At 39.9% G+C, this 72,089-nt stretch overlaps 1 long non-coding RNA gene across 1 annotated transcript; it reads right to left on the reverse strand.

Moving 5' to 3' along the window:
- Window positions 1-32,435: 32,435 nt before the first annotated feature.
- On the reverse strand, window positions 32,436-41,814 carry LOC103886966. The gene is made up of 3 exons (XR_004185879.1): window positions 38,170-41,814; window positions 36,663-36,781; window positions 32,436-32,876 (listed from the first exon to the last, which is right to left on the reverse strand). It is a non-coding gene; the product is annotated as an uncharacterized LOC103886966 (long non-coding RNA).
- Window positions 41,815-72,089: the final 30,275 nt, after the last annotated feature.

Below are 72,089 nucleotides of genomic sequence, written 5' to 3' on the forward strand. Positions count from 1 at the left end.
CACATTTGTCCAACACCAAGAAACCAAGTACAGCAAAGGTTAATGAAAGTTGATAATTGGAAAATACAAGGAGAAAGAGAAGGATGCAAAATAGAAATAAACAGCTAAACAGCAACAAAAGGAAAACGTTTTGCACACTAGAAATTGAGTTTTGTTAAAAACAAAAGGAGTCCCTGCAGCCTTTCTGTGCGACACAGACCTAAGCATGTTACCACCACTCAAAGGGGTTCCATCAGCCAAAACAGGCAAAACCTTTGGAGAGATCATGCACTAAAACAACAGAACCAAAGATGAAGTTTTACTTTTAATCACTTAATGTGTGAAGACTAACAGTTAAGCAAAGAAACGTGTGTCATATGTGTTATCACTCATTGTATATAAAATAAATATGCCTAAATAAATTGCATAAGCAAACTTTTTGAATTTGCATTTCACTCATTGGTCTTGATCAATTAATTATTTCACTTCCAAGTCCAAGAAGATAAAGAATTTACTAAATCAACATTTCTCACACTTTTCAACTTAGGTTCTGATTCAGAAGATCACATGATCTGATGGACACTAAGATTTGAGAACTGCTGTTTGTTTTTTGAAGTGGAAAAAGCTGGAACCAGCTGACTCCAATCAACCAGCTGGATACATTTTGGTGCTTAAGTAGGAGTGAGGCAGGATGGGGGAGTCCTTAATTGATTCTGCTAGATTTCAAGTTACATAGGCATACATCATGCACTCAAACATGAACAGTATATGACTGAGTGCTGCCAGGTGTGTGTTATCTACTGCCACAGTAATAATGTGTAACAAACCAAAAATCCTTAGTGGCATTTAACAATAAATGTTTATTTCTCACATGTCTGGAATGGTTGGCTAGATGGCTAGATGCCTCTGCTTATCTTGGCTGGGCTCACTCACATGTGAGTATTGGCTGGCTGTGTTCTAATCTCAGATAGCCTCAGCTGGGATATCTAAAGCGATTCAGCTCTGATCCATGTGTCTCTAGCAACAAGTCAGGGCTTGTTCTCATAACCAAGGCAGAGAGCAAACAAGCCCAAGCATACATACACTTTTCTTTTCTGACTGTATTACGTTTACCAACCTCCCGTCAGCCAAAGGAAGTCATGTGGCCTAGGCTAATATTAAGATAGATATACACTGTAAAGTTAGACGGCAAATAATGTGGATATAGGGAGTGGGTAAAAAATGGGGGCAATTTTTGCAATCTACCACACAAGATTATCCAAGTTTTATTTTAGTACCATGCTAGTTATTACACGAGGTTCAAAATTCATCTGTGCCCAGTGATGATGAGCATTTTTTTATATGTCTGTTGGCTGCATAAATGTCTTCTTTTGAGAAGTGGCTGTTCATATCCTTTGCCCACTTTTTAATGGGGTTGTTTTTTCTTGTAAATTTGTTTAACTTCCTTGTAGATTCTGGATATTAGACTTTTGTCAGATGGATAGATTGCAAAAATTTTCTCCCATTCTGTAGGCTGCCTGTTCACTCTGATGATAATTTCTTTTGCTGTGCAGAAGCTCTTTAATTGAATTAGATCCCATTTGTCAATTTTGGCCTTTGTTGCCATTGGTTTTGGTGTTTTAGTCATGAAGTCTTTGCCCATGCCTATCAAAACCACAATGAGATACCATCTCACGCCAGTTAGAATGGTGATCATTAAAAAGCAAGGAAACAACAGATGCTGGAGAGGCTGTGGAGAAATAGGAATGCTTTTACACTGTTGGTGGGAATGTAAATTAGTTCAACCACTGTGGAAGACAGTGTGGTGATTCCTCAAGGATCTAGAACAAGAAATACCATTTGACTCAGCAATCCCATTGCTGGGTATATACCCAAAGGATTATAAATCATTCTACTATGAAGACACATGCACACGTATATTTATTGCAGCACTATTCACAATAGCAAAGACTTGGAACCAACCCAAATGCCAATCAATGATAGACTAGATAAAGAAAATGTGGCACATATACACCATGGATTACTATGCAGCCATAAAAAAGGATGAGTTCATGTCCTTTGCAGGGAGATGGATGAATCTGGAAACTATCATTCTCAGCAAACTAACACAAGAACAGAAAACCAAACACTGCCATGTTCTCACTCATAAGTGGGAGTTGAACAATGAGAACACATGGACACAGGTAGGGGAATATCACACACTGGGGCCTGTTGTAGGGTGAGGAGAGGGGGGAGGGATAGCATTAGGAGAAATATCTAATGTAGATGATGGGTTGATGGATGCAGCAAACCACCATGGCACATTTATACCTATGTAACAAACCTGCACATTCTGCACATGTACCCCAGAACTTAAAGTATAATTTAAAAAAAAAAAAAAAGGCTGGGCGTGGTGGCTTACCCCTGTAATCCCAGCACTTTGGGAGGCTGAGGCGGGTGGAGCATGAGGTCAGGAGATGGAGACCATCCTGGCTAACACAGTGAAACTCCGTCTCTACTAAAAATACAAAAAAAATTAGCCAGGTGTGGTGGCGGGCGCCTGTAGTCCCAGCCACTCAGGAGGCTGAGGCAGAAGAATGGCGTGAACCCGGGAGGCAGAGTTTGCAGTGAGCCGAGATTGTGCCACTGCACTCCAGGCTGGGCTACAGAGCGAGATTCTGTCTCAAAAATAAATAAAAAATAAAAATAATAATAATAATAATAAAATCATATGTGCCCCAAACTTTAAATATCTTAAAGAAATGTTTTTTCAAAAGGTGGACCATGATCCATTAGTGAGTTATTAAATCAATTTAGTGAATTGTGATAAACATTTAATGGGATGGGGGTGGAATGGAATGGGAGAACAGAATAGAATAGCACAAATCAGAGTTCATCGTTGATGGGAAGTATTGATCCATGAAACCTTTGACTGAAGTGTATGTAGGCACGCATATGCAGTGCCCAATGAAAAACACATCTGTAGATTTTAGACAGAAATTTGAAAGCCATTTTTAAAGCATACTGATCTAAAGTAAAATTCTAATTTTTCCCATCAGTGATTCTCACTGATGAATGAATGAGCACTTCAGCTAAAGAGTGAAACCTAGGTCTTCACTAGGCAATGTCTGATGAGCAAGGAGGCAAATTGTGGAGCAGTGAAAGTTTACCTTTCAGTATGAGTCATAGTCTCAGATCTCCAAAAAGCTTACAGATTTTCATAGCGGCATAAACTAATGCATAATTTTAAAACTCTAGACCATCACTAAGATGAACGTGTTATAATCAGGTGTCAATTGGATGACACCGCTTGAAAGCAGCATTAAGATAAAATAATTCCCTGGAAGCAAATTTTTTTGAGCTTCCACTTTGCACCAAGGACTTAACAACAACCCTGTGAAGTGGATCATATGGTTATCATCTGCTGGTTGTGTGACTTGGAGCACACTACTTAACCTCTCCAAACCCCCATTTCCCTATGTGTAAAAATGGCAACTGTAAAGCTTATTTCACAGAATTCCTAACAAGGGCTTGACACAAAATAGAAACACACAAAAAAGTTAATTTGCCCTTTATTTATCTTTGTAGCCCTCACAGCACCTAGCAGGGTACCTAGCAAATGGTAGGTGCCCAGCTAGTCAGCTTGTAGAAAGTGGATGATGCTCCCCAGAGCCAAGCAGATTTCCTTGGGACTACCTGGCCCTCTCTGTCAAGAAAGTCCCCTTGAAAGGCAGCATTTCTGGATAGAAGACTTATCTCCCCCATCTCAAAACAGAGAGCAGTTGATTACTCAGTCATCTTGAGAAGTGTCTTATGTTCTTTCCCACCACCGACATTGTCTGAGATTGTCTCCCTTTTCCTTCTTCTTGACTCCACAGAAAATGAGGCTTTGTAACTTTTCTTTGCACTAGGGCCCTGTGGCTCCTCATTGGCACTTGACATTAATCCCTAAGTATATCATTTGCTATATTCTATGGTTAGTTCTGAAATAGCGATTAATGAGCAAGAGTCCTACTTTAACCCAACAGTGAGTTCCACCAAGACAAATTCTGTGTCTTGTACATGTTGTCTATCTTTGGTGGAACCATATTTATGGAATTGTTTATTTCACTGACTGTCCTTTTTTGCAGAGGAATAGTACAATTGGAAATTTTTAAACTATTTTAAGAGCCCAGTGAAAATACTTAGCATTGAATAATAACAAATAAAATATACCACGGTTGTTTAACAGAACCTTTCTAAAAAGGTAAGAGGTAAAGTAAGTCATTTTGATGCTAATTTAGTGAGGTAGTATGTAATTTTCCTTATGTAGTCTTAATCTCTCTTTGCGGCATCACACTCTTCCAGATTTCTTTAAGAATATAATCATTCTCTTTAAAAACCATCTGATATTGATTCTATTTCCAACAAAATAACCACATATGTAAAGATAAGTGTTTCCTTCTGGGTTTGGGATTAATAATAACTTACATACAGCTGGGTTTAAAACAAGGCAATCATTTTGGAAGTAAGAATACGTTTCTAATAACCTTAGGATCCAAATGAATACTGGAGGTGGGACTTCTTATCACACAATAAATGGTTCTGCTTCCAAACAAGATGGACCAAGACATATGTGTCGCACCAAGAAATTACATTTATATGTATGAAATACATTGTCCCAACTTGCTATTATTTGCATCATATATATTTATTTTATCCTCTAAAAGACATACTATTATAAGAGACGTGAATGCAAAGACGGGAAATTATTCCTCCAAATGGAATGCATGAGAGACCTGAGCTGGAAGATTGCTATGACTCCAGAGAAACCTGTGCAATTGAAAGGCTAGCATTTAATCAAAAGAATTTGCAATCACAATTCAGTGGGGTCTTAACTTCAGCAAATAGAACATTTATGGTTTTGAGCACTTCAGAGTCACCCTAAAGTTCCAAAACACGTCATCATTTGTAATGTTGTTTGTATGTTAATTTGAACTGTGTGTACTGTAGAGTGGTCTCACCTAGAGCAATAACGGGAGAGAAGGGTTTATAGAATCAGGTGGCAGGGAGGAGCACTCTGGTGAAGCATGAAGGCGCTAACACTGGTATCTCAGTTTAGCTTTGCTGTTCTTTTATCACTGAATGGGAGGTCACTGAATTTTAAGGTATACTTTATTACATTGTATAGGAAAGCCACATTCCAGAGGCCTGGAATGAAGTTATAGCCCTGAGAATGTCAACAGTCTAGTCTACAGTTAAATAGCAACCTGACTCTTCCCTTATGTTTCTAATCAAGGAACCCCACACTTACAGAGTATTGTCCCCAAAGTGACACTTTAGCTGCATCTTCAACAGGCTATTCCAATGCTCAATTAGGGTGGCAGATTCTGGATGGTGTAACATGTGATACAACCAGTAGATCCCACGATAACAATTGCATTTTCCCATATCCTTCATTGCACAAATGCTATGGATCAGGCCAGGTGCAGTGGTATATGCCTGTAGTCCCAGAAACTCAGGAGGCTGAGCCAGCAATATCACTTAAGCCCATTCAAGTCCAGCCTGAGCAACAAAGCAAGACCCAATCTCTAAGAAAGAAAGAAAAAAATAGTAAAATGTTATGGATCAGAAAGCCTCAAGATATTGGTGCTGGCTGAGGCTCTGTAGGCAAGAAAGGCAAACTCATGTCTAGAATAAGTATTTATTCCTGTTAGAGCAAATCATTAGTGCTCCCAGAACAAAAAGACTCCAGTGAAGTCAACTTGCGACCATGTAGCTGGACTCAGCTACCTGTATGCCTGTACATGTGTAGCCTTCATCTCTGCCTCTGTGGCCTCTTCATTCATGGGGCCAGCGTGCCAATGACAAAAGCTGGCTAATGTCAACTGTCTGAGTCACTTTGTCTACTTGTTTGTTTCAATGCCACTTCAATGGTATATGCATACAGGTAAGCATTAATTAACATGTAATACAAAAATCACATTTCATGCCAACTTCCATCTTTTCCACCACATACTTCTACCCCAGATCTTACACCTGATCTTCCAATCTTTTCCCTTCCAGGCCATGGTCAGGCCATTCATCATTGCCCAGAAGTTAGTATATATTATCACCTCAAGCCAGTTTTTATTCCTCACAAAGTAGATAACCAAGTACACTGCTCAAAGCTCTACTATGGGAAGATTTTTTTTCTCAGCATTACTTTTCAAGGCCTCCCCTGCATGTGGCTGTATTGCTGCTGCCATCTATTTTTAGCATGGGCTCAAATTCCAAGCCAATGCATCGATTAACCAACCTCAGGGATTTTCTTTCTCTTTCGGCTCTCTTCCCAATTTGTCTTCCCACCATATAGCCATGTTTGAGTTAAGGGATGAGTTGGGTGAAACTATGATGAGTGTCATGGGGTCTGGGCTACTTATGCCCTCTGGCCATGATCTTTGCTACACCATTTCTACCTTATGATGGATTGCTGCTGTGCTCACCCAATTCTATGGCATGATGGGTCAATAGAACCCAACTCATAAAAGCAGTTCCACATGCGTGATTATTTAGGTTTGCAGATTACATGCCCATATGACAAAGCTGCTTGTGCCACCATCTGAACCTGCTGCAAAGCCCTTTCCTGTTCCACACCCCTCTCAAAAAAGCCGCTTGGGTCTTGTGATTCATGGGCTGGAGCAGTAATCCTAGATGTGGAATGTGATTCTCTGGTACCTGAGAAAACCTAACAGACATGTACTTCCTTCTTTGTGGCAGTGCATGGTAGATGACGCAAGTTGCCATCTCCAAAGTATTTTGGAGATGTCCCAGCCTGCCCTGTGACCAGTGGACCCGTAACAATTTTCCCAAAGCTTCATGTTCTTAAGTCTTTGTAGAATTTATCTACCACCTTTTGGACTGGGCACCAAGGGCCTCCAGCATGCTAACTAATCTCTCTTGCACCTACTGCCTGACCAGCATGATGTCACTGGTGTAATAAGTCAGTGGATATTTTGCAGGATGTCCCAGCAGTCTATATCTTTTCAGACTATATTAACGCACAGAGCAGACAACCTAAAATACCCCTGAGGCAAAACTACAAATGTATATTGCTTTTCATCCTTGTATATGGATGTAAACTGTTTCCAGCCTCTTCCCTGATAGGGAAAGAAAAGAGCCTCATCACCAAATCAATGGCTACATATTGAGTAACAAAGGCATATTAGTCTGCTCTAGCAAGCTAGATTCATTTTACCACAGCCACCATAATCAAGGCTATGACTTTGTTGGGTCTGTGTTAGTCTCTAGTTATTCTCCAGGATCCATCCAATTTCTGCAGAAACTAGACTGGTTAATTAAATAAAGATATGGTGGGGACCATCACTACTACATTCTTGAGATCCTTAAGGCGGCACTAATTTTCACCTTTCTTCCCATGGTGTGCTATTGCTTTTTATTTATTATCTCAGCTAGAAACGTGAGCAGGAAGTTTCAAAGGCTTCTTCTTGGCCCTCCCCATGATCATAGCTTTACTCCACAGGCTAAAATACCCAATTTCCAAGTTTGTCAATTCAAATTATATATTTAGGAGGTAGGAAAAAGGACCACCCAGTGAGGCTGTGGTAAAATTCAGTAAATCCATTATATAACCACCCAAGTAAATAGCCATAGGTCCTGTTGTGGAAGCACTGGAGGAATTATTACCATATGCACTTGCCATGATGATGCAGAATCCTTCTCACTGGAAACTAGACACCCCTTCAGGCACTGAAGTCTGAGGCTGAAAACTGGCTCAGGTTCAATAACTACAAAAATAGATCATGACTTTTTATTGTGATGACTGCCCTCCTTTTTCTACTCTTCCATGATTGCTTTTCTTTTTTTATTATTTCAATGGTTTTGAGGGTACAGGTAGTTTGGGTTTCATGATAAGTTCTTTAATGGCGATATCCGAGATTTTAGTGCACCCATCACCCAAGCAGTGTACACTGTACCCAATATGTAGACTTATCCCTCACCCCCACCCAACCTTCCCCACCTTCAAGCTCCCAAAGTTCATTACCTCATTCTTATGTTTTTGCATCCTCACAGCTTAGCTCCCACTTATAAGTGAGAACATATAATATTTGGTTTTCTATTCCTGAGTTACTTCATTTACAATAATGGCCTCCAGCTCCATTTAAGTTGCTGCAAAAAACATCATTTCATTCCTTTTTATGGCTGAGTAGTATTCCATGGTATATATATGCCATATTTTCTTTATCTACTCATTGGTTTATGGGCACTTAGGTTAGTTTTATATCTTTGCAATTGTGAACTGTGCTGCTATAAAAATGCATGTACATATGTCTTTTTCATATAACGACTTCTTTTCCACTGGGTAGATACCCAGTAGTTGGATTGCTGGGTTGAATGGTAGTTCTACTTTTAGTTCTTTAAGAAATTACTGCCAAGCATGGTGGCTTAAGCCTATAATCCCAGCACTTTGGGAGGCTGAGGCAGGTGGATCACCTGAGGTCAGGAGTTTGACATCAGGCTGGGCCAACAAGGCAAAACCCCGTCTCTACTAAAAATACAAAAAAATTAGCTGGATGTGGTGGTGCATACCTGTAATCCCAGCTACTCAGGAGGCTGAGAATTGCCTGAACTTGGGAGGCGGAGGTTGCAGTGAGCCAAGATTGCACTACTGCCCTCCAGCCTCGGCGACAGAGCAAGACTGTCTCGGGGGGAAAAAAAGAAAGAAAGACATTCACATACTGTTTTCCACAGTGGTTGTTCTAATTTGCATTCCCACCAGCAGTGTGAAAGTGTTCCTTTTTTACCACATCTACATCAGCATCTATTGTTTTTTGACTTTTTAATTATGGCCATTATTGCAGGAGTAAGGAGATATCTCATTGTGGTTTTAATTTGCATGTCCCTGATGATTATTGAGCATTTTTTCATATGTTTATTGGCTATTTGTACATCTTCTTTTGAGAAATGTCTATTTTCTTTGCCCATTTTTTGATAAAATTATTTGGTTTTTTTCTTGAGTTCCTTGTAGATTCTGGATATTAGTTCTTTGCCAGATGCATAGTTTGCTTACATTTTCTCCCACGCTGTGGGTTGTCTGTTTACTCTGCTGATTATTTCTTTTGCAGTGCAGAAGGGTTAATTAGGTCCCATTTATTTATTTCTGTTTTTGTTGCATTTGCCTTTGGGGTCTTAGTCATGAATTCTTTGCCTAAGCCAATGTCCAAAAGAGTTTTTCTGGTGCTATCTTCTAGAATTGTTATGGTTTCGGGTCTTAGATTTAAGTCTTGAGATCTTGAGTTGATCTATGTATAAGGTGAGAGATGGGGATCCACTTTTCTTCTTTACATGTGGCTTGCTAGTTTTCTCAGCACCATTGATTAAATAGGGTGTCCTTTCTCCAATTTATGTTTTTCTATTCCTTGTTGAAGATCAGTTGGCTGTAAGTATTTGGTTTTATTTCTGGGTTCTCTATTTTGTTCCATTGGTCAACATGCCTATTTTTATACCAGTACCATGCTGTTTTGGTAACCATAGCCTTGTAGTATAATTTGGAGTTGGATAATATGAAGCCTCCAGATTTGCTCTTTTTGCTTCGTATTGCTTTGGCTATGTGGGCTCATTTTTGTTCTATATGAATTTTAGGATTGTTTTTTCTAGTTCTGTGAAAAATGATAATGGTATTTTGGTGGAAATTGCATTGAATCTATAGATTGCTTTGGGTAGTATGGAATATAAAAGCATAAAGAACAATATATGGACCGTGTGTGCTCAATAAGTGGCTATTATGATTAGTATTCATAAATTATGGCTTACTTAACTCTTTGATTTTCATGATTATAGCAAATGTATTTCATTTCCCCCAGGCAAGAAATATGTTATTTATGAAATTATAAGTTAATAATTAACTATAAATCATAGTATGAAATCCATGCAATACCATTTTGACCTGCTATTTTTTAAAAAAGCTTAATGATATGTGATTATAACCACAGACTGGTGAGAAATAGAACTACTCAGTACCTTTTGTCTAAACCCAGTCCTCCTGCTGGGTCCTCTGTATCCATGGTTAGCATTTCCATCCATCCAGGCACCAAGTTAGAAGTCTTGGAGGCATCCTGTACCCTCTCCATCTCTCCCATCCCCTCTCAATCAGTCATCAAGTCTTCCCTCTCTTCCCTCTTGCCAGCCAACTGTGCCTGCCATGTCCACTTTTCACCTAGACCACTGAGCTCATCACTTGGCATTGTAGATTTTAAAAGATCCGCCATGATCTGCCCTGTTCCCCACCTCTCCAGGCTCATCTCTCACCACTCCTTGCCTTGCATGTGATGTTTCAGAAACACCCAAATATTTTCAACTCTTCCCACACACACTTGTTTTCACAAGTTATCCCTTCTGCCTAGAATCTCCAGTAGAAGCTGAATCTGCTATTTCAGGTCTATAGTTGAACATTAAACTCAAAAACTACTACCTCCAAAATGCCTTCTCTGACTCTCAAAGGTAGATGGAATCCCTCTTCTCTGATTACTCAGTTCCCCCCGGGCATGCTTCATCATTGCATTTACCATTGTCTAGTGCAATGTTCTCCACATGGGAAGTTCCAGAGTAAGATAGTTGTGAGTGGAAAAGCCAATTCAAACTATGTTTTTCTCTGCTCTCACACCACAACAGCAATCAACACAGAAAACGTCTATGTCCAAATATGTGGAGGATTTTCCCCCACAACAAGCAAGCAGTCAGTTCTGCAGTAGGCACCAGCTGGGTGTCTTCTAATTTAATTCAATTCTGACACAATTTCCCTAGAGATAGGGTCAGACCCCACAGGTTGAGAACTCAGCCCCACAAGACCAGCTCCCACCCCCATGAGTTGCAGGTCTGGGCCTCCAGAACTTCCAACTAACTGGCTTCATGTTGGGGTTCCCATTATTCCCTTTTTGGGATCTATTAGTTTGCTAGAGTGGCTCACAGAACTCAGGGAAACACTTACATTTACCCTTATTATGAAGGCTACTAAAAGGAGACAGATAAAGAGATGTATAGGGTGAGGTATGGGGAGAAGGACACAAAGCTTCCATGCCCTCCTTCGCACTCCACCCTCCAGGAACCTCCATGTTTTCAGCTGTCTGGAAGCTCCCTGAACCCAGTCCTTTTGGGTTTTTATGAAGGCTTCATTACATAGGCATGATTGATGAAACCATTGGCCATTGGTGATCAACTTAATCATCAGTCCCTCTCCCGTCCACAGAAGGTGGGGAGACGGGCTGAAAGTCTTAACCCTCTAATCATGCCTTGGTCTTTCAGGTGACCAGCCTCTATCCAGAAGCTGCTTAGGAGCTTTTAGCCATCAGTCAATCATTAGCATACAAAAAGACATCATTTTGAAGATACTAAGGATTTCAGGAATTGTATGCCAAGAAATGGGGTTGAAGAACAAATAAATTCATCACAATATTGCAATGATGCAAGTTCAAATCTGACTCTGTCACTTACTAGCTATGTGATCTTGAACAAGCCCTTTAGAGTCTCAGTTTCCTAATCTGAAAAAAATGGGGTAATAAATGATGAACAATATGACACATATAAAGAACTCAGCATAGTGCCTGGCAAATTGTAAACCTCGATAAATCGAAGCTCTCATTATTGTGAGTGTCTTCCATTGGTAGACTTATTTCAGTTTACATACCAGGCATCTGTTCCTGACACAGAAAAGCTCATCAAATGCATACTGATTCAATTAACACATGAACAAATGGATGGATGGATGGATGGATGGATGGATGGATGGATGGATGGATGGATGGACCAGTCACCATTTCACTGACAACAATGCAGAACCCAAGGTGGCATCCAGAGGATTAAAGATTTACTTGTTTCTCAAGCACACTACACTCATCTTCCCATACCTACCCAAGCCACCTTCACACCTGCCTGATCCCCAGGCTGCAGGTGGCTCCACAACCTCTCTACACTCTGGACAGAAGTGGGGCAGCCTGCACCACCTCACACAGCACTCAGCTACATTCACATGCAGTTTTCTGAATGTAAGAAACTTCTCAGAGAAATAATCCTAGGGTTTTGTTTTTCTTTTCTTTCTGGAACAAAGAACACGAAACACAGATAATAGAGTTGGGGGAGGGAGAAACCATCTCTTTTCTCAGAGTTGAAAAGGGCAAGTGACTATAAAATAAGAACATTCAACCCCCCGCTGGGAGATAAAAATAGAGAGAGGGCCATTAGGCCCAGAGTTGTCACCTGTGTCCCTCTCTGGCTGCTCATGGACATGGACGGGAGGGAGCCCAGAGGGACCCGAATGGCTCTTGTCCCTGCACAGAAGGGCCCTTCTGCTGCCGGTCTGGCTCTTTTTTACCCTCCTGACAGTGGCTCTACAATGTAAAGGAAGGACACCAACCCACACTCTATTAGCATCAGGAATTTATACAATCGTTCCAAATGTTTAAAAAAAAAAAAGATAAAAAAGAAAGAAAAAAAAAGAAACAATCCCAAGAATGTTCCTATCCCTCTATATTCTTAGCAAACACATTTTTAACAAAATAAACTAAATCTTGCTATGTACACAATTTGTGTTTTTCTTTACCAGTCGGTAGTCTGGCCCATTTTATATAAGGCATCAGACTCCCTGCCCCAGTATAATGTCTTGGGTTCTCTTGGGGAGGTCTAAGTGTAACATAAAATATTGTCCCTAAAAATATATACACACTATGCTATGAAGATGGACAGATATTTCCTAGTGGGTAATGAGTACCATTTCTCTCCAGTTTCCCTGACAGGCTGAAACTAAAAACAAACACACATCTATACACACACAGGGCCCATCTCAATAAAAGAATGTAACTATCTGCCTAAACATTTTCGAGATGGTCAGGAGACAGACTTTTTTCCTCTTTTTATTGTCCTTTTACTTAGAGAACATCAAATTCTTCCTTTAAAGCACTGAACACCATTACTAAAATTTCAGACTACTGTAGAATATACATATACACATATAGATATATGCATACACTTGTGTGTATATAAATATGTGTCTGTGTACATGCACACACTCACAGGTTCCTAGGAAAAAAATCAGCTGTTTCACTTTAAACAAGAAGTGAATCTCAGGAAAAGGGAAAGCTGCAGCACTTTGATCCTGTTTTACAGCCCCATGCTTGCAATGGGGCTTCAGAGAACCACAGAGTGTTGGAGCTAGAAGTCGCTTCAAGGTCACACTCTTCCCTTCACCACTGAGGAAACCAGGGCCCAGCAAAGTGAAGTGACTTCCAAAGTCACACAGCCAGATGGCAGAAAAGCTGTAAAACACAGTCCTATATTCTGATAGGACAACTCCTGGGAGACATGGGCTTAGGAAATACTGGATAATGGTGGGTAGCGACACCAGTCAGCCCCTGACCTGGGAGGAAGTTTCTCAAACCCTCAAAACAGAATGTTTCAAAGTCTGTAATCTTTGGGCCTGACCATGACAGCAAGAAATACCAGCAGTAATGCTAGCAGCTAGGTCAATAATCAAGATGTGCATGGCAGGAGCTGTTCACACAGAGCTTTGCAAACCTGGGAGTGGTAATTCTGCCTCATGAGTGCAGTTATGTAGGGCATGCATTGCCATGGCTTTCTTCTGTTCTTATCATCTTCTTTCATTCTTCCTTTTGCTACCATTTTTCTTCTTTCTTCTCTCCTTGCTTACCCTAACATGTACCCAAACTGCTCCTTTACAGTCCCTGTCTGCACATGGTCAGTCACAATCCAGTGACTTCAGTGATTCTAGCAGCTAAATCATACCAACAGTTCCGTGATAGGATTATGACACAATGACCTGATGTGCAAAAACAACCTCTTCAGTCCCAAAATCAGACTGGGGGCAGGGAGAGGGCAGAACATATTGTTCTGTTAATCAGTAATAATTTTTGAGAATCCACTGTAACAGGGTGTTTTCATCAATTGTGGAAAACTGTTAGCAAGTGGCAAGAGGCCACAGCAGGCACTTGGCTGATGCTTGCTCCTAGAATCCCTCTCTGCAGCTCAGGGAGAGCCCTGCTGTGGTGGAGAAGGGAGGAGGGGGGAGGAGTGGGGAGAGGAGGGAGAAGAGGGAGGAGAGGAAGTCAGCATTCAGCGAGGAGCCACCTTGCCCATGCCAATGACTGAGGGCTTTGTATGACCCAAGGTCAATCTAAGGGGAGGCGGGAGGAAAATAGCACAATGCCTCCTTCCATCCCAGAAAATACCCATGCAGTTGACAAAACCATTCAGATATTTGTGGTGTTTAAAATTTTCAGTAGTAAAATTTCAATTTTTTCTGTTCTTTCACAGGAACTTTGAAAGTGGATCAAACATGTCACAATTTTGAGAAAGCTCAATGCTGTCACTAGATTAAAAGTTTCAAAGATAAAAAGGATGCCTCTCAAAACTAGTTGCATCTGTGAGTATACATATTTTTAGTTTTATTTTTAACTGATAAATAATAATCGTACATATTTATAGGGCTCAATGTGATGTTTGGTTACTTACATACGTTGTGGAATGATCAAATCAGACTAACATATTATCACTCTTCAAATTATGGCAAACAGAATTAGAAATCAATTATAGTGACTAAGCATTTTGTAAAATAAAAATATTTTTTGTTCACCAACCTAGTCTCCTAATGTTTACATCAGTAGAAAATACCAGAAGTTTTGAAAATTTTTGATCCACATTCCATCAAATTGCAAGCAATTCATTGCAACAATAAATTAACTATACCCAAACCAAAAACTGTGTTTGTTTTCCTTTTGCTGGTGGTGGTGGGGGTCGGGGCGGGCGGGGGGGGGGACTGAGTTCTTTTTATTCTCTATTAAGTAAATTTTTAAGTGAGTTTTTAAAACCTATTAATGTAAAGTGACACGTTGCCATACTAAGAGGTGCTTACTATACTAACGGGGGACCCACATTACACAGATGAGGTTGCCTTCCTTCTTTGCCTCATAAATGTTAAGAGTGGCACACACAGCTTTTTCACTGTAGATGAACACTTGGTACACACAATAATTGAGGCCTTTAACTTGTGTGTTTCCCTAGGCTTGGTGTGACTGAGTCTGTAGCCTCCTTGTGACAAGGGTAGGGATTTTTCACTGAATACGTATATCCCTATAATTGTGGAACATACTCAGTGGTTGTCTCAATCAGCACATGGTTGGTTGTTAGTTTTTGTTTCTTCTTTTTTCTTTTTTGTTTTAATTTCAAGAAAAACTAATGAGTTTCCAGAAGCAGTGTGAGTGCTTTGGGGCTGAATGTGATTTAAAACCGGCAGTAAAAGAAAAAGAAGACAGGGAAGGTAGCTGGTTAATTGACCTTTATTGTGCCTTCTGGTTCATTTAGAAATGGAAATTAAATTAACATGATAATTCAGTCCTACTGTGTTAAGGCTGCTATAAACCCATTAAATTTTATGGCCATTGATTTAGCATTTTTTTCTATTAACTGGGTTTAATTTTCAAAATTGTCATGCAGGTTCTGAAAAGTGGTTCATTCACTCTGGTTCCTCCAAGTTACTAATGTGTAGTCTTTTCTTTTTTTAATAGTATTCACTTAACTATTCAAGCGCAGAAGGCCCAACTGCCCTCAAAAGCCTGGATTAATTTTGAAACTAACCCCACTGAAAGTCTTTACAAGCAGCAAGAAGAGTTCAGGGATGGGAGAAGTCAGTGAAATTTCCTGGTACCATATCAATTTCTTAAAGATCAGATGCCCCAAAATTAACCCTGACAAAAGGAAATATTTTGGATTTCCTTTTTGGGAGATCAAGGGAACCATGAAAAGAGTTTGTGTTGGTACTTCTATTTTTTAAAGTATCTTAATAACACAAAAGTCTTTTAAAAGGCAACCATTCCTTGTATTTCACATCCCCAAACATCTTTTTTTAAAATCTACTAATTTGAAATTATAACCAATCAAAACTTTTTAATCTTGAAGTATTAAAAGACATCCATTTTTACTTGAAGCGAAAAGCGATTTTCTAGATTCTTTCTTTAGCAGACATAGGTCATCCCTGTGTACCTTCTAATGTGGTAATGAGTAGCCTTTTAGTTTACTAACTCAAGATACTGAAGTTTTATTGTGAAACCTATTGACAGATGAGGTCTCAGAGAATTTCCAAAAGATTCTGTTATTTAACTTTGTAGTATTCCTGAAAAGCAGAAATTTAGTTTATAGTTTAACTTTGAAACGAAAATGATAACAGTCTTTTCCTGAAAAAAGCCCTCTTCTTGCCTGGGGACCAGACTGCCTTTGTAGGACTAACAAATTAGCCAAGATTAGAAATTACGGTTTAGGAGTCATTCAGTCAGAGGCCACAAGAATCTAAACCTCCCCAATTGCTCCTAGGGATAACATCACTATTATAAAACCTAAGATCCATTCTTGAGATATTTTTTAGACCCCACACTCAATGGATCAGCTCGTGCCACCCAGATCAATACACTGGTTCATCTGATTTTGTGGCCTCCACCCAGGAACTGACTCAGCGCAAGAGGACAGCTTCAACTTTCTATGATTTTATCTTTGACCCAACCAATCAATACTCCCCACCACCTGGCCCCCTACCCACCAAATTATCCTTAAAATCCACAATCCCTGAATTTTCACAGAGACTGATTTGAGTAATAATAAAGCTCCAGTCTCCTATACAGCCTGCTCTATGTGAATTAAACTCTTTCTCTATTGCAATTCTTCTGTCTTGATAAATCACCTCTGTCTGGGCAGTGGGCAAGGAGAACCCACCAGGCAGTTACAATGGGAAGAACCATATCTGGAGTTTCTTGTGTGGTTCCTAGTATTTAATAGAGTATCTTGCTAAAGTAGAAGGTATTCAATATATAAAAATAATGATCACCAACACTTAATTATACAACATTGACTATCTATCCAGCACTGTTCTAAGGATCGCATTTACATTAACTCATATAACCTTCACATAAGGTACAATTACCCTCTCCACCTTACAGATGAAGAAACAGAGGTACAGAGGGGTTAACTTGTGCAGGGATTTGAACCCATGCCACCTGGCGATGCCACCTATGTTGAATGATTGTTATATATTCATGTCTGTCAATTTTAGTATTTTCAGCCCAGCATCATTCACTCCCATTCACTAGGCCAAGTAACTTAGATCATTTTTGACTTGTGCCCTTCTGGCACACCTCACTCCCCCACACCCAGCCCATCTTGGATTATAGAATCCTGATTCGTTTTCATTTCCTGGTGATGGAATCTAATGATGCCCCCTTGAAGAGAATTTATAAAATTCTCAATTATGTTAACGCTTCAAAACTTGAAGCCTCTGATCTCTGTTGGTGAGGGGCAGAGCAGGATCTGGGGGGAGGATGAGAAAGTGAGTTTGAAGGGGAGAGGGCACTCCAGCATCTTCTGCCTCTTGTTTTTATGGGTCTGACTTCATAAAATTTGCTACAGCAGCTTTTGGTTTCTTTGTCAAGCACTATGCCTGCAATGGGAGTGCTGCCAAGATGGAACTGATTAATCCTTCCCCTCTTTCCCTGTTGTTGCTCCAGCTTACCTCTATCCTTACCTCTACCCTTTATTTCTTGCCTGTTGGTCTCCTTTAGATTCCAAAACTTGGAAGCTAGAGGTAGTGATAAGGACTGTGACTGATGCAAAACTGTATCCTCAGAACCTCGAATCATGTCTGATTCATTAGTGCTCAACAAATGACTGATGATAGAGTGAGTTCACGAATGACGGAAATAGACCAGCCCCTCACCAAGAAGCATAAATGAGAGTATACAGTATGTTCTAGTCATATTTTTTCCAGAGTTACAGAATTAGATTATAAGTGTCTCAAAACAGGGTCCAGAAAGAAAGCCTTGTCTATATATCCTACAGCATCTGAGTGTCACCCACGTAGTCTGCAAGGAAAGAGCAAAGCAGACATTCCAAAAGCTGAGTCAAGCTGAACACATTTGTTCTTACATCATAATCACCAAATCAAGGAGAAAATGCAATAAAAGCATAACCGAGAACTAGAACCAAATTTGGAAGACAGGAGACAACAAAATGTGCATCAAACTAGAGGACAAGGCAAAGGCATGAATAAATGATACAGAGAAAGGTCAGTAACAAAGGACATTAAAAGCAAGTAGTGAAATGAGTTAGTAACCATACATGTTTCCTAGCTCTGTCTGCTGAGAGGGCCTAAAGGTAATGATACCCCAGTATCAACGGGGCACAACCAGCACCCAAGTCTTGGTCTTTACTATTCTCTAATAAAACAAACCAGGGCTCTTTGAGGAAACAGATGATTCTAGGACCGGGACAGAGAATACACAAGATGAGAATGAACCACCTTGTAGAGCCAGAAAGTAAGGAGCTATTCAAAAACTAAAAGTCTGAGAGCATGGCAAAGGGACAGAGGGACCCAGTGAAAGAGCTCACAATTGTTAAAGCTTGGACAATGTGAGCAACAAAATAAATAATGCAGTGCTGAATTATAGCCCAAAGTATAAAATAAATATCCATAGGTCTATACTGACATGAACAAGCAATTGAATAGATAAATCAATAAATGGGGAAGAGACAAATCTCCCACACAGCAGAATTCCAAACAATTCTAAATAATTGATGTAGATCCTCCTCCTCTCAAGAAAGTGAAACTTAGCTCCCCACCTCTTGTGTGAGCTGTGCTTAGTAACTTGCTTCAGAGCATAGAATATGGGAAGAGGGAGAAAAAAGGGACTTGCCAGCAGGGAGACCTGGCAAACACCACTTTATCCCAGGGTTCAAGGTCAACATCAACAGGGATAAATCATGTTGATAGTATGTGTGCTTAGCATGAGGTGATGAGAAGACACCTTACCTCTGAGGGCTTCTTCCCCAAAACTAATAACCCAGTCTCAGCATGAGAAAAACATCAGACAAATCCAAATTGAGGGACATTTTACAAAATATTTGGCCAGAACTTCTAAAAACTATCAAGGTTATCAAAACTAAGGAAAGCCTGAGAAATGTCAGACAGGAGGGGACAAGCAAGACATGGCAACTAAATTTAATAGGATAACTTGAATGGGAGCCTAGAACAGAAAAAAAGATATTAGGGGAAAATTAGTGAAAGCTCAAGAAACTGTGGGGATTAATTAGTTAACTAATTAACCCATGTTGGTTCCTTCATTGTGACAAATGTACCACAGTAATGTAAGATGTTAACAATAGGGAAAACTGGATTATGTGGTATATGTGAAGCCTTTTTTCTTTCTTTTTCTTTGACACAAGGTCTCACTCTGTTGCCCAGGCTGGAATGCAATGATGCAAACACAGCTCACAGCCTGTTGCCCAGGCTGGAGTGCAATGATGCAAACACAGCTTCGACCTCTTGAGCTCAAGCAATCCTCCCGCCTCAGCTACCAAATACCTAGGACAACAAGCATGCACCACCACACCTAGATAATTTTTATTTTTTATTTTTTGGAGAGATAGGATTTCACCATGTTTCCCAGGTTGGCCTCTAACTCCTGGGCTCAAGCAATGCTCCCACCTCAGCCTCCCAAAGTGCTGAGATTTCAGTTGTGAGCTACCACACCCAGCCAAGAACTCTTTACACTATCAATGCAATTTGTCTACAAATCTAAAACTATTCCAAAATTTAAACGATATTTTTTCCAAAGCAATAAATAAAAAAGAAGGAGTAAGGAGCAATGTACAGGCATAGAATTATGCACCTCAGTTTGGCATCTAAGTAACTGGAAATTGAGCATCTGCCCAACATTTCTTTATGTCAGTCTTGGTGCACCTCAGTGGGCCTAGAAAAAAGGCATGAAGAAGTTAAACTGGTCTGGATACATGGCAGGCTTTTAAAAATTTGATCATATTGCAAAATCAACAACACTGTTTATAGGGTTTGCATGTGACCTGAAATGATCAGTCAGAACACCCTATCACCCTAGGAACAGTTACTGGTCCAAGGGTGAGTGTCGTATGGAGCCCAAGTAGAGCCAAGCATAGTCATTTTGGGTGACTTCCTGTAGATATTCAGTATCCTTCTGAAATTGTGAGTTGTGCCGCACTATATAAGCCTAGAGCTACCAGGACCATCCTTTATAGCAGAAAGAGTCCTTGCTTTATAAAATCACCCCAGAGGAAAAAGAAATTAGATCTGCAGAGAGACAGATTTCTGATGGCATCATCTGAGACCTGGATCCAATATGTCCAGAGTTCACAGCCCTCCTTAGACTCTTAGTTATTTAAAGCGGTAAATTCCTGATTGATCAAAAGTGAATTTGAGTTGTTTTTGTTACAAGTTAAAAATCCTGACTAATAAAAGCAAGTTGAGATTGAATATATGAATACTCAACTGATAAATCACTTGTTCATTAATTTTAGTTATTTGTATATTGAAATATTCAACATTAATAAGTAGCTACTATTTGCCAAGTACTGTGGTAGGTCCTGGAAATACAAAGATGTAAGAATCAATATCTCCCTCAAGGAACTTATATAATCTACAAGGGAGACAGACAAGCAGCTGAGCAAAAGCCACAATACAATGTGATAAAGACATGGATAAATGTGTTACTGAATGCAATGGACCTCACAAGATGGGCATTCATTGCAGGCTAGCGTGACGTTCTGACAAAGAGACCTCGCAACTGGGTTTAGAAGAATGAATTAGAGTAGTTACCAAGCTCAGTCAGGGGTTGGGGAGAATGCCGGAATGGGACAAGGCTGATATCAAGCTGTAAGAGCAGACCATGTGATACATAGGTGTGAGGAAGCCTGATTGCTTTGAGGAACTGCAAGTAATTCAGCACTACTGATCTGTGGGGGAGAAGGAAGGAATTGCCAGCAGGTCAATTATTTCTATCATTGTGGATGATACACATCTTTTAATGTTTGACATTCACACACACACACACACACACACACACACACAAACCTGCCTGCAGCTTACTCAGCAACATATGCTTTTCCAGATCTTGTCCTGACAGTTTCCCAGTTCAGAATCAAGCTGATTGCCTTGATCAGCAAGGAATCAGGACAGACATGGCAGACAGGGTTCCAGTTATAGCGGATAAACTGTTAATGGATAACTTAGAGCTGATACTCATTCTTGCACATTTGATCAGTACACACTTCAAATTCCTAATAACGATTTTTGTAAAACTTTTCCCTTGATTCAGATAGGTATTCGTTGTCTTTTCTCCCTTAGGCAATGCACCCTAGCCATGCAAAGGCTCACTCACTTACTACTTAAGGGGACAGAGAACATATTACCACAGATTCATGAAATGCAATGAGAATTTACTAATGAGAAGTGTTGTGTCTGAGGACTAATTTTTTTAAAAAACTGTAGATCTGGTTCAACTAGTTCAATCCAAAAAATACCCAACAATTTCTACCCTGTGACAGCCCCTGTTCTAGAGACTCTGGGGTACGAACTGAATTCCCCATGCAAAAACAAATTCTCTCAATCATGCCACGAAGAGTTCTTTATATATCAAAGTTGGCAGGAAATAGAGGACTAAAATTGTTTCAAACTGTTGTTGGCAGTAAGCTTCTGTCTGTGTTAATTACACTCTGTGTTTGATGCTCATCATTCAGTCAACAGTTAACGCATTGTAGCCTTTCTGTGATTGACTAAATACCAAATTACTGTATGCAGCTTTTTGGATTTCTGAGTTTATCAAATTTATATCATTCCCAGACTTGATGATCTAATAGTTTGGAGGTTTTTCCAGCCCTAACTCCTTTGATAAACAACTAGTCAGTGAAAATATTGGGTACACTAATGAGGATGGCCCTAAAAGTTTAGAACTCCAAAGAAATACAGATATTTAAGGAAGTTCTTTTAACTTTAAATTTGAAAGGATAGGTGACTCATGAAAAAACAAATTTGCACCACATTTTAGTATAATCTACTTATACATGGTTACATAATGCATAGATATTCCCAAAAAATTTTAACAAAATTTAGGTAAGTGTAGTACATATACGTGCTTGTGTGTGTATGTATTTGGCATGAGGTAAGAAAGTTATTTAAAAATAATTCCAAGTAAAGACCATAATAAACAGAAATCAAATAAAAAACACATTTTGTGTTCTTAGTTTTAACGTTCAGTATGCAGTTCTCAAAATATATATTAAAATAGATATTTTATAGCGGCAAGCCAAATTCAGCAACACATCAAAAAGCTTACGCACCACAATCAAGTTGGCTTCATCCCTGGGATGCAAGGTTTGTTTAACATACACAAATCAATAAATGTGATTTATTACATAAATGGAACTAAAGACTAAAAACACACGATTATCTCAATAGATGCAGAAAAGGCCTTCAATAAAATTCAACATCTCTTCATGTTAAAAACTGTCAATAAACTAGGTATTGAAGGAACATACTTCAAAATAATAAGAGTCATATATGACAAACACACAACCAATATCATTCGGAATAGGCAAAAGATGGAAGCATTCCCCTTGAAAACTGGCACAAGACAAGGATGCCCTCTCTCACTATTCCTATTCAACATAATATTGGAAGCTCTGGCCAGGTCAATCAGGCAATAGAAGGAAAGAAACAGTATTCAAATAGAAAGAGAGGAAGTAAAATTATCTTTGTTTGTAGATGACATGATACTATATCCAGAAAATCCCATTGTCTCAGCTCAAAAGCTTCTTAAGCTGATAAGCAACTTCAGCAAAGTCTCAGGATACAAAATCGATGTGCAAAAGTTGTTAGCATTCCTATATATTAACCACAAGCAAGCAGAGAACCAAATTATGAATGAACTCCCACTCACAATTGCTACAAAAAGAATAAGATACCTAGGAATATAGCTAACAAGGGAAGTGAAGGACCTCTTCAAGAAGAACTCCAAAAAGCTGCTCAAGGAAATAAGAGAGGACAAAAACAAATGGAAAAACCTTCATGTTCATGGACAGGAAGAAAAAATATATTAAAAATGGCCATACTGCCAAAAGCAATTTATAGATTCAATGCTATTCCCATTCTTCACACAATTAGAAAAAAAAAAAATTTTTAAATTCATATGGAACCAAACAAGAGCCTGAATATCCAAGACAATCCTAAGCAAAAAGAACAAAGCTGGAGGCATCATGCTACCTGACTTCAAACTATACTACAAGGCTATAGTAACCAAAACATCATGGTATTGGTACAAAAACAGACACATGACCAATGGAACAGAACGGAGAACACAAACCTGATGAATCTGACAAAAACAAGCAATGGGGAAAGGATTTTCTTTTTAATAAATGGTGCTGGGAGAACTGGTTAGCCATACGCAGAAAATTGAAACTGGACCCCTTCCTTATACCTTACACAAAAATCAACTCAAGATGGATTAAAGACTTAAATGTAAAATCCAAAACTATAAAAACTCTGGAAGAAAATCTAGACAATACCATTTAGGACATAGGCACAGACAAATATATCATTACAAAAATGCCACAAGCAATTGCAACAAAAGCAAAAATTGACAAATGAGATTTAATTAAACTAAAGAGCTTCTGCACAGCAAAAAAGACTATCATCAGCATGAACAGACAACCTATAGAATGGGAGAAAATACAATCTATCCATCTGACAAAGGTCTAATATCTAGAACCTATAAGGAGTTTAAACACATTTACAAGAAAAAAAAAACAACCCCATTAAAAAGTGGGCAAAGGACATGAACAGGCACTTCTCAAAAGAAGACATTTATGTAGCCAACATACAAAAAAAAAAAAAAAGCTTAACATCACTGATCATTAGAGAAATGCAAATCAAAACCACAATGAGATACTGTCTCAAGTCAGTCAGAATGGCTATTAATAAAAGTTAAAAAACAACAGATGCTGGTGAGGTTGTGCCAAAAAAAGGAATACTTTTACACTGTTGGTGGGAGTATAAATTAGTTCAACCATAGTGGAAGACAGTGTGGTGATTCCTCAAAGATCTAGGGGCAGAAAAAACATTTGACCCAGCAATCCTGATACTGGGTATATACCCAAAGGAGCATACAACATTCTATTATAAAGATGCATGTACACGTATGTTCACTGCAGCACTATTTGCAATAGCAAAGACATGGAATTAACCCAAATGCCCATCAATGATAGACTGGATAAAGAAAACGTCGTACATATCCACCAAGGAATACTGTGCAGCCATAAAGAGGAATGAGATCATGTCGTTTGCAGTGACATGGATGGAGCTGGAAGCCATTATCCTCAGCAAATTAAGGCAGGAATAGAAAACCAAACATCACATGTTCTCACTTATAAGTTGGAGCTAAATCATGAGAACACATGGACACATTGCAGGGGGAACAACACACTGGGGCCTGTCTGGGGTAGGTAGGGAAAGGGGGAGCATCAGGAAGAATAGCTAATGAACACTGGACTTAATACCTAGGTGATGGATGATCTGTGCGGCAAACCACGATGGCACACATTTACCTATGTAACAAACCTGCACATGTACCACTGAACTTAAAATAAAAGTTGAAGGAAAAAATACGTATTTCAGACCAAACACTGCATGTTCTCACTTATAACTGGGAGCTGAACAATGAGAACACATGGACACAGGGAGGGGAATGACACACTGTGGGGTCTATCAGGGGGTTGGGGAGAGGGAGACCATCAAGATAAATAGCTAATGCATGTGGTGCTTAATACCTAGGCCGTGGGTTGATAGGTGCAGCAAACCGTGATAGCACACGTTCACCTATGTAACAAACCTGCACGTCCTGCACATGTAGCCCAGAACTTAAAATAAAATTAAATTAAATTTTTAAAAATAGGTATTCTAGCATGAAAGACAGATGGTAACACCCAACAGTCTATATTCAATGGTGTGCTCCAACCAACTTGTATTGTCTTGCAAGAGAGTCTAGTTTGTGAATCTTTTCTCAGCTCTATGTTCAGTGACTCATCTTGAGTAGCTTGAACTGGCTATGGTGAGAGTAGTTACACCACAGAAATTGGCAAACGCTATAAATCAGGGTTTTTTTCTTCCAGGAGGGCTGACTGGAAAACATTTACAAAACACCACTGCATATATACGTGTGTGTGTGTGTGTGTACATATATATGTATGTGTATATGTTTATACATGTATAGAGATGTATACATATTAATAATCTGTACATGTACATATATGTAGTATATATGTGCACAAACACATATACACAAAACATATGTATGGATTGTTTTATTTTTGTGTCCTTACATTGAACATTGGGTAGCTTTTCTTTTTAGTATTTATATAGGTAGATAGTATATAGGTGACAGATAATGAAAAAGAGAGATATAATAACTAACAAAATTATTACTATAAAGAAAAAAAATAAGATAGAAATGAAAAGACACAGTAGCTAACAAGTGTAGAAAAATACTAATGACTACTAAAAAGAAAGAAAATTTCTTAAGCACTACAAAAACTTCTTAGAGCTAGAAAGGTAACTTAATCCAACTACCTGAAGTCTAATCCAACTGCCCTTTTCACCTTTAAGGAGACAGAAGTGCAGAACATTTAAGTGGCTTACCTACAACTTAAAACTAGGCAAATGGCCAGGAGCGGTGTCTCATGCCTGTAATTCCAGCATTTTGAGAGGATGAGGTGGGCAGATCGCTTAAGCCAAAGAGTTCAAGACCAGCTTGGGCAACATGGCGAAACCCCAAAATACAAAAATACAAAATTTACAAAAATTAGCCAGGCACGGTGGTGCAGGCCTGCAGTCCCAGCCACTCCAGAGGCTGAGGTGGGAGGAGGGTTTGAGCCCCAGAGGCAGATGTTGCAATGAGCGATAGAGCCTGGGCAATAGAGCCAGACCTCATCTTAAAAAGAAATAAGTAAATAAATAAATATAAATAAATAAATAAAATAAGACTAGGCAAGTGAGAAGGTCAGAACTGGACTCATGTCTTCTAACTCAGGTTTCTAACAGCTTCATTAGACCTGTTGTGCTCCCTCTTGAGGCATGTTAACAGACTGAATGAAACTGCCAAAGCCAGCATCAATTTTTCCAGTAAATGTTTTTCATTATTATAACAAAAATAACAGTTGCTTTAAGGCCTGTTAACAGATCAGAAATATATTACACACTTTTTTAAGGCATCTGCTATGGGTTCTTCCAAGTCTTGACTAGAATCACCAGTACCTTCTAGATGGAAGACTAGACCACAAAATTTGAGATAGGCAAAGTGTCTTCTTGTACAAAATTTATCTTGTAATTGATCATGTTTGCAATTTCCTCATAATTTAATGCAACCACACAGACATGGTTTTTCTCCTCTCAGAGTGTTAAGCTATTTTTAATCTTTAAGGAGATTAGAAACTGCCCAATACTACTGTAAGATATTGTCTTAGTTTTGTGCCGCTGTAACAGAATGTCACAGACTAAGTAATTTATAATGGACAGGAATGTTTTGGCTCCTGGTTCTGCAGGGCTGGGAAGTCCAAGATCAAGGCATTTGGTGAAGGTCCTCCTGTTGTGTCATAACAAGGCAAAAGACACCGCAAAGTGAGAGAGACATAGAGCAAGAGGGGGCTGAACACCTCCTATTATAAAGAATCCACTACCGAGATAATGGCATTAATCCGTTTATGAGGGCAGTGCTCATGTCCTAAAGATCTTTTATATGTCCCACCTCCTAACACCTCTACATTGGTTACCAAGTTTCCAACACATAAACTTTGGGGATGCATCGAAACCATAGGAGACATGAATTTGTCAAGGTACAATAAAAAGGTCTGCCAGATTTAGGGCTAATTCATGAATCACCTAATGTTATCTAAAATACCCCCTGTTCACAGGAATGTTTACACAAGATGGTTTACATAAACTGCTAGATTACTGGAAACTTCATTTCTAGGAACAGGAGGAAGCTGATTCCATCTCTCCCACTTGAAGACTTCCCTTATCAGGCATTTCTGATGTCATTCTATCTTCTCTGTTGACTAAAACATCTGTTCATTCACTAAAAATAAACTAGGCAGCAGTGCAGAAAAAAAGTGTAGATTTTAGAGTGAGACACACAGGTTCAAATCCTTATTCAGCCATTTCCTAACTGTGTAAACTTGAAAATGTTACTGAGCCATTCTGAGTCTCAATTTCCTTATCTGCAAAATGGAAATGACAGTACCTAGAATTAATTTGATTTTTTAGGATTAAAGAGGAAACATTTCTAAAGTATCTAACACAATATCTGGTGCATAGTAGATATTCAAATGAAAATGTATTCCTTCTTCTTTCCTTTCCTACCCTCTTCATTGGCTAGGTGCTGAAGATACATAAATTAATAAAGTATAATCTCTATACTCTAGATATTGACAATACAGCAAGAGGAAAGATTTCCAAATGGCCAGTTTCCAGATAGTATAACTTGATTAGGATCTCATCAAGAAACAGATGGTATCTCAAACTGGATAATTTGAGGAGGGTTTAATAAGATGACTATTTACAAAGGTATCATTTTGGTGAGGAAAACCACAGAAGACAGTGCAGTGTCCCAGGGCTAAAAATAGTGTGGCACAGACAGGCCTGAAGGGCTAGGAAAGAGCAGAGGCAATTTGCTGGAGGGAAAGAATGGGACAGTGGTGTGCTGGATCTGGCTCATGCCAGCTGGAGGGAGCAGACAAAACATTGAATGACGTCACATCGGTAGTTTGAAATTGGCCATGGTAAGAGTATTTACACCATAGAAATTGGCAAACACTACAAATCAAGGCTTCTCCAACCCCCATACTAATTAATCATGCATCAGCACATCACTACATGTAATCTTTGTGGTGGGAAGTAACCAAACCAGAGCAATCCCACAGGAAGGAAGTTAAATAAATAAATACCCCAATTTTATTCTCCATATTCCCCCTTTTCTCCTGCCAATGGCCAAGCCCAATCACAAGCCATAGGTCAGGAGAGTCCATTGCTATCCATTCAGGCTGACCTGACCCATTCAGGCCAACCTGATCCATTCAGGCCAACAGCAAAGCAGAAAGGATACAAGAGTAGATGTGGAGGTGCAAACAAAAGTACACGAGCATGGGCAATAGTGGAAGACAGGATGAAGATCTACTGAAAACTAACCAGGTTGCGACCTAAGAAATAAATAAGGTACTATTGTAGCTCAGAACTTTGTGCATTCAAAAGACGTTGTCCCTGTGCAGTTACAGTCTAAGATCTGTCTCTTTGGGATGACATCATACATTTCTTAAGGAAGGAATAATATATTCCCTGGGAAAGTCAGGTAAGATAGAGAAGACATGGGTCTTGAAAGGTGACTAGGAGTTTACCAAATGCAAAAGACAGCAAAGGATATTGCAGACAGGGATACTTTGGAGGAAAACCCTCCAAAGGGCTGGTTGTCCTCCAAAGGGCTGGCCGGACACCTTGTCCTTGTGCAGTCTCCTGGCATCTCTGTGTAGTCTGTCCACTTGGCCTTCGTCACGGCACAGTGGCCTCAGGTATTGGCACTGCTTACCTGGCAGCTTAGGGATCCACAGTAAGTACTCCAGTGATTTATGGAGAAGCCACATCACCTTTTATGATCTAGTCTCGGAAGTCACATAAAGTCATAGGGGCCACAGTCATGAGCCCACCCAGATTCAAGAGGCAGGAACATAGACCCCCGTGTCTCAGAGTGTCACACTATAAGAAGAGCATGTGAGAGGGAACTATTGCTGCAACTGTCTGTGGAACAGTCTGTCAAAGACACCAAGACAGGGCTGCTCCAAAAATGTCTCTCTCCCAAACCTGTCGCGGTCCCCAACTTCTACCATTAATTTCCCATCACTTACTATTTGTACATAGGTAAGACCTCATGAAAAAATGTACAGAATATGATTCCAACTTGGCAGCAAAATGCCAAGAGAGGAAGAGATTTTACCTTCCTGAGCCACATAGTAAGTTTTTTTAATGAACCATCACTCTATGTTGCAGAAAATAAATTGGAGAAAACACACCAGAGGTAGGAAATCAAATCGGATGTTGTCTTTTGCTACTAGTCTCTCTAAGTGTGCCTCAGTTTGCTTGTTTTTAAAATGAGAAAAAAAATGGTTCTTAGCTCAAAAGGTAACTATGAGAATTAAATATAGGTAAGCTTATATGGGTCAGGTGCGAGGTACAGTGTTAGGCACATAGTGAATGCTTGACGCACACACATGCATTTGCTATTATCATGTTCTCATTCTCATTAACAGTCATGTGAAAGATAATAATGGTCTAAACTGAGGAAATTGATACATTTTAAATATCTATTGTGTGGAGCGTGAGAAAGAGGGAAGAATCAAGGATGACTACTGTTTTGAGTTTGATCAAGTAGTTGGGTGATAATGGATAAGAAACACAGAGGGAGACAGCTCTCCCAGCCCCAGCCACAAGCCTGCACATTCCCCAGGGCTTGCTTTCAGAATACTTCGTTGTTAAAGCTTAGAGAAGCTGACAAGTTTCCCAACTGCTCTAAGCTTCAATTTCTTCATCTGTGAAAAGGAGATAACAATAAAGTGTAAATGTGTACTTAATTAATGCAAACTTAACTCTATAATCTCAGCCAAAGAGAGAGAATAAGAGTAAGTATGAGCACAGGAAAAAAAAATAATTTAAATTCTGTAACCACAATTTAAAACATTTCACTCAATGAGCACAGCTCTACAATGAATGTGATAAGAATGAGAAGAACCTGCTATTGCTTTAGTCAACTGGGTTCCCCCATGCCCTTCCCATACCGTTTGATTGCCAAGTTTTAACATACATGTTTTTATATGATACGGTCCTAAATCAGATCCAGTACAACTGGGACCAATCTTTGGTAGGTTGGTCAAAATGCCATCTAAACAAGAAATTATAAAAAATAAAACATACATATTTTAATAATTTAGCTTAAAACCAGTGATAAATTTATCTTATGTTTTCCTATAGAGACAAGACTTTAAAATTTTTGTTTTAATATCTTTATTCTTTCCTAGTATGTGGATGCACTGATAGGAGTTCCACACCACATTCCTACAGTAAAGGTTAATGCTTTTAAGTTTGCAGCAACAATGCAACCTTGAGAGTCAAAAGTAGCAAGGTAGAGACCTAAGAAATAATTAAGGTGGTATGGTAGCTCAGACCTTTGTGAGTTCAAAAGACATTGTCCCTATGCAGTTACAGTCTAAGATCTACCTTTTTGGGATGACATCACACCTTTCTTCAAGTGTGTTTTCTGCCTGTACACCCCTTATGCTAGTTCCATTCCTGCCTGGCAGAGCCTCTCCCTGGGTTCAAACACACTGGACTGGATGCATTGCTGGATTGGTGCTGTGCTGCCATGTATTTTTCCTTCTCTGGATTTTAATCATAACTCGGACATCCAGTGAGCAACTAAACCACCCACCTAAAATGCTTCCCAAAGAACGCACAAGAATGATATGACTCCATTTCAAATGATCAAACTAAACAGAATACTCAGGAAGCATCAGGGAGGATGCCGAGCAGAGTGTCTTCTAGCCACCAGCAGAATCAGAGCAACTCCCCATTACCAGCTGAAGGGAGAGCTAGAAATGAAAAATAAACAAATGTAGGCAGGCACTGGAGCAAAAGACCTCTAGACTGGGACATTCTGGGCTGACAAGAGTGACTGTTGGACCCCGGGCAGCCAATGAAGCCATTTAACCCACCTCCACTGTTGAGCTGGACACTCATATTCATATCTTTGCCTTCCACAAATCACTCTCCAACATACCCATTCTCGGTCCCTCGCCCTCCCTCCCTGTCTCTCTTCCTCTCCTCCCCCTTCCTCTCTTTCTCTCTCTGAGTTGACTCTGTCTCCTATTCAAAGGCTAGGTACAAGAGGAACATTGTAGATTTTCAAAGCCTTCTAAAAACTGTCTGGAGTGCAGTTGCCATCCTAGTTCACACATCACTTGACTACAGCTCCCTCCGTTCCCTCAACTTAGTGTCCCATTAGTCTTCAAGCTCAGTGCATTCCCTCATTTCCTCTTCTGTATTCCCACAGCCACATCCTTAGGCCAAGCTCCATGAGCTCTTCTGTGGGCTTAGGCAACAGTTTCCTCCAGAGGCTCCCAGCCACCCACTCCTTTCCCATGGCATCACACAAGTTGAGTTTCTATGTCATTATGTAAGTCTCTTTCTTCAAACCACAGTTCCATTGCTTGGGGTAAATGCCCAATGTTCCAACAAGACATACAAGGCTTTTAACAGTGTCCCATATGACATGTTCAGCCTCTTCTATAGCCAGTCCCCCTACCCATCACTCTTCACTTGGGCCTCAGTAATGTACCAATTTATACTGGCCCTTTCTCCATATGGTTAATGCTATTGCTGTCCTTCTGAAATGCCTTTCTCCCCATTCCCACAATGACCTCCTGCTGATCTTCCATGATCCAGGTTTAATGGCACCTTTTCCTGAATGCATCCATCCTCTCATACACTCATTCGCTGAGCCCCAGCCCCAAGCCAGGCCCTTGCCTGGGCCCTAGCAACGCAGTGATCTGCAGAACTGGGAGGCAGAGCTCACAGTCAAGCGAGAGACCCAGGCTTAAACCACACAAACATAGACTTCAATGACACAACAAGGGTAAGACTGAAACTGTGACCAGTCTGAAAAAGAAAAGAAGTGCTTCCACCTGAAGAAATAGCATGGGCAAAGGCCCTCTGATGCAAAGGACCCCAGCAAGCAGGAGACAGGAAGAAAAAGCTAGCGTGGAGAGAGGAGAGAGCTGCAGGGAGTGGCTATGAGTGCAGCTGAGGCCACATGAGGCCTTGATGTCCACAAGAAACTGTTTTATATTTTTAGAGCAATGGGAAGATGTTGCAGAGTGTTCCATGGAAGAGAGTCTGGCTCAGTTTTGCTCTCCAAAATGATCTTTTTGGCTGCCATCTAGAGAATGGATGTGGAGGGGGCTGGGTGAATAGTGACTAAAGAGGAAATTAAATATAATTTCTCTACCACATATCAACTGAAAGTGTGGAAAAGAGACCCAACCTATTCTGCATGGTGCAGAAAATCACCCCAAAATTCTATATTTGCCATGAATAATCCCCAAATTAGGATGAAGTCTTCATCTGGTTCTGACCAAGAGATCTCCAATCCAGCATCCCTGTGCCTGTCTCGCACCAGCCTGGAATTAGAGAAGATTGTCACCTTGCTACCAATCTCCAGAACAAAGAAAAATCACCAACTATACCAGCCAGGCATGGTGGCTCACACCTGTAATCCCAGCACTTTGGGAGGCCAAGACGGGCAGATCACTTGAGGTCGGTAGTTTGAGACCAGCCTGGCAAACATGGTGAAACCCTACATCTACTAAAAAAAAAAAAATACAAAAATTAACCAGGTGCAGTGGTGCGTGCCTGTAATCTCAGCTTCTCAGAACACTGAGGTACAAGAATTGCTTAAACCCAGGAGGCGGAGATTGCAGTGAGTGGAGATCATGCCACTGCACCCCAGCCTGGGTGACAGAGCGAGGCTCCGCTCAAACAAAAAAAAAAAGAAAAGAAAAGAAAAGAAAAGAAAAGAAAAGAAAAATCACCAAATATTTATATTCCTAACCATTATATTTCTGTGTTGATATAGCCATGAATGTTTCCTTCTCAGAATAAAAATGTTATGTTGACCCTTTCTTACAGATGGTTCTTGAGATGATATCATTAATATTCCCAAATACCTGTATGTTTGGCATCATTTATTTTACAAAACATTTTTATATTTGAGAATTTTGTTCTTTATATGAATACTTCAGTTATGTTAGTTGCCAAAATACACACACACACACACACACACACACACACACACAGCAGGAAGAAATAAAAAGTATTTGTGGCAGATAAATAATCTGAGACATCAAGCAGCAGGTAGTATTCATATTCCCTGTGACATCCTCATTCAGTCCATGAGACACTGAGTTGCCATTTGCCATGAGGAAGGAGTTGCCTAGGAGGAGTCAGAAGAAATGCCTAAGTATTGAGTTTGAGGCAAAAGCCTCAGATGTGAGAAAGGAGACTGGGGCATATTTTTAAAGCAAAGGAGCTAGTCTCTACCCTTCCTTCCCTTCCCACACACCACCCCCATCCTGCTGCCATTCCATAAGAGTTTGAGCACGTGAGAAGAGGAGAGACAGAGAAATCCAGAGGAAAAGAGCAAGGAGGAATTTTTTTTACTCTTTTCTTCCTCTGGCCAAATTAGAAACTTGAGGAATACTAGGGAATTCTCCTGTGATGTTTGAGAATGTGCGAGAGAGAAAAAAAAAAAAAGATTGCAAATATATTTTCCAGATACAGTTGTAGGTCAGCAGTCTTTCCAAACATATTCAGCCCTATGAGGCTTGAAGGAAATAAGAGTGAGGATGGCATATACACACAGATGTGAGAAACGCCCTGACCACCATCATCAGCCAGAAGCTGGGCGTGGAAGTCTGTGAGTATCTCATGGGCCCAACACAAGGACAAGCCAACAAGCAATGCTGGGATACCACCTGGGGAAGAATTCCCAAGAAGAGAAAAATGAGAATGTAGCCACCTGTAGCATGAGAAGAGGGACAGTTGCTTCTCTGTGTAATTTCCCCAGGTGTCAACCAGCATAGGATAATAGACTACAGGAACATCAGCAGAACAGATCAATGGATGTGGCATCTCTCCACCGTCAATACCAGGAGAGCCACTCCCTCTCTCCTTGGGATAATAAAGAAGCTGGATTAGGAGAAAGGAAGGGAAAGCCATATGGTTTGGATGTTCGTCCCCTTCAAATCTCATGTTGAAATGTGATTCTCAATGTTGGAAGTGGGGCCTGGTGAAGAGCAGTTGGATCATGGGGGCAGATGAATGGTTTAGTACCATCCTCTTGATGATAAGTGAGTTTTTGCTCAGTTAGATCACACGATATCTGGTTGTTAAGAAGAGTCTGGGACTTCCCCCTTCTCTCTGTCTTGCTCTCGCTCTCACCACGTAATATGCCAGCTCCCAGTTTTCCTTCCTCCATGATTGTAAACTTCCTTAGGCCCTCACCAGCAGCAGATGCTGACTGACACGCTTTTCGTAGAGTCTGCAGAACTGTGAGCCAAAATAAAAAATCTTTTTGGCTGGGCATAATGGCTCACACCTGTAATCCCAGCACTTTGGGAGGCTGAGGCAGGTAGATCACATGAGATCAGAAGTTTGAGACCAGCCTAGCCAACATGGTGAAACTCCATCTCTACTAAAAATACAAAAATTACCCCCGTGTGGTGGTGCACATCTGTAATCCCAGCTACTCAGAAGGCTGAGACACAAGAATTGCTTAAATCCAAGAGGCGGAAGTTGCAGTGAGCTGAGATCATGCCACTGCACTCCAGCCTGGGTGGCAGAGTGAGACTCTGTATCAAAAAAAAAAAAAAAAAAAAACTTTTCTTTATAAATTACCCAACCTCAGGTATTTCCTTATAGCAACACAAGAATGGACTAACACAGAAAGAAACTCGATGGGGAAAACAGTCTTGATACAGTTGAACATTGAACTCATTAAGCTTTGAGCTGGACTATATTTTATACATCTTGACCAAGAAATTAGGAAACTGAACTAGTTTAATTTAAAAACAGGTTGAATATTCAGTGGCAGAAATTAAAGTTGGTCTAGAAATAAAGTTACCTTTTGGAACAAAAATATACAACCATAAACTAATACCAATTTCATGTAGACATCACACACTACAGGATAACGTAATAGTTTCCTGGCACGCATTTTTGGACTGACTCCTTTGGAGGTGAGTGAATGAGATGTTAGCATGATAAAAAGAAATGCTTAAAGGTCCATTCGATTGAGAATATAAGTACTACTTACTGCTGAAGTTTGGTTTGCCAACAAGAATCAGAAGCCATGAGATTGAGCCAGTTAATCAAAAAGTTGAAGCTTTAGTCTGCTTTTTAAAAGCAACACTCCTGATGCGACAGCAACCCAAAGGGGCAAATAAAATTCGTATTATACATCTCAGAGGTAACAGTTGATTTATGAGTGTAAGACATCCTCCTCCCAACTGAATCCTGGCCCCTCCATAAGATTCACTATAATTGTTGGCAAATGTGCCACTTGAGACAATTACGGTAATCTGGTCGGACTGCAATCAAAGAAGACGACTTTGTTTTCAAATCTACTGAAGCCAACCAGGATCTCTTTCTTTCTATATCTTGAAGATGATCATAGATATGCTAACTACATTTAAACTACTCCTTTTCAAAGCTCCTAAAAGGTGTAATTCCCCCTACTCCATCCCTCTCATGAGAAAGAGAGAGAACAAAACCAACACCAAAGTCCCGTTCACTAAAATCTGTGAAAGTCAGTTTTGGTTAGCTGTTTTTACCACCGAAATTGAAATGACTCTCCCCTTCCACCTCTTTACCTCCTCTATTCTGGTTGGAAATCATCCGGGATTCACACCTCGGCACCAATGGGATGTGGCGGGGAAGGGTTTTGCACTGAGGCAGGGAGGAAAAGGAGGATGTCTCCCAGCTAAAGTCGGAATCAAAACATTCATAATGGCAAGCATCATCTGCAAGGCAGAGTGCTGCTTCTCAGCTTCTCAGGAATGGCTCCTAAGGGCAGTGCAGAAACACCAAACAATAAAGAGGCAGACACCAGCTGGGCAGCAGGTAGAACAAGTGCAGAGATGGACACCTCCAATATCAAGGGGAAATCAGTCACGCGGATGTTCTTTACGGAAAGCTAACATGCTGCTTGAAAGAGCACATGCAGCTCTCCAAGTGAGAAATGCTCCTGGATTGTTATTATTTATCTAGAGCCCCAGGTGTACACTGAGCTCTATAATAGGTAGCATGTGCCAAAACAAAGAGCAGAGCCTTTGCCCCAAAGAGTTAGATGTCTAAAGGCACATTTGGGTACAGTTATACTCCACGAATCGGCAAAGCAGAAAATAAACAATACACAGACAGACATCAAGGAATAGTTCTTTGCTGAATGTGTCAGAGCTTTGGAAACAGGAGGGCTTTTAAAGGAGTTGTGGTTTGTATTTCATGTTGTATTGAATTTTTTCTGGAAAAAAAAGAAAAAAGAAGAAGAATCTGCTGTTAATAAGAATTTAAAGAGATCTTGACAGTTTAGAGCAATAGGTTAAATATACCAAGATGACTTTAAATAAGATGTAAAACCCTACATTTGGGGACAAAATATTAAGACAGCTTTGGAGCTGATTACAAGTTAATACCATCAACACCACATTATAGTTTAACTCCCCAAACAATAAGTTGGTCTCAGGATGAACTCATAAAAGGAAAGTCTCTAGGATGAGAGAGGTGAGTTGGTTCAGGGCAGACTCTGAGCAGGGTCTGGCTCAGATATAACATCCCAGATCAGATTACTGAGATACCTTGTGGCACAGTCATTACGAGACCAGGCTCTGGACTCAACAGTTTATAGACCAGGTCTCTGTCTGCCAGTTGTGTCATCTTGGGACAGTGCATTTACATCTCTGTGTTACTGTTTCCTCATTTGTAACACACACAAAAAAGGAATAGATAAAGAGAGAAAAGAAAGAGAAAAAAAGAAAGGAAGGATATTAAGAACACTGAATGTATGGGAAAATCCTCACAGTGTCTGCCATGCAGTGAGCTATTCTTATAGATAAGCCTCTGAACCGCCCCCGCACCCCTGCCCCAGTCTCTCCTTTCCCTCCTCCAATGAAACCTTCTTGTAACTGAGTCTCCCTCAGCCCTGAGCTTCAACTCTGATAACCTTCAGGTTGGGAAGCAAGCCTGATGCAGTAGCAATATAGCGCTCCATGACATGTCCTTCCCCAGGTCTTCTTTGTCCTTAATTTTCAGCTTGGTGAAAATTCGCCCATATTTACACTTCTGCAAAATAAACAGAACCAAGACTTATGTTTCACAATTTACATCACTGATTCCATGTGCAATCATGGTTCATGACTAATGGGCCTCTAGCAGTTTCAAAAATGTTTCTTTCTCTGTAACTCTGAGACACTGGGAGTGTGTGCGCTACAGTATAAATGGGAAATTTATAATGTAGGAGACCTCGTGTCCACCAGTCTGGCCTTTTCCTAGGATGCGTGCCCTATCTGGTTCTTACAACTCTTCCTTCTGGGCCCAAGCCACTGCCATTTGCTGACAGGACCTCCAAGACGTTGCCCTGTCTCTGTACTTCATCTACCTGTTGGCGTAGTCCCCTCTTCTATTGGTGTATTAGCCAGGGTTGCCCAGAGAAATGCAACAAATAGGAGAGATATGTGTGTGTGTGTGTGTGTGTGTGTGTATTTTATATATATATATATATAGAGAGAGAGAGAGAGAGAGAGAGATTTGTCACAGAAATTAGCTCATACAATTATGTGGAATGAGAAGTCCCGTGATCTGCCATCTGCAAGCTGGAGAACCTGGAAAACCAGTGGTGTAATTTAGTCCAAATCCAAAGACATGAGAACTAACCGCACTCATGCCTGAGGAGGGCAGGAGAGGATGGATATCCCAGACCAAGCAGAGAACAAATTTGCCCTTCCTCAACCTTTTTGTTCTGTTTGGGCCCTCAGTGGATTGGAAGATACCCAACCACATTGGTGAAGGAGATTTCATTTGCTCAATCTACTGATTTGAACACTAATCTCTCCCAGAAACAACCTTACAGACACATCCAGAAATAATGCTTTATTAGCTATTTGGGCATCTCTTAGCTCAGTCAAGTTGACACACAAAATTAGCCATCACAGTTGGGATCCCTCTCGGTCTACCGTCTGCCTAAACTGGGACCTGCAATCTCCGCTCTCCCTTAGGCATGGTGTTTCCCTGCTAACTGAGCTTGCAATGGCGTTGATTCTGCCAGGACCCCATGCCAGCCCTGATCTGCCATAAGTAGTCTGCTTCACCAATTCCCAAGTTGCCCAACCTCAGCTAGTCAATACTTCAAAGCCCCTGCCTCTCTTAGCAGACACTTGTCTGGCTGAGGGAGGGAATGTTCCCCAATAAGACATCTCAGTCTCCTCTTGAATCTTGTATCACACCATTACTTCCAACAGCCTGTTATTGCTACCACAATGAAAAGAACACTGTATCAACAGAAGACAAGCTTCAACTTCAATTTCTCATTGGATGCCACATGTTGATTCTATTGTTATTAAAAAGTCATTTGTGTTGTCTAACTTGTAATAACATTTTCTGATTGCTGTTTGCCATTTTTCCCAGTGACTGCTTGTGCCATCGCAGCCTGCTCAGAGTCCTAGCATCATTACCTATTCATGCATTCTACATGCCAGCTTCCTCCTTTCTCATTATTGGGTGACTTTTCACTTGGCCTTTTCTGCAGATCAGCCCCTCAGAATATGCCATCTGGAAAAATGGAGAGTGAAACACTGCTTTAAATTAAAAAGAAAAAAAGAGAGAAAGAGACTTTTCATCACCCTGAATTAGACCCAATTTTCCCACTCTGTCACCACCCTCACAGGAGCTGGCACACTCTTCAGAAGCTGTCCGTGTTTCTTCTAACTATGACAGAGGGGGCTGAGGAGAAACAAGAAAGGAGTGGAAAGCGACAGAGAAAGAGAGAGAGAGAGCCATCCAATCCAATGCATTGATAGATTTGGCTAGATTGATGTCATTGCTCATTAAGAAAACAGGCAATCTGCTTCTTGTTCTCATTGGAGAAAATAAATTTGCACAGAGCCCAGCCAAATAATGTGTAGCAAATGATCAATGTTATCTGAGGGAGAAGATGATTGATCCTTTATTTCTTACACCCTCTCATGCATAATGCATACAACCCAGGATGTCCTCAGCTTGCCTCAGGACCTAGCAGTGATGTACCGCATTACCATGCAGAGCACTCATGCTGAATTTCTAGGGACGTCTCCACATCCCAGAGCAAGTGAGAGCCAGGAATGCTTCAAAAATCAAGAGTCCCTGATAACGGTGTGATGGATTCTTGAATCTTTTCCAGGCCTTTTTACAAACATATGCATGACTCAGGGAAAGTCTCAGAGAAACTTCAGACCTCAGTATCCCTTAATGCAAAGCACAATTGGTAATACTGGCTTCTTTCAGAATATCAATTAAAAGATTAGAAAAATGGAAATCTTTCTAAGAACCAAAAATGCGGGAGATCGCTATAAGGGGAAATGAACTGTGTTAACTTTTTATTATAATGATTCCATTTCAGAGAACCGAGGTAATCATTTGTGATTTTGGAGAAAGCTGGCTTGTCAAATGCTCTATGTTAAGTTTAGACTATTGTTGCTAATTCTCTATACCCATTAAATAGTGATGATGATGATGGTGATGATAACAATAATGGCAGCTAACATTTTTAAATTCCTATTTGCCAGGCTTTATGTTAAGGACTGTACATATGTTATCTCATGTAATGTACACTGAGGTTTAGAGAACTTCATTAATTTGCCCAACGTTCATAGCTAATAATCAATAAACTCCAGAGCCAACAGTACCAATTCCTACATATGAATGCTGCTAGTCTGGGGTTGGGGTCAAAATAGAGGAATTAGAATATAAAGTGGAATTGGCCATCCTCAATAACTATAACTGGCTGGTAGAAGATTTGTAAACTAACAGAAATTGAAAAAAAAAACTGATGAGTTTTAGTTCTTACTTTGAGCGAGTCGCCATACTAGATCTTCACATAAATTTTAATGATAATAATGAATAAAATGATAACCAATCTATAAAGTAGATGATATCTTGCCGTGTTGGTTATTAAGTGAGCGTTTCTCAGTTTAAAACCAGCTTCTCTACTCCGCTCACAAGATCCTGGGGCTGCAACTCTGCAACTCTGCAGACTCCGTCGTTTCCGTTTTGCCAGCGGTTCCATTAGGCTCTGCCAAGAGGGGGCGCCAGAGAGACTACGTCGCTAAAGGAGTAAGAGGGATTTTGATCCTTCTTGTTTTACTTCCTGTTCTTGTCAGCAGTATCTCAGCAACACTTCTTAGCGCTGGCAGCAGCAGCTCATTCCAGCTTCCAGTAGCAGCAGTGATTCAAGTGCGCAGTTTTTCTAACACTCGCTGAACCGGCCTTATTGTGCCACCTCTGGGCACCAGCCCACCCAGACCGTACACCCTCCTCAGAGACCTGCGTCCCAGCTCTGCAAGACCCTTCTCCTCCAATCTTCTGAGTTCTGTTTCCTCGGCTGAGAAGTGGTAGCTGCATCCTGCACGATCACCTCCACTATATCTAGGTGTTTGTTTTTTATCTTTTCATTTCTCTATTTCCCGGTTAACATGTTTTAGTACTAAATTCTCTTTGTTACTAGAACTGGTAAGGTTTCTGTCTGCTGACTAGAACCCCAGTCATAAACCCCCAATTCAGTGATAAGGATAAATTGCTCATATTTACTACTAAGTCAATAAAGGAGTTGAAATGGAATCCAACCCCAGGTCTTTCTGGTTCTGAATCATATGCTCTTTCCAGTACCCCAGGATGCCTCTCCAAACTAGGCAATGGTATCTCTGTGCCTATGTTGAATAAGAGGACACACACACAAAAAACACATCGTGCAAATGAAAGTCTAAGAAATACCTGGACACAATGTAAAATGTGTGTGTGATTGCATGCACTGGTATTTCTTATCAATATTATTAGTGACAGTAACACTATTGTGTATACAAAGTAGGTTCCATTGCCCTAAAGTGCCTTGTCCAATAGCTTAACCTGCTTCTGTGCTTGATACAATGTGAATTCTTCTCCGTGTTCAAGAATATGTCATGGCATTCCTCTATCTGGGTAGCTTCAAACTGTGCTAAAATACTTTGAGCAAAGAATGAGAAATGACTTGTAACTAAAGCCATCATCATTCTCACAATGAAAGAAGCACCCAAAACTTCAAAGATATTATGGTAGACTTGTCACTTTTGAGTATTTAGTATGCCTCCATTCTGTAACAACAGATACCCCAGAGACCAGAATAAAGTAGGATCAAAAGATATATAGTGTGTACTGACATAGACAGACACCTCAGACCACTAGACCAACAGGGTGATTGTAAAGCGCAGCTACATCTACACTCTGAGACTTAAGATGATTGTTGAATCCAAAGACCAGGAAGAGTGAGAATTCAGAGTCTATTCTGATCAGAAGCCAGGAAGTCAGAAACTATCCCCTGAAGAGAATATTAAGACCTCACCAGAAATTTCAGCACATCATGTGTAATAAAGCAAGCTTAGTTTATTTCAGCTAATAAGTCTAGAAATGTTTACAACTCTCATATTAAGTTCTACAGCATACAAATTAAAATGGAAGGAGAAGTTTTTATACCACTTGAAATGCACACACATACACAGATGGCACACATGTAATTTATTTTTCCTTTCTCAAAAAGCTATGCTGCTTTCCAAATCATTGGTGCAAGGTACTAGTGTTTCTTACTTTTCGTTGTGTGTTAAAGTTAAAATAAAAAGGGAGGGACTATCTGTTCTTATTATATTTGCAAATTCATCTAGAGGCCATATTGCACTGAGCCCATCTAAAACACATGACAAATGCACTCATATTTCTAGGAATCCTAACAGAGTCTAGGGGACAAAATGAGCAACAACTTGTTAACCTAAACCACAATGAAGCGTAGAGTGGTGGGCTATAGAGAAAAACAGTCACCCTTCCTGCCTTCTTTGTGATGCTTCCTTCTAAATAAGAACCCCAGACAGCGCCTTCCCCAGTGACATTCATCCAGTGGATGCCGGAAAAATTCTCTGATAACCCTGTCAGAACACAAGGCATTATAATGAATAGTAGGTGATAAATATATAGGTAATGCCTTAGCAGTGATTGTGTCTTTCTACAGCAGTTTAAAACAATAAAGCCTGAGCTGGGCATGGTGGCTCACACCTGTAATCCCAGCACTCTGGGAGGCCAAGATGAGCAGATTGCTTGAGCCCAAGAGTTTGAGACCAGCCTGGACAATATAGTGAGACCTTGTCTCTACAAAAAACAAAAAAACAAAAAAAAACAAAAAACAATAAAACCTTTAAAAATTATCCAAGCATGGCGGTGGCAGCCTGTAGTCCCAGCCACCTTGGAGGCTGAGGTGAGAGAATTCCTTGAGCCCAAGAGGCAGAGGTTGATCTAAGCCGAGATCACACCACTGCACTCCAGCCTGGAAGACAGAAACAATAAATAAATAAAATAAAGCCTGCTATTATGATATAGATAGATAACACAAGATGTGAAAAGCTGTAACCCCCTTGTCTTGCGCCACCCCAGGAAAATGGAACTAGTATGCAAGCACAAGATTCCGCTTAGTGACAGAAAAGAAGTCACTCTACTCACTTAGGGGGCTGTACTCAAATGTCCACACCCTCTGAACTTGGAGACAACATCAGGAGACAACCACTGACTGAAACCAAAGGTAGAAAAAGTCGGCATATAAGAGATTAACATATCCATATTCAGTGGTTTTAAGACTTGGTATGTAAATGGCTTGCTGCATAGACTTAGGAATCCAACAAGTTCAACAGCTAGAATGTAGGGAATGAAAGTTATAACCTAATCAACTGTATTTGAGAATAAATATAAAGGAGAGATGTATTGACAGAAGAGAGGTCTGTGTGTAGTAAAGGAAAAAGAAGGCTAAAGAATATAAATTTGCCAGTGCGTTTTCAGTAGTGAATGAGGGACGGCCAAGCGCAGTGGCTCACGCCTGTAATCCCAGCACTTTGGGAGACAGGGGCAGGCGGATCACTTGAGGTCGGGAGTTCGAGACCAGCCTAGCCAACATGGTGAAACCCCACCTCTACTAAAAATACAAAAATTAGCTAGGCATGGTGGTGGGTGCCTGTAATCCTAGCTACTGGGGAGGCTGAGGCAGGAGAATCACTTGAACCCAGGAGGCGGAGGTTGCTACGAGCCAAGATCGCACCACTGCACTCCAGTCTGGGCAGACAGAGCAAGACTCCCTCAAAAAAAATAGTGAACAATGGATAGACACTGTATTAATAAATAAATATTCCTGTTACTGAAAGAATTACTCTATTTCAGGGTGCAGGCATTATTAATCCAGGATGAGAGGTTGGCATAGGACATAGCTGAGGAACAGAAAAAGAGTCTAATAAATAGGTCACATCAAGTCATTTTAGAGTCACATAGGGCATTGAAGGCAAGCCCCATAGTCAAAGGAAATTCATATCATAAACAATGTAGATGACCCAGATTCCATGAGGGAGAGGATACCAGGTAAGTTACAACTGCATCTGAACAACTGCAGTGTGCACCACCCACCTGATTTAGGAAACTTGGACATTATAGTCATTGGTAGATGGAGAAAATGGGGAGAAAGACTTGTGCTGTGCTTATAAAATGGCGGGACTGGCGCAGTGGTTCATGCCTAGAGTCCCAGCAACCAACACAGTGGTTCATGCCTAGAGTCCAGCAACCAGCACAGTGGTTCATGCCTAGAGTCCCAGCAACCAGCACAGTGGTTCATGCCTAGAGTCCCAGCAACCAGCACAGTGGTTCATGCCTGTAGTCCCAGCTACTCAGGAGGCTGAGGTGGGAAGATCACTTGAGACCAGGGGTTTCAGGCTGCAGTAAGCTATGACTACGCTGGTGAATAGTCACTGCACTCCAGCCTGGTGCACATAGCAAGCCTCCATCTCAAAAACAAACAAACAAAAAAACTAGCCAGCAGAAAACAGGTCTCTACACTTTCTCAACAGGGCATATGATCTGAAAGTGAGCCCTGTTTAATTAGGGTTGTGCATTTGTGCATTATCTTGGATCAGATAACACTCAAAACATATATTTAGTGGATGTAACTTGGTACTCCAAATCTCAACTGACTCTGGATCAACGGGAGCACAAAAGCTGAGAATCAATTCCTGGACAAGAGTTACCAAACCAAGGCCCCACTTGCCTGAAATACTTGGCTTGAGTAGTCAGCCACCTTACCACATCTCTGTACCTGCTATAGTGGGCTCGAGTTGGCCTCCTCCTAGGAGTAAGGGCTGGAATGTGAGTATTTACCTTACCATGTATTATCATCTCCCTTTTCACATCTATGTCTAATCTCTCCAATGAAGGCACAGGCAAAATTATAAGAAGGACCATGTCCTAAATTCTCTCCATTATGAACTAACCATGATTGTGGAGCATACTATATTCTAGGCTCTGCACTAAGAGCTTTACTTTATTTCACTTGTCACAACAACTCTGTGAGCTAAATATTATTTTCTTCATTTTACAAGGGAAGAAATAAATGCATGAGTTATTTAAGAGACAGTTAGATAATTTGACTGTGATTTTATATTTAGTAAGTAATGGGGTTGGATTCAAGTCCAGGCAATCTTAACTCCTAAACCCATGCTCATAACTGCTATGGAAATGTGGTGTAATGTAATGGCTAAATAGACAAAAAAGATATGCCCCCCAGTTACGCAATATATTCTGTTACAGTTTTTGAAAGGGCATGGTACTGGTACCAGAATTGATGGATTGATAGAAGAGTAAATTCAGAAATAGACCCATAATGTATCAGAATTAATAATCTGGTAAAGAAAGTATCTCAAAACAGTAAAGAAATTAAGAAAAATTCAACAAATAATAATGGAGAACCTGGCTAACCATTTACAAAGAAAAAAATTAAATTCCTGACCTATGCTGTATATCATGAAACATTCCAGTTAAAGATTCAAATAGGAACAAATAAATAATAAAAGCATTAGAAGAAAACATAAGAGAAATTGATGTAATCTTGTACTGGGAATGACACCAAAAGTAGGACTTATGAAGGGAAGAGATGGATAAGTGTGATTACATATCATTTTTAAAGTTTCTGCTTGATCCAAAACATCACTCACAAAGTTTTAGAAAACAATTGACAGACAAACTGAGACTTGTAAGGTAGAATTAATGACAAAATAATTAATGAACTTAATATATAACAAACTTAAAAATCAATAAGGAAAATATAAACAACCATATAGAAAAAAGTGAGCAAAAGTTATGAAGAGGCAGACCATAGAGAAAGAATAAGAATGGCAACAAGCATATAAAAATATTATCTTACAATTGTATGGTAAGAAAATAAATGAAAATCAGAACAACAAACTGATAATATTTTCAATCTAACAGAGTAATTTAGTTTAAAAAAAAACCCACAAAATCTAATGTTGGCAAGGGTTTCAAGGAACACAGGCATTCCCATATACTATTGGCAAGAATATAAATTAGTTTAACATCTTTTGATGACAGTTTGCCTATAGTATTAGTTTTCTTCCAGAAACTATGTTTCCTAATATAATTTGTCAAATGTTTTTTTTAAAAAGTATTGCAAAGTTATTCATGATAGAATTTGAGACCAGGTGCAGTGACTCACACCTGTAATCCCAACACTTTGGGAGGCTAAGGCAGGCGGATCACTTGAGGTCAGGAGTTCGAGACCAACCTGGCCAAATGGCAAAAGCCTGTCTCTACTAAAAATACAAAAATTAACCAGGCATGGTGGTGTGTGCCTGTAATCCCAGCAACTCGGGAGGCTAAGGCAAGAGAATCGCTTGAACCTGGGAGGTGGAGGCTACAGTGAGCCGAGATCTGCACTCCAGCCTGCGTAACAGAGTGAGACTGTCTCAAAAAAAAAAAAAAAAAAAAAAAAAAATTATAATAGCAAAATAGTAAAAACAAATGAAATGTCTATTGGTAGGGAAACAGCCAAGTAAATAACAATAGATCCATACCACTGAGTACCACGTGGCTACGAAAAATGATGACACATGCTTAATGTATTGACATGAAATAATGACCATGGTGTATTGTCAAGTGAAAGTAGCAGATTGTCAGACAATATGGATATGATTATTCCATTATCATAAAACAATGTAAGTGTATGTGTAAGGGGTGCTTTACACATGCATAAGAAGCAGTATGAAAAAACATACGTCAAGATATTAACAAGAATTATCATTGGATGATGGCATTACAATGCAGAGATACTTTATTCTCTTTGTTTTTTTCTTTCTTTTTGTAATCAGCATGTTTCACTTTTACCATTAAAAAGGTAGACAAAACTGATAGTACTTTGTGAAAAATGAGATTTTTCTCATCTCCTGAGACTCTTTTCATTAGAGAGATTACACTCATAAGTGATTTGTTCATCCACCAAAGTGGACAATGTGTTCCGTCATTGGAAGGGATCAAGCCTTGAACTTGGGTGGTTGGGAAGCCTCTGTCACCTGCTATACTAAGAGTAGAATCAGATTCTACTCTCGAGGATCAGATTATTTTGAGCAAAAGTTCTCAGATGTTGTCCAGAGAGATCATCTCAGGGAACTCTCTTGTTCTCTGCCCATGAAAACTCTATAATGAACAAGGTATTTGATTCATCCTCACACATTTCCCATTTACTTCTGTGTTGTTGATTGGCAGGTGGATTAGCAGTGAGTATTGAATTGTTCAAGTAAAGTCAAAGACTGGACTCTTAGGACTGACTACTCTTATGCCATAAGTGTCTTAAATTTGGAAGACAAAGGAAAAGTTAATAAAACATTGTGTGACCCTCAAATCTACCACCTGCCACCCTCCCTGTTTGCCCATACACACATCAATATATACCCACGGACATCATTATTCCTGCCTCTCAGAGATCTCAGGCAGAAAAGCCAGAGATGTCATAGAGAATCCTCCTAGGGGTACAACCTGTGTTCTCTCCTGGAGTAATTACAGCCTGTGTTCATCCCGGCTAGGCAGGCTGACCTCGTCTCTTAAATTCTTTATTAAACAACATCTGTACCTCACTCTCCTATTGTGGTGAGGTAAGACATAGATTCTCACACAGCCTGATAACAGCTGTTTTATCATTCCTTTTACAATCTCTGAGAACACCAAGGAAAAACTCCCAACTGTGAAGCTAGGATGATTGGAAACACTCTGAGCTCCAGATTAAAAGCAAGAAAATTGCACCAAACCTCAGAGAGTTTTTTTTTCTATACTTCACACAGAGGCCCCCCACCATCCCTGATTCCTTGATTAAATTGTTAAAGTTTAATAAATTATCATGTTCCTGTGGAAAACTATAACTGAAAACTTTTTTGTTTGTTTTTTAACTAAAAGCTTTATGTACCAGCTGGCAATTTTTCCACTAATGCTGATTTAAAAAAAAAAAAAATTCACATAAAAACACTCACTGCAACATACTTAATCATTGCATTCCTCAGGCATACCTGACTCAGTTAGATTCCAGATAAGTAACATTACAGTTCATCCTCACATCAGTGATTGTTACATCAAAAAGAAAAGACAGAGACATAACTAAGTGAATTACACAAAGAAAGCCAAGTGGATAGGGAGAGACAGCTTTCATTTGCACATTTATATAGTTCAGGAATCTACTAAAGGTGTATAAGAAATGAAATCTGAAAACTTGTTACCTATGGTTTTTTGCATTTGTTAGAAAACTTCAATTTTAAAAAGGTAAAGGATAAATAGTTGAAGGGAAAAGACTATATGGTGAATTATTCATTCTAGCTGGGCCATTCCAGGTCACAAGACAGGAGACTTCTTATAATCTTACACATAATAGAGATCTGGGATGACAGAAGCTCTGTTAAATCAACCCATACTGCACACAATTCTTCAGAATGCAGTACTGATAAGGCACTGGTAGACCCAGGAGAAAAACATCTGAGACGAATTGTCAGGAATCACAGAAAAGCAGGTCGGAATGGAAGCCTGTTTTATATAGCAATTTGTCCAAAAGGCCAGACAAAGAGAAAATATTGTCGAAGCTTCCTTCTCTTTCCCTGACTTCATGTCCCCATTGTTAAGATGACTGCAATAATAGGCTAAACAGCATATTTTTAGGGGAAAGGGGAAAGGGGAAAGGGAAGAAATCCAGCCCATGATTGGTTTGCAGGACATTTTGAATGACTGTAAAAACATTATGTGTGCATAGAGGAAATTTTGAAACATAGAGAAAAACAGAAGAAATAAGTAATTTCTCCTCTCACAATTCACAAACAAAAACAATCATTAATACTTGGTATAATAAAATAGACCAAATCCTTTTGGTCTATTTTATGTGAAGATATATGTATTTGATGGTGACAATAAATCTAAAATATACATTATATATGTATGTATATACACACACAAAAATATACACACAAAATTATCCCCCAAATTAGATAAAGATATATATATATGTATATATGTATACAATTCTCCCAAAAATTTGATTTACATTATATGTACTGTTTGTAATCTTCTTTTTTTCTCTATTCAGTATTTTAAATTCCTGAGTATTTTAATTAAAATATTACAATGCTTTAGATTTATCACCACCATCAAAATGGTTTTTAAGCACCAAAATGCATATAATAGGTTAATATTTTTTAAGGTTTTAAAAAAAACTTGATACAGAATCAAGCAGTCTTCTGACATTTAAGGAATGTATATCCAATCTCACTTTTGCAGTATCCCATGGGGTATCATGGAGTTGTCTGGTAAAAGAATACAAGGTACATAACTTCTCTAAGTTTCAGTTTCCTTTTAGTAAAATGCAATGATAATATTGCAGGATCCTTATTCTGCATAATTCAATCCTGGAAGTGGTTATAATATCAGTTAAAAGAGGCGTCCCAAAATGATATAAATATACCCAAAACATTTTACAATAACTAAAAACACACCAGTCAACATTCACTAAGCTTTCGAAATAGTACCAATTTTTTTTTTTTTTTTGTCAGGTGGGATATAAATCTTAAAGGGTTGTCTTTCTTGCATAAACCATACCCATAATGTATCTACAATTTCCAGCTCTACTTTTTTTGAGGAACAAGAATATACAAACACTTGTAAAACAACCTAAGTGAAAAATACTTCCAGATTTTCTTTCTTTTTCCCAAAGTTAAGAGCAACTTGTTTAATGACTTTCCTTATCAAGACCTTTGACACTTTCCACTTGGTTTTCATAAAAACAACACTTCTTCCTTTCCCATTCCTATATCATTATTGTATACAATATTTAATAAATTCATATAATTTCAACAACACTACACATTTGAAAAACAGATTGGGAACAAACTCAACCAGCCTTCCTGAGCTAATCCCTCAGCTGAGGGAGGCTGAGAAATACAGCACACCAGAGAGCCACCCACTGGCCTTCAGCATTCAGTATGCTGGGAACACCAGTCAACATGTTTTGGAGCAGCAGCCTTCAATCTTTTTGGCACCAGGGACTGGTTTTGTGGAAGACAATTTTTCCATGGACAGTGGGAAAAGGGAATGGTTTGTGGATGAAACTGTTCCACCTCAGATCATCAGGCATTAGATTCTCATAAGAAGTGCGCAACCTAGATCCCTCACAAGTGCAATTCACAATAGAGTTTGCGCTCCTATGACAGTCTAATGCCCTTGCTGATCTGACAGGAGGCAGAGCTCAGGCCAGAATGCTCACTTGCCCACGCTCACCTCCCACTGTGTGGCCTGATTCCTAACAGGCCATGGGCCAGTACCAATCCGTGGCCTGGGGATTGAGGACCCTTGTTTTACAGGGATGGGAAGGTTCAGATAAGACAGCCATGGGCTAAGTGCTTAAGGTTGCTGTAAATATTAAATGAGACAATGCACTCAAAATGCTCAGCACCATCTTTGGCACTTAATTAGCTCTCAATAAACATTAGCTGAAAAGAAAGAGAAAATAAGAAAATGACAAAGACCCTTTCTGCAGTTTCCTCACAATCACTGGAATCTAATACGGTTTTAGCCAAGATCAAAAAAAAAAAGAAAAAGAGCCTAGATGTTGAAGACTTGCTGTCAGGCTAGATTATCTGTGAGGATGAGGCTCTGATAAAAATCAGCTGCAGCAAACTGAAAGTACTATCCAGAGCGTAAGTTGTCTAATTCGGATGACAAGGTATCATAGGACATTGGATCCCAGACTCAGATGCAACCATATAGACTTACATGTAATGAAGCACCCATGAAGACTTAACTTAGAAAAAATTCTAAACCTGCATCATTTTGGTTTTAATCAATTTTTATCATCATCTTTCTCTTTTCTAGAAAATACACCTCATACCACCAACCTAAGCAAAGTTGATTTCTTTTAAATTTTACCATGCATCAAAAAGGATAATAGTTAATATTGGGTTTCAATTAGCTACACTAACAGGACATGGGAATGCAATGCAAGAGTAAATAGACAGAGCTTAACTTTCTATCAAACACAGAATTAACAGAGAAGACACTAACAATCAGTTGTGGAAAGTCAATGATGTAAATAAATAATAATAGCTTGACAAATTCAGTCAAAATCCTAGAAAGCAAGAGTTGAAGCTGATTTCTTTTGCAGATAATCAACACTGAGAAGATTGGAAGATGAATAGGAGGAGTTAGGACTACAGTTGTCAATAACAAGGAAATGTAATCAAAGAACTTGTTCAAGTTTTAGTATGACATGCCTATGAGCAGCAGAAGAAAGACTGAAAAGAGAGCAGTTTCCTTATTTAACAATTTCAAGTAAATTTATCCTGGGTCCCAGGCCAAATTTGTGTCATGTCAATTTGGTTCAACCATCTTAGAGTCACAGTCCCCCTTGATAACCTGTGAGAAAGCTATGGACCCCAAGATAGTTTTTCAGCATTTTGTAAAGCTGCATGCACTTAACATGTGCTCTAGCAACTGCACTGTTGGGCATTTATCCCAAAGAAATGAAAACTTACATCCACACAAAACCCTGTAAACGAATGTTCATAGCAGCTTTTTTGTAATAGCCCAAAATTGGAAACAATTTATGTGGCCTTCAGTGGGCAAATGGCTAAACAAACTATGGTTCATCCCAAATGTGAATATTGTTCAGCAATAAAATGAAAGGAACTATTGATACACTTAACAGCTTGGATGAATCTCAAGGGACAACACTGAGTTTAAAAAAAAAAAAAAGTGAATCTCAAGACTGCAAATTACATGATTCCATTATATAACATTCTTGAAATAAAATTATAGAGATGAAGACCATATTAGTGGAATATTAGTGGTTGCCAAGGATTAGAAATAGCAGGGAGGGAGGTGGCTGTGGTTATAAAAGGGGTAGCAGAAAGAATCTCTGTGGTTACAGAATCTCTGTGCCTTGGCCATGTTGGTGGTTACTCTTATCTGCATGTAATACAATTGCATAGAGCTACACACACATACACGCAGACACATGCACACACATGCGAGTACATGTAAAACTGGTGAATTTCAATAAGCTCCTGGATTGCATCAATGTCAGTTTCCTTGATTAGATACTGCACTATAGTTATGCAAGATGTTACCTTTGAAGTAAACACAGGACCTCCTTTTTTTCAATTGTCTGTGAATCTCTAATTACTGCAAAATAAAGTTTTAAGAAGATACGTATACTGATAGAGAAATGAGTACTCGTATTACTAAACTCAATTTCCAAATAGAATGACAGTTTGATTCCCTTATAAGGAGGGCAGCTGAGGATGAAAAGAGTGAAAAGCAAAGAAAAAGGGCTTCTAACTTTGTATTTGATATACTTCTGTGCTCTTGAATTTTTTTAGTTGATATTCTCTGTACAGTTTGAATTTTTATAGTATGAATATATTACTTTTATTATTTAAAAAGGCAAATGAGGATAAAATGAGAAATTCTTTTGAAAAAATCTGTGGAGTCTCTTCCCCCAAAAAAATTTGCAAAAATTCTGTATACAATTATAGCAATCTCATGGACCCCAAAGCCTATCCATGAATCTCCTGAAGCGTTCATGTCCCTGACTAGGAGCTCCTGCTTTTAAAAATGGATGCCTGTACAAATGGAGAGAAGTGGGGTCAAGGGACCTATTAAATATATTCTGTAATCACCCTGGGCTCTATTTGCTATGATGCTCAGCCTTCCTCAAGTGGGAAATAAAGATGCATTCCTTTGTTTCTTTGGAAGTGACTAGATGCAGAACTCTGTATTGGAACTTTAGGAGCCACACCAAGGGTGATCATAACAAACATGCAGGAATACATTAACATATAAATAACTTATTACTAAGAGTACTTAGAACAACAGGAAGAAATAGAATAGTTCTTTGAGCACTTGTTTACTAGCCATATTCTGGGCAATATGCTAGACATTGAAAATAAGGCAGTGAGAAAAACAAGCTTGTTTTCTACCCAGAAACTACTGAGTGCCTAAAGGCACAGGAAGGTTCTTTGCCTGCTTAATGCAAGATGTCCCATCTTGTTAAAAATCCGGAGTTTATGAACTACTTGTGCAAAGGATACATAAGAATTATAGAACCAGAGTCAAAATATTGTATCATGTCAGTCTTTGAAAAACATATAATATGCAAATATATGAAGAAATATCTGATACATATATTTTATTATTTTACACTGTATTTTATATACATTGCATTAAATATATATGAATATATTATGAATATATAGACATATATAGCCCATCCAGAACGCTTTTCAGAAAAACATTGGTTTTAATCTTCTGACTCAAACATGTCAAAGAAAGCTAAATGATTCAATAATTCAGCCAAAAGATATCTTGTTGGTGTTTTCTTTTTTGGTTAATGGATGGTTTAGTAGAGAACTGTAGTAATATATCAATAGGAACAAGACTGGTGGGAAGACACATGACATATTTAACATTTTGAAGTTGAGAAGCAGCATGGCCCAGAACACATGAGGCTAATATTACCGATTCTAGAGCCAAACTAACTGTCTGGGTTACAATCTTGAATCTTTCACCTAACAGCCATGTGACCAAGGGAAGTACCTACTCTCTGTGGCTCAGTTTCCTCATCTATAGAATGGATGCACGATTGAGTTGTAATAAAGGTTGAATAAATTAGAGGGGTATGAAAGTGCTTGTGAAATTTTTCAACAAGTATTTTGTATTAGTCAGCATTCTCCAAAGAAACAGAATCAATAGGATATAAAGATAGCAAGAATTCATTATGAGGGATTGGCTCACATGATTATGGAGACTTGGGAAGTCCCTTGTACTGCCATTTGCAAGCTTCAGACCCGGGAAATCCAATGGTGTCATTCAGTCCAAGTTCAAAGGCTTAGGAACCAGGGAAGCCAATGGTATGAGTTTCCGTCAGAGGGCAGGAGAAAACTAAAGTCCTAGCTCAAGAAAGCCAGGCAGAGAGAATATTTCTTTGTTCTACTCAGGCCCTCAACAGATTGGATGATGTTCAGCCACACTGGGATGGGAAAACTGCTTTACTCAGGCCCCTGGTTTAAATAGTAATGTCTTCCAGAAACACCCTCACAGACACACCCAAAAATAATGTTTAACCAGATATCTGGGCATCCTGTGACCCAGCCAAGTGGACACATAAAATTAACCATCACACATCTGTTGGACTAAAACCAAATACTATATGTGTGCAGAGAAAACAAATTCCTGGAAGATGAATTATTTGAATGGGAAGGAATTCACCAGGTTGGGGTAAGCAGGGGAGCACTCTCCCAGATAGAATCCAAGCAATGGCCAAGGCAAAAAGGTGAGAGCAGGTTTGGGAAACAGTGGACAAGCACACTTAGCTACAGCCCTAGAGCTGTGCCTCAAGAAGACAGACACCGGCCTGAAAGAGTAGTTTAGAGGCTTAGCAACACCCTGGCTGCCAACTAAGGATTAGAATTCCACCAAAAGATTTTAAATAAAGGATGCCCCTGACCAGTGCTATACTTAGGGAAAGTCAACCTGTCCCATGGTTTAGATGAGGACGTGGGGGAAGCCAGCTATAAAACTATTGTGTAACAAAAGATCAGGAGAGGTATAGTACAGGCTAACGCAGAATTATGAGGGTGAAATAAATGAAAAACAGAAATGAACAGTAACCAAGTAAAGAGAGTGATGGAAGAAATGGCATCCCCAATACACCAAGCCCAAGGTGTCATTCATTCCAAGTTTGAAGGCTTACAACCTAGGGAGCTAGAAATCAAAGAGAAGACACAGAAAACAATGACAAGAAAGCTGAGAAGTAGAAAAGAAAGAAATAGAAAACTGTGGAAAGAAATCTAAGAACATGCTACATGTCAAGCATACTGATCATTTTCTGTAAGTTTTCCCTTTTGATACATAAAGATAACTGTGGAAACTGGTAAAAACTATCCCCTTGTTTACCCAGCAAGCTGAGGCTCAGAAAAGTGAAATTATTTGCCTACATCATATGGCCAGTTAAAAGCAAAGCCAGGATTTAAACCCAAAGCTTCCTTGCTCCAGAGTCCATGCTTACTACACTAGACCATGCTAGTTAGGGGATGCAGGGGGTAGGAGATTCTGCCTCTTTTTTGGGACACATTGCTGGACTTCCAGATGAATTTGTTGAATGGGTGGCAGCAGTAAAGGCATGAAGAGGTCTGAGGGGAGAAATGAGGGTTAGAGAATGGAATCCAGAAGCTTCATGGAGGTTTTGTAAGAATTAGTGAAACCGCTGAAGTGAATAATCAATAACAGATCATTTATAATTATTAACTTGAGCATTCATGTGCTGGAATGTAATCATGTTTGTCTGAAGAGCCAACACAGCAGTTTTAAAGGGATTCACAAACAGAAGAAAGCTGCTGTTCTCTCCAGTAAGCAGTATTTTAGTGGCAAAACACCCTGTGAATGGTTTGTGAGTACAAAGCAGCAAGCATGTGAATAGCTTTTTACAATATCACGTTCTCTCCTTCCACTTGGGAAGGAAGCACAATGCTACCATAAGCAGATACTAACAGAGCGCAGATGCTGGCGCTGATGTCAGCGTAAATGCTGTCCCGCACCAAAAAAAAAAAAACTCCCAAAGTACCGTGCCTGCATAAATCTTATATTTTTATGAATCACTGCCATCACTGCAACCTCACACTGAAAATTTGTGTTTTAGAAGTGAATGGATTATTCTAGATAGTTTAGTTTCTCTTAGGCTCATGATTTATACTTGTCCATATATCATATCCAAACAGAACTTTGCTTCCTAGGTTGCCCAAGTGGCAGTCTGTATCCAGTGGTTAAAGTTAGAAAATATCATTTAATTTTAATCCAGAGGAGCAAAATCGGTCTGATGCCTCTGTTGTAAACATCCAACCACAGATTCAACATTAATATTTCCACTTCTTATCAACAGCAGTTTTCCAGAGCCAACAAATACATTGCACTGTACCATTTTATGCTTTGTAAAAGGTGACCTATACTTTCTTTTTCAAATGCAGTTTCTTTAATGAAAATATTGTAATGTCAGTCCATGCAAAGCAAATGCATATTAATATGCGTTTACATCTGTCTCATATTAATATTCATGCCTGAATCCACATCCCTACACAAAGCCAATTTTCTGACCATCTGTGTGATGGCTGGTGGATGCAATGAATAAATTTTATTTGTGAGGGGAGTGATAAATCATGTATCTTCAGTTTTTCACCCACAATCTTTCCTCTTAGGTGCAAAAATGTTTTTATTGTGGTTTGGAATATTTAAGTAAACGAAACGGATTAACCCTTTAACATTCCTACAGATACTGGCAATTTTATAAAGGCTGTGAAAATACAATCTCAACAACTCTAACTAAAAATAAGAAAAGGGAACTATGGATTTACTTGTTTAGATTAGACATCCTTTGTTCCCATGTGAGTTCCTGTCTTTTACACTAATCTTTGATATTGTTTAAAATGTACTCTGTTTTTGAAAATTTTACAGATGAAAACAAGACCTCTGCAGAAAGAGTATATTCCTAAAGAAACTCCTGACAGTCATTAAGTATCTTAAAAGTCCTACTACAAAGTGTAACCATACATAAAGAAGATTTCAAACAGGAAAGAAGATTAAGAACAAAGAAAGTTTATTAGTATTTACATAATGATCTTGGTACTTTCCATTTCACCCAAGTGAAATATCAAGATTTCAGCAGCAACAATGTTTTTGTCAATTTGGTGATCTGTTGAGAAATACCACATCCAAATCTAAGAAGCAATTACCTTTCAGGATATGCGACAAATACAGTTAATTAACCTTGCAAGCAGAGCCCAAAGAGAAGGATTAAATTGAAAAGTAATCATATCATGATAGGGAGAGCATGAAAATACTGCACACTAAAGAAAGAAGCATGATCTGATGTCTTAAATAATGAAAACCATGTCAGGTGGTCTAAGATGGTTTCCTTGCCTCTTCCAGGAATGCTTTCTATGAATTCTAGATGAATGGGCCACTAGATTGAATCCAAACCCAAAGTTTCAATATGATTTCATTTACCTTCTCTGAGTTAGACGGGGCTTTTCTAAGGTCACTAAAATTGTCCACAGTCACAAATAGCACAAACCATAACTTCCAGGTCAAAGCAGAAATAAATTGGAACTTACTGTTCTCACTTACAGGCTGCTGAAAGTTTCTACTTCTATTGTAATGACACTGAACCAAGTGACAAGGTCAAATGAGAACTTTCAGAGTGATCAATCTACTGTAGATACAGCCCAAGTGGGCCAATGGATAGTCAAGTCATAAATGCAGTAGGATCAGAGAATTGTTTGCTCAAATAAGCAACAGTTATTTATTGAACACCTGCTACTGGCAAGGCACTGTGCTGAGATGGAGATCAAGATGCCACGTTGGCCTCAGAAAGCTTACCACCTTGCTAATAACATAGACAGGTTCTCCCACAAGATTCTCAACCATTAAGTTGGTGTATAATAAATATGAATTAAATACTATAAAAGGAATTTAAAAGATGATGAGGTTCCCGCTATCCCAGATAATTAAGGAACTTCTTTAGGAGGAATTTAAGATCAACCTTGAAGGCTGAAAAAGTTCAGATGGTTTTAGAAGTCTCTTCCGGTAGGAGAAGCTTTACAAAGGTGCAGGGCAGGAAGTACTTAGTGGGAGGAGTAGGAATAATTGCGAGGAATTGCTGGTAGACCACTCTGGTTACAGCTGAGAATTAATGTCCAAAACTATGGGAGTTAAAGGAAATGATTTTAGGTAGTACCACAAGTAGGCATTAAATAACACTGAATTACAAAGTCAGAAAAATAATCCCTTAGTAACTCTGTTAATTCTCTTCATTGCCTCAAGAAGATAGTCTGTTTGGTGCCAATATATCTTTAACACCACTGCAGTGCTGGCTAAATCCCCATTCTTAACAGAGAGCCAGCCCCAAGGCTCAAAGTCTACAGACTAAAACTTGATAACATTGTTTGGTTTCATGTGTTTATTTTTAGTATTACTTCATGTTATACCAAGCAGTACTTACTGGTCTTCCATTTGCGTGGTAATATAAAATTTCCTTTCAAAAAGTTTATTTAAAATGTTAAAGATCAGTTGTTTTTCTTAAAAAAAAAAATAGATGATAGAACTGATGATAATGAAGGCAGGAGACTTAATATTTGTATCTAACAGGATAGAATAACCAGCAAGATAAAGAGGCCGGGCGCGGTGGCTCACACCTGTACTCCCAGCACTTTGGGAGGCAGAGGCGGGCGGATCACAAGGTCAAGAGATCGAAACCATCCTGGCTAACACGGTGAAACCCTGTCTCTACTAAAAATACAAAAAAAAACAAACTAAACTAAAAACTAAACTAAAAATACAAAAAAAAAATAGCCGGGCATGGTGGCCTGCGCCTGTAGTCACAGCTACTCGGGAGGCTGAGGCAGGAGAATGGCATGAACCTGGGAGGCGGAGCTTGCAGTGAGCAGAGTCGGTACCACTGCACTCCAGCCTGGGCGACAGAGCGAGACTCCATCTATAAAAAATAAAAATAAAAAGTTAAAACCTAAAATTAAAAAAAAAAAAAGATAAAGAGATGAGTTAGTCTCAGGCCAGATTTGACTCAAACCGCATTTGACTGGTTTCAAGTCTAGCCTTTGATTTCAATTTCATTTGATAATTCTAAGTACCTCTGCTTTCCTCATATGTGTGGTGCTAAAAGAGGCATCGCTGAGGTCATGTTTGTGAAATCTCCTTCAGGCCTAGAATTTTAACAAAAATATACCTAAACCAATATTATATAAATGCAAAAGGAACATTATTTGTACTGGCAACAGAAAGAAAAGCATAATAGGTCACCAAGCCTTAGTGATTTACCATAAAAGATATAAACTAAAATACTTTACCGGAAGCAAAAGGATATTGCTTTCATTAGATCACTCAGAATTTCACAACATATACTTAAGTATGATTTAGCATAATATTGATACTTGTTTATATTTGCCACCTACCTATTTCACAGTAATATTGTAAGGATTAGTGATATGTAATGTTTCTTAAGCTTTCTCAACTCTTAAAAGAAAATATACACCATAAAATCAAGGTAATAGTAATAATAGTCATCATCATAATAGCAATAACTGCTCATGCATTTTCAAACATGGGTTCTGGGTTGATGGAAAGGGAAATTAGTTTTTAAGCTAAAACTGCAGGTTTATCAGCTGGTTAGAACAGAAAGGCTTAGGATGAGATAAGAGTGATGCTATCTATAATTTATCAAGGTCTCAGATGGGTTCTGAGATTTGGCATTTGTAACAACTCCCAGGTTGCTGATGCTGCTGGTGTGAGGCCACACTTCAAGTAGTAAGACCTTGTCCACTCTTTCAGGATCAGGTCTAAAATATGCACCACTGACAGTCAGAGGACTGAAGGGAGTGTGTCTGAATACATCTTGGCAAATCTATCACTGCTGCTTCGACTGCCCCATTTGTGTCATCTTTGTACCTGGTATTCTATCTCCATTGTCCAATCTACCGCCTACAAGAAAATTATTTTTCTCATTTTCCCCCTGTCCCACCCTTAGTCCCAAACAAGATGTGAACTTTTTAAGAGCAGAAAGCATGATATATTTTAAAAACTGATCATGAGTAAACAGACAACCTACAGAATGGGAGAAAATATTTGCAAAGTATGCATCTGACAAAAGGTCTAACATGCAGCATCTACAAGAACTTAAACAAATTTACAAGAAAAAAAAATCCCATTAAAAAGTGGGCAAAGGACATGAACAGACACTTCTCAAAAGAAGACATGTACGCAGCCAACAAACATATGAAAAAAAGCTCAACATCACTGATCACTGATCAGGAAACTGCAAATCAAAACCACAATGAGATACCATCTCACATCAGCAAAAATGCTTATTATTAGAAAGTTAAAAAAACAACAGATGCTGGTGAGGTTGTGGAAAAAAAGGAACGCTTTTACACTGGTGTTGCGATTGTAAATTAATCCAGCTATTGAGAAAAGCGGTATGGCAGTTCCTCAAAGAGCTAAAAGCAGAACTACCATTCAATCCAGCAATTCCATTACTGGGTGTATACCCAGAGAAATATAAATCATTGTACCATAAAGACACATGCACACAAATGTTCATCGCAGCACTCTTCACAATAGCAAAGACGTGAAATCAACCTAAATGCCCACCAATGACAGACTGAAAAAAGAAAATGTAGTACATATACACCATGGAACACTATACAGCCATAAAAAGGAGCAATATCATCCATGTCCTTTGCAGGGACATGGATGGAGCTGGGAGCCATTTTACTCAGCAAACTAATGCAGAAACAGAAAACCAATACCACATATTCTCACTTATAAGTGGGAGCTGAATGATGAGAACTCACGAACACAAAGAAGGGAACAACGGACACTGAGGTCTATTTGAGGGTGGAGGACAGGAGCGGGGAGACGGGCAGAAAAGATAACTGTTGGGTACTGGGCTTAATACCTGGGTGATTAAATAATCTGTACAACAAAAAAACCCCACGGCATGAGTTTACCTATGTAACAAACCTTTGCATGTACCCCCGAACCTAAAATAAAAGGTAAATAAATAAATAAAATAAAAACTGATCATAAGGCTTAGACAAAGATTTATATTCAAAAACATTGATTTCAGAACTTTGTATAACATCAAAAAGTGGGAAAAACATGTTTCTTATAAAACATTTAATAATGTGGGATATGTTAATGATATAACATTGGGTTTAAAAGCAGGATACAAAACTATATTCAGTATCATTTAAATTTAAATATAGGTAAAAAGAAATATAGAAAGTAGCCTGCATAATTAATAAAATAATAGCAACTGCTCTTCATTTCTGCTGAGTAATCATTAAAAAGAGTTGGGAATGCAATTTTCCCCTCTACACCTCCCACTGAAGAACAGCAAGGCTTGTGAGATTGTAGACTCTATTGCCCCAAAAAGGAGTTAACGCATGGAGGTAGAGAGTAGAATGATAGATACAAAGGCTAGCAAGGGTGTGTGGGTGGGAGGGGAGGGAAGAGAGGTTGGTCAAGAGGTACAAACATATGGTTAGATAGAAGATATGAGTTCTAATGTTCAACAGCAGAGAAGGGTGACTGTAGTTAACAACAATGTATTATGCATTTCAAAGTAGCGAGAAGAGAGAACTTGAACTCTTCCCAACACATAGATATGCTAAATACTCAAGGTGATGAATACCCCAAATACCCTGACTTGATCATGACATATTCTATGCATATAAAAAAAATCACATGTACCCCACAAATATGTAAAATACTAAGAATCCATAAAAATTATTTTTTAAAGGTGTTAACATCTTTAGTGTTTCAGTCATAGCAAGAGTGAACAAGCTGAACCTTTACAGGATGGGGATGATTTAAGGGTCATGGTGGGGCACGGCCCAGACTCAAGGAAAGAGTTGGATTCCCGAAGCCTGGGGAGATGCAGGAGTCCAGGGATGAGCTGCTGCTCCCTGACCCGCTTTGATGTGCGCCACATGGGCGTTGCTCATGCAGACCTGAGGCCTGAACAGCAGTCCCTGGGAACCATAACACCTGGGAGCCTCCATCATTGAATGGTCCATGAGGGCTGGGGCCACAATGGGCTAGAAATCAGAAGCCTTCCCAATTTTCCCAAATGGCATAAGCTTTTGGGGTCTTTTACAACCTCATGAGAACAACCAGACAACCCAAAACCAAGTAGGTTAGGGGCTACGTCAGATTTAATGAAATGTGGAATAAACCTACGTGATTTTTTTCTTACTTGACAGTATTATAGGGCAGTACCTATAAATGCACATGAAACACTGGGGAAAAACATGACAAATTGATAGTAGTTAACACTTGGGGGTTGGTTTATAAGTGATTTGGTTTTCTTCTTTAAACTTAATTTCTATATTTTTCAGAAATTCCTAACACCTAAGTTGCATCTAGAATTAGGAAAAGAAAATACAAAACATGTCATTCTTTAAAATCAAGTGGCACTTTGGGAGGCCAAAGCAGTGGATCATCTGAGTTCAGGAGTTTGAGACCAGCCTGTCCAAACATGATGAAACCCCGTCTCTACTAAAAATGCAAAAAATTAGCCAGACGTGGTGGTGCATGTAGTTCCAGCTACTCAAGAGGCTGAGGCAGGAGAATCACTTGAAACCAGGAGGTGGAGGTTGCGAGCTGAGATTGCACCATTGCACTCCAGCCTGAGCAACAAGAGCAAAAGTCCATCTCAAAAAATAAAAAAATCAAGGTGCATATCTTATTCACCTTTTTATATGCAGCATCTAACACCGTGCTGGTATACAGCACGCAGTGAAAAAAATGACAACTAATTAAATAAACAATTCAAAGCACATGCCATAATGGTAAGCTAATACGATTTTTCTGCTATGCAAGAAACAGTACATGTACATTTGAAAGAAAATAAGTTATTCTCAGAATAGCTATTCATTTTATGTAAGATTATTAAAAATTATCAGAGAGGTGTTATGGAAAGCATTAAGCAAAGGCAGCCTGGGTTCAGGGACAATGTCCTTGATTTGGTGAGAGAGGCTTTGTTTAGGTTTCTGTGTTACCTGCTAAGTGTATTCCTTTGGCAAGTCACTGACCTCTCCAAGCCTCTGATATCTCATCTACAAACATAAGCTCTATCAATTTAAGTGAGGCATCATTAAAATCAAGTGAAGTATAGAAATGTGAAAGCAATTTTAAAACCATGATGTACTATATCAGGCTATTTTGATTATTAGAGCCTGTATTTGGTAAAATGCAAAAGAAAGACTAAAAATATAGGTTATTCTTTTTACATCATTTATCAAGTTAAAAAGTCAAACTAAACATGTATTTCACGTTCCTGCCTCTTCTAGTGAGTGATTTTATAAGTCAACTTGCAACATAACCACCAACAAATGCGATTAAAAAATATATAAATTTAGACAGAAATGGAGGTTGGTTAGTAACTTCCTATACTTTACCATTTGGTTCACTCATGTATTTATTGTTTCAGCAATACTTCTTGTGTCAGACACTCTTCTAGGAGCTAGAGATTCAGGAGTGAGCGAGATCGAGATCACTGCCCTCATTCTAGTGATCTCATTCTAGTGGGCAAGAGATTAATAATCAACAAATAAACAAGAGAATCCGAGATTGGGATAAGTGCTATGAAGAAAATAAGCAGGGCCATGGTCAGCAGCCTCCAAGATGGCCCCAGTGCACCACCCTTGGGAAGGGCATGGATATCTGGAGGCAGGAGCACTGGGGCCATCTTGGAGAGTTGGTGACCAGAGTCAGTGACCCACCTTGTAGAGTCAGTCTGATTGGCCAATAGAATATAGTGGAGGTGATGGCGTGTTATCTTCAAGATTCGGTTATAGAAGATACCATAGTGACCATGGTCACTCTCATGCTCTGTCTCCCTCTGAGGGAGAAGCCAAATGTCATGTCATGAGGACCCTGAGACCCTCTGGAGAGGCCTGTGTGGCCAACAACCATATGAACAGTCTCAGAAGTGGATCCTCCATTCCTTCAGATGACCCAAGCCCCAGTGGACCACTTGACTGCAACCTCAGGAGAGATCCTGAGTTGGAACCACTGGATCCCAGATTCCTGTCACACAGAAAATCTGCGACAACAGATCTTGTTTCAAGCTGCTGAATTTGGGGGCAATTTTACATAGCAATGGATAACTAAAACAAGAATAATGCAATGAACTGGGTCATGGTTCAAAAAGACCTACTTGAGGAGATTGTATTTGCTCTAAAACCTGAAGGGCAAGAATGAACTGTGCAAAGAAAAGCCAGTTTAAGGGAACAACCAGCAGAAGAGGGAAAGGACATGGAATGTTTGAGAAGCAAACACACATTTCTCCCCAGAGTGAGTCTGTACATTAACCAGACACGTCTCCATTCTGCTCCCATGGACCTACTGCTGGTGATCCTCATTTGCAGTCGCCTAACCTACTACCCTTACACTGTTCTCTGCAGTGTTCCTCAACCATCCGCATTTGGGGCAATTCTTCACAGCACAGGACTGCCCTTATATCGCGGAATGTTTTGCACCCTGAATCTCTCCCACTAAATGCTGAGAGAATCCCCAATTCACATGACAACCCCAAACTTCCCCCCACCCCCACTTTTCAAAATACCCTCCAGGGGGCAGTATTGTCCCCCATGTAGAACCACATGGTCTGGACTACAGAGACCACAAAGTATAGCAACTAAAAACAGTCGTGGGCGTCCCAGGTTCTTAGATATGAAACGCAGCCACACCACCCATCAGAAAATGGACTTTCTCTCTCTCAACCTCATTTTGCTTAGTTGTTAAATAAGCCTTCCAGGGATTAAATCGAATAACGTGTAAAATAGCACAGGACTGGCACATAGGAAATACTTAGAATGAGAGCTATCATTAAATATTTCTCTTCCTGGCCTAGCCAAATCCCTCTCGCTCTTTAAAATGAAAATGAAGCCAAATCTCTTCCAAGAAGCTTCCGTGGCTCCTCTTACCCCTTTTCTTTGAATTTATAATGCATGCATTGCTAATTGATGCCTTCTGTGGGGACAAATGGCACATGACGGCTATTGCTCTCTGTGGAAACCACAAGGGTTTTTAAATTTCTTAAGCCACATATGCCGGCTTCCTTTTTGTCCCCACTGCAGGCCACAATGCTGGAAAGTCGGCTTGCTCTCCTGTTCTCCTATATCACCCTCTCAATCTCTTGAGGCTTTTTTCCTTCAAGGTTGGTTGTTGAGTTGGATGGTCTCTGTAGTACCCACCACTCCTTCCTTGTTGCTCAGAGAAAAACACAGGGGCCTTTATAACCAAATAATTAGCCATCAGATGTCCCCATAAAACTTTCTGGCACTGTGGGGGCAAGGGTGTTGGGACAACCTAAGCTTCAATTAAAAAAAAAAAAATCCTCAAGCATGAATCAACATCACCCCCACTATCTTAGGACTCTCCAAAGAATCCTGTTTCCCTGGTTCCCTTTTTTCTGCTTTCAGTAGTTCTCGCTATCTCTGTTGCCTCTTTCCTCCATTCTATTCTCTTCAGCCCACATCACCAGTGTGAGATGTGGCTCCCATTTCCTTTTTACCCTCCCACAAATTGTCACCAACATACAAAGGTGCGAAGCAGAGCTTTGCAGTGACAGAGATAAGTCCAGCACAGCCAACAGCTGAACACTTAGTATTAGAATTCCTGTTAGTAACAAGTTACCAGCCCCCAATCTCCTGAAATGTGTTTCTTTCCCCAAAGCATACTGATAATCACTGTGGAGGAAAAAAAATGCAGGAGCTTAAAAGATAAGAAATGTTACAAATTCTTAGCATGGATCTTAGATCTATCATTCTTTCTTTCTCAAATCACATCACAGCTCAGTTAACCAAAGATTTGCCTTCTTTTTGTTGTTGCTATTTTTTGGGTTTGTTTTTTAAAAGAATGAAGTCCAGGCTGGGCACAGTGGCTCCACGCCTGTAAACCCAGCACTTTGAGAGGCTGAGGCAGGCGGATCACCTGAGGCGAGGAGTTCAAGACCAGCCTGGCCAACATGGTATAACTCTGTCTCTACTAAAAATACAAAAATTAACTGGGTGTGGTGGCACACTTCTGTAGCCAAGCTACAGGGAAGGGTGAGGCAGGAGAACAGCTTGAACCCCAGAGGCAGACATTGCAGTGAGCTGAGAATATGCCACTGCACTCCAGCCTGGGCAACAGAGTGAAACTCCATCTCAAAAAACAAGAAAAACAAAAAGAATGAAGCCCAAAATTGCCTCTTTCCACAATCACTTACCTTACATTGGATGAAACCATTCAATATTTTTTTTAAGAATCCTTAACCTGAAGTTCCAAGTCAGAGGTGTAAACCATTGTCTTTGGTCAGGTGCAGGTATGGTGGCTCATGCCTGTAATCCCACCACTTTGGAAGGCCAAGGCAGGAGGGTTGCTTGAGGCCAGGAGTTCAAGACCAGCCTGGGCAACATAGCAAGACCCTGTCTCTACTTTTTAAAAAAAAGAAATAAAAATTGATTTAAAAAAAAAAAAAAAACTCTTGTCTTTTAGGTGCATACCTTCCTCCAGCATGCAGGTGACCTTGCCAGGCTCCTCCACGTTGGAGGGTCTCACTTCCATGGGTTTCCAAGTTCTCACCTACTCTAATGAGTCCTTAGCTTGGCCCTCCTTCCCTTGCTATCCCTTGGGGCTGGTGCCTACGGTTTTTACTTCATTTGTCCCTGTGCCCCTAATGCCTTGTTCCAGTCGTAGAAGGCCTTAATGTACTTACTGACAGATTGATCCTTAAAATCACACCCAGGTATCAATCAGTTTTTGCTTACTTCATAACTGACCTCATCCACATGTGCCCATGGCAAAGGCACCCATATGTTAGTTCTTATGTTGGACTAAAGAAAGAAAATAAATTTAGAAAGAGTTTCACACATCATCTGAGTAATCATCCTGTATTTATAATAGAGCAGATTAATGTCCCTGCATTAATAAATGACTCAAATGCTGCTATAAGGGCTGAGCATGATTATCTGAGCTTGTTACTTAACCCACTCAATTTTTTTTAAAATTCTGCAATCTGATGCGGCAGAACAGACTCTAAATGTTCTTGAACTTCAGCAAGGAACAAAGCTACCTAAATGTGGGAGTGGGGAATGATCGGCTAACGAGTTCTAGACACTGCAAGCACAGCCACAAGAGCCCTAAAGAGAGGATGGTTTTGTGGTCAACTTGGGTTTGTCTGGCTTCGTCTGGCTTCTTTCTTCAAACCTAAATCCAGGAAAGTGTTTATTTTGAAATCTGTCTCTGCTCCAGTCCAACATCAGGCTAGCCCTCTTGCCCTAATCTGGGGAAGCACAAGCAGCCTTAAGCCACTAGCCTGGACATTGGTAGGACTTCATTCTGGTCTCCAGGTTCACCCTGGCATTGGCCAATAAATGGGTTCCCAGGTGAATGGGTTTCTGCGTTGTAACCTTTTTCACATCATGGCACACAGGAAAAATAATTTTTATCCTTACTGGCCCAGGCACGGTAGCTCACTCCTATAATCCCAGCCTGGGTCCATTGTTCTAATTGTATGTCTTTGGGTCAACCTGCATTTTAAGGCCTTCCTATTCTTTAGGCTTGATTTTCTCTGTAAAGTAATCATGTTTCTATATCATATATCAACTCAGAGAAAAGCATGAGGGGTACTGGCAGGAAATTTTGAATTTTTTTCCAACCTAAATGCCAGTGAAAAAGCTTTCCACTTCAAAAGAATGAGAATCTCAGAGATAAGGCAGAAGACTTGAAAAATAAATCTCTCTTTTCCTACCTTCAATTGCCCTATTTCCCTCATACACTTACTGTATTACATTTCCCATATACATTTATTGTGCTTTTAAATAATATGAATAGCTCCCAAAGATTTTGCACCTACTCTATGCCAGACAATAGGCTAAGCCAGGGGTGTCCAATCTTTTGGCTTCCCTGGGCCACATTGGAAAAAGAATTGTCTAGGGCCACACATAAAATACACTATCACTAACAATAGCTGATGAGCTAAAAAAAAAAAATCAAAAAAATGCCACAAAGATCTCATGATGTTTTAAGAAAGTTTACAAATTTGTGTTGGGCTGCATTCAAAGCCATCCTGGGTCACATGGTGCCCGTGGGCTGCAGGTTGAACAAGCTTGTGTAAGCTCTTTTCTTGCATCACCTCACCGATTCCTCAATCATATTTGAGGCAGAAATTATTGGTACCATTTCACAGGTGAGCAAACAGAAGCTGAAGAGTTAAATGACTTGTCCAGGAAGTGGTGACCATTATTTGAACTCAGATCTGGCTGACTCCAAAATTCATGCTCTTACATGAGATAAATCGCGTGAAGCATGCAGTAGGTGAAAAATTTATTCCACGGACTCTACTTTTTTTTTTTTTTTTTTTTTTTTTTTGAGGCAGAGTCTCGCTCTGTCTCCCAGGCTGGAGTGCAGTGGCGCGATCTCGGCTCACTGCAAGCTCCGCCTCCCGGGTTCACGCCATTCTCCTGCCTCAGCCTCCCGAGTAGCTGGGACTACAGGCGCCCGCCACGTTGCCCGGCTAGTTTTTTGTATTTTTTTTAGTAGAGACGGGGTTTCACCGTGTTAGCCAGGATGGTCTCGATCTCCTGACCTCGTGATCCGCCCGTCTCGGCCTCCCAGAGTGCTGGGATTACAGGCTTGAGCCACCGCGCCCGGCCCACGGACTCTACTTTTAAGAAATGTCATATTTCTATATTTCTTTGTTTTCTTTAAACCAAACTAAATCTGATTTCAAGTCCCTATTCCATGACAGGATTTCAGTCTCAGTCCGTGTTGAAGTTCCCTTCTGTTGGGAGATCATTCTCCATGGGTCTTTTGGGTTTCTGTACATTTTGTGAGGCGCTGACTGCCCTTTGTCTTTTCAAAAATATTTCCACAGCAAACAGCCTTGAAAGGTAGCGATGGTGTCTCCTTCAGAGCAAAGGGCAAGCATGCTGACTGGCCATGATACAAGACTGGCGATCCCTAAGCTCAGACGTCCTCTCCTGTCATGCAACCTATTGCATGTGCAGGTATCATCCAGCCCTGTTCACATCACCCTATGGGCACTGGGGCCCAGGGAATCAATGCAAAAATGCTAATACTCTGGCTGCTGGTATTGCTGTGAGTAATAAACTACCCTCCATCTCTGCCCCAAGAGTCTCACGTCTGCCAGATTTATGAAACAATCATAAGTTAACTTATCAGCTTGCAGGTAGGGTAAGCTCTGAGACCTTTCACAGTTCTTGACACCTTACTCTCTCCAGAATCTTACAGAAACCTGAGAGGCTTACATGGTATCCAGAAAGTAGAGATAGGCTTCCAGTTTTCCAACCCTCTGATGACAGCTGGTTCTTTACAGTCCAGGCTCACTTTGTTTATAAAGGGACACTGACCCCAGTGGTCTTAGTGGTCTTGTGTCAAAATAGACAATGAAATCTTTGCCTTGACTGGCAAACTCTGTGCTTAGGATCTAGCTTTCCATATTTCCTCTCCCTTCTGAGGCCCTGCCACCTCCTGCCACTTTATGGGAACAGAGCACAGGTACCCACTACTCCAAGATCTGGTCAATCTTGGAGGATCCCATCTCTCTCCTGTTATTCCTTCTTTCACCTGTCCTCTTAATCTGTCTCCTGACACCCAGGGCACGTTAGTATAATCACCTCAACAAGTTAAGGCTTTCACCAAAGACAAGAAGAGAAGTTCCCTTCTGGTCCAAACTTTCCCTGAGGCAAGTGGACCCAAAGCGTGGACCCCTGCTCTTTGCGCACAGGAAAGGCAAAACAGGTCATAGCTCAACAAAGTATCTGCCACAGCAGTAAGCACTCGGTGTGATTAACTGTGGCTTCATGGCATCTCTCTACCTTTTGTGTCTTTGGCTTTAGTTGTAAGTAGAAATGTTTCCCTTGGTCTCTCCCTCAATTACATCGAGCTAGTGGTTAGGAAACTATCTGAGCTCTCTTTCTTCTGCTCCATCAAATTAAGAAGAATATTATCTGAAGTATCACAAACACAAAAAATCCATAAAATAGTAATGATGATGACATAACAATGAACACCCTCCTTCTCTCCTATGTATCTTTCTTCTTCTTGCCTGGCTGCCCCCAGCAAAGAGGTGTGGAAAAATGAAGAGAAATAAAGTGAAAACAAGGCTGCTTTGAAAGGATTCTGGGCAGCCTTTGGATTTTGCCTTTTTTGCAACCAGTTATGTCAATGCTAGTGTCCTTTTAGCCGTGGATTTTATGCTGAAATATCTGTGACAGTTAATATAACTGAAGTGGCAAGATTTCCTATAGGTGCTAACTCTTGCTCTCCCAGTTTTAAATAAATCCTCAATTCTCCTAGTCCCAAGACAGTCCTAGGTATGTGTTCACTATTGGCAGTAATGACATTGGCTACATCTACCTCTCTTGCAAGGCACGGGCAACGCATACACCCATGGGGATACAAGCTTGTCTAGTTAGGAAGAAATGTAGCCCTAGTTATATTTTCAGAAATCTCACATCAATAATTCTGGCCTGCAAAAAAGAAAAAGCAATTAAGTCATCTGTCTCATGTTTTATATCCTTTTGGAACCTTGGGGTTGTAAACTCCCTCTTGTATGAGGACAGAATCTTGGCTTATCTTGTTCGTGTTGTGTCTCCTAAGCCTAGAGCAGTGCTTTGCCCACAAAAAGTGTTCAATAACTATTTGTTGACCAAATGAATGACCATGAGAATAAATGAATACATTGTATAAAGAACTAGAAGATTAAAATATCCTTGATTCAGATACAAAAGTTAAAATGCTACCGTTTTATGTTTCTGTGGAATCAACCCTTAAATAAATTATTCCCTGTAAGACTGATGCACAGAGAGAGTCAAGAGAAACTATTTTCTTCCCTTATTAATAAGATTTGCTAAATATATAAAAGTATTCACTTCTTGGACCCTGTAAATATTTGGGGACTTTATTTCAAGCTTTTAGTTAGAGATTTTATGCAGTGTTTCTCTACCGGGGTTCTCACGGCATGTTGTGTTAAATTGTTCCATGCACCGCAGTACATTTAGCACAATTTCTGTCCCCCAACAAATGTTGGAGGTGCTGCTAGTCAGTGTGACCTCCCAGAGCACCACCACATATTACTCAAGCCTCTCCTTAAGAACCTATTCTAAATGTTGGTTGAATGAGTGATATCCAAGGACACTTCCATTTCCTTAAAGAGAGAGTTCAAATCTCATCACACCTGATCAAGTCCTTCATGGCTTATCCCCACTGCTGCTGGCAGATTCATGTCCTGTGATGGCACCATATACCCTTGCCTCCAGCATCACCAATCTTCATGCCATCACACGAGCGTACCTTGTCCTTTCACACTCCTGAACCTCCACCCATGCTGTTCCCTCTGCCTAGAGTACCCTTCCAATCCCTGCTTCCCATATTCATCTGACTAGCCAGTACTTATCCTGCAAGGGCAGCTCAAGAATCTCCTCGTCTTGCCTGCATTTTCTGACGATTTTCCCACCTCGGCCTCCACTCAGAGGCTTGCAGCTGTTTGTTTCCTTGTCAGTCTCCCAGATAAACACTGAGCTCTCTGAAAATAGACAGCATAGCTTCCTCATTTCTGTATCCCCAGGACTTAACACTGTGTGCACTGGAATATTTGACATACCACCCTGTTAGCATGTAGTATGCACTATACACATAAAGGATATGAATCAGGAACATTGCACTGGGAGCTTGCCATGTGCCACCCCCATGCTGGGAGCTGAGGGAGCCGTGATGAGGGAATAAGACAGACGTGAACACTTCCCTCATGATGCTTACAGTCTAGATAGAAGGGGAGACATGAAACAAGTAATTTCAACTTCAGTGTGAGCAATGAAAGAGGAGGTAGAGAGGGAAGGGAAGGAGAGAGGACAGCTAGGGCCCTGTCATTGTAGGCCCCCAGAAGGAAAGAGCAGTGCGGGATGAGTCTGTGTTAGCTAGGCAAGGAAGGGCAAAAGGAGTGTCCCAGGCAGTTGATGGAGAATTCAAGAGTGATAGACAATGCATTCTCTTTCACAGATTCATTAATTCATTGAGTCAAGTTCTGTGGTCCAGCTCTCCAGGTCAGAATGCAGGGACCACTATTCACCATCTGCATGACTTTGGGCAGGTTGCCAATCAGCCTCATTCCCCATTCAGTAAAATGGGAATAATGATCTTACACTTGATAGATTTACTGTTAGGATTAAATAGGAGAATCCATTTAAAGTGCCTTCCACATGGTTTGGTGCCCAGCAAGTGCCCCCTAAATACGATCTCTTATCATTTTCTCTTATTACTCCACAAATAGTTATAACTATGCCCACCATGTGCCAGGCATCAATCACAGGATAAAGAGGAATAAGACATTATTTTTGCACTAGAAAGGCAAGAGACAGATGTGGGCAAAACAAGGGCAATGCACACACAGAAAGCAGTCAAAGATGGCTTAGGTTGCCATTGTTGTCGTTAGAGTGAACAGTAATAATACACAAGTGCAATAAAGTACCCCTAGAGCTATGATAGAAGCTGGGAACTCAGGAGAAAAGATACCTCCTGGTTTTGTCTGATGGATCCTACCTGGCATCTCTGCCCTACCACCAAGGCTCCGGCCAGGTGGCCTCTCCACCCACTCTCTACTGTCCTGTTGCCATCTGCCACCTGTGATATCTTCCTTCTCCCTTAAGCCAGCTCCAGTGCTGTCAGTGTCAAAGACCTTACTCCAGACCACTTTCTCCACAAAACTCCCCACCTATTCCAAGCCTCATTGGCCTCCCTCTCACTACTCTGATTTAGCGCTAAATGAGAGTGTGCTTCTGCTTTAAAGTTCATATGGAACCAAAAAAGAGCCCGCATCTCCAAGACAATCCTAAGTCAAAAGAACAAAGCTGGAGGCATCACGCTACCTGACTTCAAACTATACTACAAGGCTACAGTAACCAAAACAGCATGGTACTGGTACCAAAACAGAGATATAGACCAATGGAACAGAACAGAGTCCTCAGAAATAATACCACACATCTACAGCCATCTGATCTTTGACAAACCTGAGAGAAACAAGAAATGGGGAAAGGATTCCCTATTTAATAAACGGTGCTGGGAAAATTGGCTAGCCATAAGTAGAAAGCTGAAACTGGATCCTTTCCTTACTCCTTATACGAAAATTAATTCAAGATGGATTAGAGACTTAAATGTTAGACCTAATACCATAAAAACTCTAGAGGAAAACCTAGGTAGTATCATTCAGAACATAGGCATGGGCAAAGACTTCATGTCGAAAACACCAAAAGCAACGGCAGCAAAAGCCAAAATTGACAAATGGGATCTAATTAAACTAAAGAGCTTCTGCACAGCAAAAGAAACTACCATCAGAGTGAACAGGCAACCTACAGAATGGGAGAAAATTTTTGCAATCTACTCATCTGACAAAGGG

This window comes from Papio anubis, chromosome 8, assembly GCF_008728515.1.
Source record: "Papio anubis isolate 15944 chromosome 8, Panubis1.0, whole genome shotgun sequence".
NCBI classification, from domain to species: Eukaryota; Metazoa; Chordata; class Mammalia; order Primates; family Cercopithecidae; genus Papio; species Papio anubis.